Source organism: Lissotriton helveticus, chromosome 11 (assembly GCF_964261635.1).
Source record: "Lissotriton helveticus chromosome 11, aLisHel1.1, whole genome shotgun sequence".
Lineage (NCBI taxonomy): Eukaryota > Metazoa > Chordata > Amphibia > Caudata > Salamandridae > Lissotriton > Lissotriton helveticus.
The window spans coordinates 420129820-420201908 of NC_136072.1; the positions used below are offsets into that span (position 1 = coordinate 420129820).

Genomic DNA, 72089 nt, shown 5'->3' on the forward strand with positions numbered 1-72089 from the left:
TCTACTTCTTGAATTAATTGTATTACTGATGTTGCATCATTTAAACTGGCTGTGCAGATTTGGCTTCATTCTGGTTCCTTTGCACTTTTATACTCTTGTGTTGAGGTGTCTTTATGTTCAGCTTTTTTTGGTCTTATCATAAATTAACTAACCTTAAGTAGTTGTCCCTGAATTATTATGTATCAATGGGAATTGTTAACTAGTTGATTGTTTAGTTAACAACTCTTCTCCCCTTTACACTTTCATGCTGTGAAAAAGAACCAATGAATTGTAATTCTAGAACAGGTCTAGAACCTATGGGCCTGGCCCTCTCACTGGCAGCACCAGACTCAGCCATGGATAGATGTCAAATATTACTCTATACTTGACTATTGCAGAAGGTTTGGTGTTATACATGACCTGAACCATTTAGGGAGACCATGGTGGGTGTTGAATGGAGGAGGGGGTGGAGGAGACGCCTTCCACACAGATCACTCCTGGCTATTCTCGCTTCCAGTCCCTAAATCTCTCCGGTTATTTTTCATGCTGGGAACATGCTGAGCTTCTCCTCCTCTACAATATCTCCTTCTGCAGGGCCAGGCACACTCATTCATTCTCCCAACAGTCAGGTAAGCTTCTAGGCTCTACACAGACCCTCAGCTCCTCCAGCACAAAGTTCAGACTGCAAGTGGCATCCCCTCACCTCTAGGAAACTCGCTGTCATCATATCTGATCAGACAGCAGTCCTTCCAATATTCTGCGGAGCACCTCTTCCTTGGCCCTGAAGAACCAGGAACTGGAACAAAGTGGGGTGGTATGGATTTCACATTTAAACACATTTTCGTACAAGCTATGAGAATTCACTGTCTAAGGTTTCAGAAACAGTTTGGGGTGGGTCTTTATCAAAAGTAATTTTGCTGCTGTTCTTTGTGCTATGTGATGTCTCTTGCAGCAGGTAGCAATGATGTTGATTTGAAGCAGGAAATCAGGAGTCACCAAAACAAGGGCACAATGAAGCATGAGATCTTTGCACCTGGCAGTCATAGGCCTTCTTGAAGCAGTAATCAGGGGTATCAACATGACAGACCTAGACTCCCGTGCACTCCCTAGTTTTGTGTGATACCAGAGAGAAATAAGGAGAGATATCAGACTCACAAGAAGGCAGCCATTCAGGGTCGAGGCACACACCTCACCACCATGCAGGGAACATTCCCGCTGCATTATCCTACCATAATACTCCGTCCTGGGCTCTATCTAGAGTCAGACTTTGCACTGGACAGTTTGCTTGCCTTATTCTATGCCTATACCCAAATTGTGCTGCGATTTCTCTTTAGAACTAAATGCTTGTGCAGTTGTATTTGTAATTAAATGCTGAAATAGTTGATTTTTTAACTTTATTTCATTTTCCAAGTAGCGTTTCAGTGTCTATACTGTGTGACGGGCAATCATTTTGTAAAACGCGTAAAAATAAAGCAATTTAATAAAATATTTTTATTTACTTTTAAAAAGAATGATAGCATGAAAACTGATATATAAACAATACATACTGAAATATCAATAACAAACTCGCAGCAGTACGTTTTCCCTAGCACTAGTTTGTGGTTAATTATAAACAAGATAAATACACAACAATTGTTTCATTAAATGCTGAAATATATGAAGAATTTGGAAAATTAATGTAGTATAGTATGCAGTTTCTATTTGATTCACAATTATTGGCGAGACACACTGTTAAAGTAACACTGGTCAGTCAAGGATGCTCAATTCTAAAATCATTTAATAATTTAAAAAAACCTTGCAAAGTATGATGACACGGGTTACACAGCAGCACAATGATTGTATTATTTGTTGCCATTGAAAGACTGGAATATGCTTCCACCAGTGACAATTTCACTCTGATTTTAACACAATTCTATTGGTAAAGTGTGTGGTGATTTTCTTTTTTTACACAGTTGCAATAGGCAATTACGTTTCAAAGGACATATTAATTTGCAGAAATTCGATGACCCGCCTTGCATGATGCTTCAGGGCACAAGTCCTAAAAAAAGAAATGGGGGCACTAACCAGGTTAGGCAGTATGCAAGTGAAATCATGACACATTCAATCCAGCGCATGATGTCACGACTTGTGACATTGCACGTGCCATAAAAGGAAGTGACGTCACTGGATGTGACATCACAATAAGTGACATCAGATATTAACACCTCATACATGTTTATCGGGTATATCATGAGTACATTTAAACACATTATGAGATTTAACAAATGAAATTTGGCGTTGGATTGTGCCAAAAAAGCGGGTGCAATCCCGATGCAAAATCTGGGTCTCAACTAATATATTTATTTTTTAAAACCCTGCCTGTCAGAAAGAAATTGGCAACACGGAGAAGCATGGCAGTAGTTCTGTCTGCTTAATTGGTTTCAAAGTCTGCATTTTTAAATATTTAATGGGCTAAGGCATGTGCTGCAGAAGTGCCCAGTAAATCTCCGGGAATAAAAATAATGGTGATATAACTCTGGAGGTTGATGTGTTTGTTCTAGAGATCTGTGTTTTGTGAAGTCCCAGGTTTGAATCAAAATAGCATAGCAGGTTAATGTGTCTCCTGCAAAACACATCATGCAACATGCATATGACAGATTTTTATTTTATGTAGATAGTAAAGTGGATTACTGATTTTAACACAGAGATATTTGTATTACCTGCAGTTCATATAAACTGTAATCCTTTTAATATAGCACAGTGAGCTATGGAGGACATGCAACTTTGACACCTTGTAACCCTGTCTCATGAAATTAAATGAATTTGTACTTGTAAAGCGCACTGCTGCCCCAGCAACGGGGCGTCCTGGCACTGTACTCATACCGCTGTGGAACCCTTCCTGGCTTTTCCCTGTGAAATATCCACTCCTGGGCACCCCCAAGGTGAAGCCAGGCATCCCAGCGCTGTTGGGGCCGGTGTGGAGATTAAGCAACCTATTGCCCAGAGTTGCAGAGTGGGACCCATGATTAGAATAGGCACCGAGGCGAGAATTATCAGGTCTGGGGAAATTGAGCTCAAGACCCGCCGAGGTGGGAATTGAACCCTGGTCCCAGGCCAGACCTCCGCATCAGGGTCTGCCGGTCTAACCATTGAGTAACTCATCTTGTACATTGATTTACACATGTATACAATTTATTGTTAATGTATAATGTGTATGTTACATAAAGAGCTCTGCCCCACTGCATTGGGTTGCACAGAGCTATAAAAGAAATAAAATCATGGTATTTAAATTGTTATTTGTGTAAATACTGGGACAGACTGACACACCAGACATTATTACAGTGCATGCATCTCTTATATATAAGGACTGAACAATGGCAAAAGCACGCCTCTCTTAAGCACCGGTGAAGAGAGAACAAGCTGTGTGCCTTTGTTTCCCCTCCATGGCATTTAAAATTTAAGTGTGAGGTTCCAGGCTGCCTGCATTCAGGATATTCAAACAAAAAGAGGTTTGATGGCCCCTTAACTTTGCCCAGCTGGAAATGAAAAAAAAGCTTCCTCGCTGCCTGCATGTTGTTGCTGGGAATGGAACGCAGACAATGTACAGGCGCTGTTGAACGTGTCCCGGTGTCTGAAAATTACACCAAGACAAGTTCGGCATATTTCTGTGGAGCCCAAGTTCTTGGCAGGGGGGACAGCGTCCACTCTGAGAAAATAGTGGGTGGACGCTGTGTACCTGCATGTACCCCCGACTTGCGCCCTGCTTTTAAGGTTTTTTGTGAGTGGAGTATCCAGGAAAACCCACAGCACCAATTTACTAAAGTTTTGCACTACTTTTATTGCTGCAGAAAGTGGCAGCTCTGATCAGGTATTGCGCTGGAAACTTTTGGGCTTCACAGGTGACCTTTTCAGGGTGCCAAATCAGTTTGTGCTGGTTTGTGTGAGGTTTTGCTTTAAGTGAGTTGAGTTACTGTGGGGTGAGCTGTACAAACTGTCATATGTTTTGATATGAATTCAAATCAACTAAAATTGTCTGACTGGATTTTTTGTCAAAAATTAACACTTAGAGAAAGCGGGTATTAATGAGTAGAAATGCATTGATTCAGCCCAGAGCTAATGGATTGCATGTGTGCGGCACTGCACAGCATACTTCCAATGCATTTGACACTTCTTCAGTTGTTTACGCATAGGAATTTGTACTGCCTGGATATGCCTTCAGTACAAATCCAACATTGAACATATCCTGATGTCTTTTATTGGATGCCAACGGTGTATGTATCACATTAATAAATGTTCCTTCATTAGTAGAAAGGGCTGTCCGCAAAATAGGGCCTCAAATTCCCACCAGCCAATGAGTGGCTGTGGGAGTGGCTTGGAAAGTCACACACCTGAGTTAGCAAGGTATCTGCTTGACTCAAGATCAGATGCTTTAAAATCTTTGGTGAGGTTCAGACAAAAAAACGGAATCATGTTTGTCTAGGGGCATTTTGAACTTTTCATTGATGTGCTGATATGAATTTCCTTGTAGGCTTTCATTTAAGTGCAAACTAATGTGCTAAATTTGGCAAAATACTCAAATACTTCAAAATCAAGGAACATTTTGAAATTGCCCATAAAGTTAGGACAAGTTCAAGTTGCTTTAAAATGATAGGAAAGGTCAGTAGCTGGACATCCTGACACCATCACTGACAGCACAAATATCAGGGTGTGACTGGTTGAGAACAGAAAAATCAGTTCTTTGGAGAAATATTCTTTACACAAGCAGATCATCTTCTTGGCCCATTACTTTTCTGTTTGCTGTTCCTATGGGGAAAATAGAGCAAATATTAGAAATGGTGTAGCTCAGTACAAAGGAATAGTGCGAGTCATTAAATCAATTTAGGAAATACATAAGTCAATTAAAACTGTATTTGATTTCACAAAGCAAATCATAAAAGTACATATTTCACTAAAAAAGACATTTCATATCACTCTAAGAATCATAAATTAGCATGATACACACCAACTAAGAAACATGTAATATAATAACATACATTAAGATTCTCTAAAAACTGCAAATGTAATAATGCTGGCTTATCTTGTTTAAAATTCAAGGGTAAAAGAAGGGGACGAATATACTTGTGTTGTAAACTTGCCCTCCTTGGACAGATAAGAGTAATATGTAAAGTGTCTAATGCAGCACCCATATCACATGAACATTTTGGGGAATCAGAGGGACTATGCCACCCCTCTAGGAGTAAGGAAACATGTTAAACAGAAAATATGTTTAAAATCTTCTATGCAAAACTTGCAAGTCTACCGTAAGATACAGTTCTAGTTTACTCGGGGAGGACATCATCCCATGATGGATACATGTACTTTTAATCAAAACACCTTTATCCCTTTCGCCCTTCCTATGTGCCACAAAAGCCGACTTGACCCAGGCTACATCTGCCTTTTTAGTCACCCCAGGATCACTACACAATTGAGGTTTACCCAGTACCTCAAGAAAATACATAAGTTGCAGTTAGATTGAATATTAAAACTCTACCGCAAAAACAGTATGTCCGGGTGTCATTGTGACAAAGAGCAAGAGTCATATGACCCTCAACCAGTATAAGTTAGGTTCCTTAGAAACATTTGCATGTGACAACTTTTCTGAACAAGACCCATTGCACTTTGTTTTTTTGTGGTTTTTATACTGAGCTGCGAGTTCAATATATCCTACAACTTTTAAGACATTGCCAATTTGCTCAAGTTAGGCCAGCATTGATTTACTTACAAATGCTTTCCTCCCCACTTGTTTGTTATGGGGTTGTACATTTCTTATCAGGGGCAATTTGTAAAAGAAACAATATGGGGGGCTAATAATTATGACTGGGTTGTTAGAACATGTCTTTTATCATGAAATTATTTTAATCTTTTGTATTTAATCTAAAATGTACGTGCTTTTATGTAAAATGTACTTTTATGGCCAGAACTTGGTCGAATAAAGATTATTTTGACTTGACTTGACTCAGCCAGTCAACAATTGAATTTATTTTTTTAAGTGCTTGCATATCAAAAAGTCTTCAAGGTTCTGCATGATATAAAAATTACTGCTACAACTAGAGGTGAAAATGTATCTTGTGAACAGCTGAATTGCACCGAAATGGAGCTAAGAAGCCCAGATCTCAGAGCTAGAAATATTTTAAACAGGCATTTTGCCAAAAACATAGGAGGAAGAGAATGAAGAAAAGCAATGTTGCCAAATGAAATCCTCCATGATGAAATAAAAAGCAAAAATAAATTACAAATTGGGATTCTGCTATTTAATATCAGGCAGACAGGGCCTGAAGAAGTACAAGGGAATGTCTTGCCAAATTTTGCACAGAGACCCAAATATTTGAATACTACATATGACATCGATTTGATATTGATCACTGTCAGATCTTTTTTGGGGAAAATGGTGGAGATGACAAGTTCAATGTATCAAATCAATGTCACCCTGCAAAGCCTATGTTGTTATAAAGTGACAGTCCTTGAAAGGGTGTTAAAGTAAAACGCAATGTATCTAAGTGATACTGTGAATTGCAAATGCCCGTGATCCAGAGCATGGAAAGAGCGAGACAAAAGGTCATTCGCTGCTACTTGAAACACACAAGAAGATGTACCAATGGATTGCAACTGGTCTTCTGGTCGCTAAGAATTGAGGGGCTTATTTACAAGCCCCTTGTGCCGCCGGTGCGTCACTTTTAACATGGGACAAAGTGACTTGTAAATAAGCCCCTGAAAGTTTACCAACTTCCCTTGTTAGTAAACATTTAGAAATTAACCCCTTCCATGCTCCCGTCGGCACTCCCTCCCTGGTGCTGCGAACGACCATTGGCCGACGCAGCCCCGCCCACCCTTTAGAACGCCCGCACCGCAGCGGAATTGAAAGAGAAATTAGGGTGCTACGCAAGTGAGTTTTTATTTTGCACTCCAAAAATTGAAAAACATTCTGATTGGAAATTGTTTCCTTCTTTTCTAATTGTGCTTCTATTTTATTTTTGCTCTGTTTCTTCTCTTTCATTTCTTTTCATATTTCTTTGTCTTTTTTTTGTCTTTTCATTCTTAAAGCAACTCGTGAATGGAAAGAACAATTTTCAGTTAGTGCAAAGTCCACTCCTCTCTCAGATCTCACAGCAAATCACACCCCTGTCTCCAATAATTCTCTTGATTCGCCTTATCATGTTTAGTGATTCATATAGACATTACCCCAACTCATTTATCACTACCTCTCCCTATTTGGCTTCGCACCTTCTACCCTCCAGTTTATTCTTCTTCTGTCCCACAGTTCTTTCCCATATTTTGCTTCCTCGCCCTGCTCTTTTTATGTCACTTACTTGAGATTTTGAATGGCCCTTTCTGCCCAAGGAGCTTTTGGATGTGTGCAGAAAGCTCCATTTCTTTCTGTGACGAATCTACAAGGAAACACATTTTACAGATTCAAGATTTCAGAAACGTTTTATGGGGCATTTTTTAGATAAAATGTTTGCAAACACAAATGTCTCTCATCTTTGCTTGGTAGGTTGCCCTGTGTCCTTGATAATAATAATAAAAACAAGCCAGTGGCTTGCCACAGACAAGACAACATAAGACTGAAGGCGAAGAAGAGAAAAAAGAAAAAAACACAAGCCAACAGGCCATAACTATCCCAAGGACACTACACCAAGACAAAGTAACAGAACACTTCCGCTCTCAAAACTCAGCTACCCCTTACATCCTGGTGCCTGTATCTTTGCTTTTTGACTCTCTGCAGCATTATGTTTCCATTTACGGTATACACATTTAAAAAATAAAAAAAGCATATTTCGTTGGGGTTTATAGGAACATAGCATCCTTGAAGCGATACGAAGTTGACATGCATTGGTCCACTGCAAATAAGACAAGGAGAGCAACTATTGCCTAGTCTGTTGCAGATTGACAGCCAGCACAGGTACACTGAAGAGCAATGGTCAGCAAACAAGTAGAACTGTCTGTAGAGAAATGATCAGATAGCAAACACATCTGTGCTACACAAATACCTCCTACATACATAAATACTGAAACAAACACAGATGTACAAGCACTGGCAGTGCCATTAAGTTGAGCTATTTTAAACGTGAGTGGTTCTTCAGTCGTTGGTGAATTTGTGTGTGTTGGTGTGTGGATAAGTAAGTGGGTAATGTGATAAGCAATTAACAGTTAAATGGATGAGTGACTACTGATGAACTGTTGAGTGCATGAATGGATTCTTGAGTGAGTGCATGGATGGGTAAAGAGAGCTACACCAATTCTAATGGCGGAAGTTCATATAACAGTAGTGCAACTTTAGTAACAGTTTTATAAAAACACTAAGAAGTACAATAATATGCTACTGCAAGCTCTGCAGCAGGGCTTGACAGTAGCATACCAAAAACACTCAATTAAAAGCATTATACCCGTGCAAGCATAACCACAACAGTGGGCACAATTCTACCATGATTGCCTACAATAACACAAGATTTACTGCCATGGCACTAGTGAATGCATAAACATGAGTGGGAATCACTGTGCCATGAATGCTCACCATATGCAAGAATTACCACCATTGTGCATATTCAGATTGTAATCATCATTCAGTAATCTTTAGACCAACAAAATCAGACATTAATCTTAACTGTATGTTTTGTTTCGCCTTTTCAATCAGTAAGCCTTAGAACATGTAGAAATTTGCACTGCTATTCATTTATACTTAGTGCATGTTCAGATTTTCAACACAGTAATGGTGCATATTTGCATCATTAAAGACAGAGTGGGTATATTTATACCATTACTTATTAAACTAGTGCATGCTCATATTCTCACCATCACTCAGTAATCATTACTTACACACTGAGATTTTAACCTCCACTCATTAATCCTCAGTGCATGCCCATATTTGCACCAGCACTCAATAATACTGTCACTTTCAATTTGCAAACATATAAACAAAAACAATACGTTTGCTAATAATATAAAGCCATTTTCATATGCAAATGACAAAGGGTCTCATTTAGAGTTTGTAAAGAACTGAAAATCCTCAGATTTCTGGAGGAAAATCTAAATAAGGAGTAGAATCCACCAGCTGGATTTCCTCCAGCATTTGCACAGTACTGTGCAGTCAATGTGGGTGGTGTCTTCCTTTGTATTTAGAGTTTGCTGAAGAATTTGGACTATTTTAAGCTTCGGCTAAACACTAAATGAGGCTTACAGTGTTTTTTCTGATGGTACCACACCCTCCTTCTCCAAAACGGATTATTTCTTACTTAAGGTTCCTCTGAAGTCAGCAGAAAGGGTGCAGTACTTCAGGTCATCAGTAGTAGATCTTCTGAATTCAATAACAAGGATGCAGTACTGAAGGTCTATAGGCCTCATATGTTTTTAAATGGCCAGAACTCCCAGCACCTGGCTTTGTGGGACATCGACTGCCCCTTCTGTTGATATTATGAATCCGTCTTTGTGCCTGTGTACTGGGCCGATGTGCCTACACCTCCCTGTGTGTGCTGCATCTTCCAGTCTACCTGTAGCATCTGTCCTGTTTGTCTCCCCTCTGCTAGTCTTAGTATACCCTATCATAGAATATTTATTTTGCAGATCATTGGCAGTTGTACATTTTGGTACTACAATTTATTGCTGTGCTTCATTAACAGCGAAGTGGTGCCAGTGACGTGTTGGAAGCCATCAAGCACTGAACCTGTATCTGTGCTTCCGACAGCTGTTGCTGGCCTACATCCAAGTTTTATCTCAAGCAGCCCAAATGTCTCCATGAAGGGAAATGTAGTATCTGTATTTTGTTGTCTGAAATTTGCCCTAGGGTGTCTACAGCATTCTAGTTGCCTGTGTTTCAAGTCATTCGGCTGTTTCAGCTAGTAAACTTGGTTTTACAATGTATGGTTTTTTTCTTTGCTTCAAGTTAGTATTCCAAGGAAAATGCACAGCTGTTATCAACCACCCCGTTGCGAAAGAATCGTTGGGAGCTGGTATGAAATAGGAGACCTACATACTTGCCATTCATCGCACGTTTTGATGTTGAGCGAAAGAAAGGTCTTTTATTCAGTTTATTGGGTATGGGCTTTAATTCAGTTTATTGTGTAGGGCTTTTATTACGTTTATTGGGTATGGACTTTAATTCAGTTTATTGGGTATGGACAGACTTTTTGACCATCATCCCAAATGCAGACCTTCACCAGGTTCTACAGTGGGAATTCAAATGAATTTGTAGAAGCTTTGGAACATCTCAAATGACACTTTACTGAAGAATCTCTTATTGTCATGGAAAGAAGCACATTTTATATAAGATATCGAGAGCAAATAGAGTACTATGTTGTGTCTCTTCAAATTGGGAATATGATGGTACTATTAATCAATATGTTAGAAATCAAATAGCTCATCGTTGCTACTTGAAGGAAATTGGAGATTGAGTTTCAAGCCACAGACATCCTTCTGTCAAGGAGACTATAGATATTGTGAAAAGTGTGGAATGATCAGTATGATCTGTCAAGAAGTGGTCTAAGGGCAGACAATTGTCTGTTTGCTTGGTTAGAAACAAGCAAGTTCAAAAAGAAGGTGATGCAAATGGTAAAGAGAAAGAATAAATTGTATTGACGACTTCCGGAAAGGTGGAATGTTTCTCTTGCGGTTTGAAGGAATTCCATCTGTGATAATAAGAACGATGCAGCTGTAGGGAAATAGTGCTTTAAATTGAACAAACTTGTTCATTTCTTGAACGTGTGTGAGAGCGGTCAGAAGATAATCAAAGTGAATCAAGATATTGAGAATGATATGATGACAAAGTAAATTTAGTTGTGAGTTTTTCTGAATATAAAGTAGTTAAGAAGTTGAATGGAGAGAAATCAAATTGTGTTGCTGAGGAACTGTCCATTCCCCAAGAAAGTAACATTTGTGTTGATAGAAGGCGGTTCAAGTTTCAGCAGATTCAGGTTCACCTTTTGCCATAATTTGGTATACCTTTTTTAGAGGAAAATCTCATTTTGTCTGTGTATGAGAAGCTCCACCCCTTTCCCCTTCCCAGACAGTGCCTTTCTCTTGTCTTTTGAGAGCTATCTGAAGGTGATGAATGGGGAGAAGGGAGATGACCTTTCTTCTCTTCCTTTTTTCTTGTCTGCTCATGTCCTCTTCTCTTTGATGCTAGGCTTCTCAGCTGGAGCAGGTGCAGAGATGCACCAGAACACTGGAATAGAGATCAGGTGGTATTCTGTTTCCACTGTAAAGGCCGGAACTGGACAGTGGAGATTTGGCTAATGGTCTTCAGTTTGTGAGTGTGAGCATCAGAGTGGAAGCGGTGGCTTCAAACCTTTCTCCCTCTTCTTTGAAGCTGGTCCACATGTAATATGGCGACCGCTGTCAGTCTGTGGGACTGGCCTCTTGTACTCAAGAGGGATTTGTGAGTTATAGGGTGAGTTCAACAGAATTTCATTCTATCATTCAAGCCTCTTTTTCTGGGCTTAGTTGAAAGACAGCCCTAGGCACTGTTCTGCATTTCTTCATATGTCACTCCTTGACTCTATGAAAATGGGTGGTTTGTAGTTAGGGAGCCTTGTAAGGGGAGCCGGACAGTTGCGGGACAGGGCGGATCTGGTTGTTGAACAGCATTTGGGCGTCTGAAGTGATGCCGGTGAATGACTGTTCCTGGCAATGTGCTCTATTTCTTGCCACTTTAAGGTGGGATGGGGTTACTGCTTTCTTTCCTTCAGACTGGGCATTGCATGTCAGAGTGGGCTCTGGGTCCTGCATTGCAGAATACCCAGTAGTAGCAGTTGGCAACTGGTGGTCAGTTTGCAAGGCCAGGTTTTGTTTTGTTTTCCTTTTACAGACTGGGCTGGACAGCATTGCTTTGGGTGGTGGCCCTCCATCTTAGAGTAGAAGCAGCAGAGCGGGAAGGTGAGTGGGGCCAGTCTCTTTGAAACAGGAGGTACCTGCTTGCTTGTACCTCTTCCTTTCTATTACCCAGACTCATGCTGCCTCTCTTTTGGCGAGCTTCTTCTACTTGCTTCTCTCCCTCCTCCATGCAAGAACTCACTCCTGTACCCTTCCCCCAAACCCTCAGGAAACCCCAAATACTCCCTGCACTCTGGCACTTCCACTCACTTCCTTCCAAATGCCTCCCAGGGCACTCCCGTCCCTCACTTGTTCTTCTCAGTGGTGCCATCAGGAGAAGAAGAAATCAATCGTGGGAAAAGAGTGACAGAAGCAGACATTTTGGACCGCATACGCGAGAGGAAACTATTTTTTAAATGAATATTGATGCTGTCTGTGTGTGTGTGTGCGTGTGTGGGCCACTCATTCAGTCAAGTATTCTTAATTTGGGTTTTCACAACCATAAAAGAAGACATTGAATTCACATATTAATAGACTATATAGAAATTCATTATAAACATTTTGATTAAGCAAAATATATTCAACGAAGAAGGTCACGGATCTGCAATGCTATATATGAATACATGTCTGATACATTAAAACTGGATACACAGTCAGCAAAGGATAAGCAAAATACTGTATATATCTAAAACAAATCACATTAAAATTAATGGAATTAAAAAGAAGAAAGTGTGTGTGTATGTGCATGCATAGTGCAGGTATAGAGTGTGTGTGCGCACTTGTGTGCACATGTGCATGTCTGTCTGTGGGCATGTGTGCATGTATGAGGCGCATGTAACTTTGATGCCATTGCTCAGCCTGTTAACATGCTGGCCTTGGCACAATGGTGGTAAGCATTGGCTAGTTATGAGCATTCATTCAATGTTAACCACCTAGAGTAAAAAAAAATCCTGAGTTAATGAATGTAATTCCTCGTATGTCTCTCTGGTATTATGATGCTTATCTCTGACCTAATGCCTATTCTGACAGACCAGTGATCTTTCTTAACACATTCTGTGTATCGTTGGCGCGAAAGTGCCCGCCCAGGGCATAACGGCAATCCTGGCAGTATCGTGGTCATTCTTGACACTTTGCTGACACCCACTGCACAATGACCTCCAACTGTGGCACAATATCCACATAGGCACAATGCTGGTAATTCCCACAATCCAATGGACATCTATGGCAATGTTATGGTTCTGACGGTAGGGTGGCCTTACTTGCCATATCATGGGAATGCCCTTCACAATCCTGGTAATTCTTAAAATGGGCAAGTATGGCACCCACACCTTCTATAATGCTAGCCCTTGCATGATGGCGGTGATTCATGACATCATGTGGCCACCCATGGCATGTTGGTGACACCGAAGCATGATACTGGCTGTTGCCTAACGGTGTAAATTCCTGGCAAATTATTGGCAGCCATGGTATGATGGTACCATGGAACAAATGTAATAATTTGTGAATACATTAAAGTTCAAGCACCCTCCTAGAAGATGGGAGCCAATCCTAGTGTCCAAGCGTAAATTATATGCTATTCTACGTATTTACCCAACCTTCCCAGAATCTAGGATAGGTGGGTTTTTCCAAGTGCTGATATGTGAGGTAGAGGGCTTAGCAAGGCGAGACATATTGCATTTGTAATGTTTCATTTGTCTTCTACCCATTTCCAGACCCAATCAGATAAGCTTTAGGAGGCGCGCGAGACTTTAGGAACTTCCTTGTTAACTTTTAGCAGCAGGGAGCCAGGGGGGGTCTGGTGGCAGCAAAGGTGTGGGCTGTTCACAGCAGGTAACATTCTGATGCACTCTACAGATACTAGAGTTCTACAGGCGGAGACACTGTGAAAAAATCCTACCTGGAGCCCTTTTAATGGAGGGTTGAATCTTAAAAGTAAAACCCAGGACTTTAGGCCTGGTAAATTGTGTGAGCGTTGTTTTGAGAAAGAGGTGTTTGAAAGCAGGAGTTTTAGATCTAGATAACATTATCTGAATTTACATTCGAAACTGTATTTCATGTTTTTTTTTTGTTCAAAGTATGTGACATTTTTGTAAGCATACAGAATTGGTGAAAAATTGTAGCTTGATTTGGTTTCATTTTGTAATTTCAAGTTCAATTCGAACTGCACATCAATAAAGGTAAGTTAGTGTATGTAGCTGCTGTCCAGTTTCACTTGCACAGCACAGATTGGAGACCTTATTTGAGCGATGTGGAACACTCTACAAGCAAAAGTTGTTCTGGCATCTCCTTTGAGGAATGAAGTCAAAACTTTCTGCATCGTAGACTCAATGAGACAAACTACTGTTTAAGGTTTTTCCTAAATGATATTGCGAATACTTACATGTAGGCCGCAATACATGGCCCCAAGTGGCTTTGCCTTTTGTAGTCTGTGATGGTATAAGGAATCCTGGATTTGGAAACAGACTTGCAGCAGCTAGTGGTCACTTTAGTAGGTCTGCGATCTGTGAATGGAAAGAGAACACATCACCATGTAACCTTATCCATGTGCACACCAAGCTCAGAGAAGACCAAATTATGTGGCAGAGTTGACTCAGTTATGCGGCAAGAAAAGGCAAATTATGCAGGGTAATGCTGCACAATTTGTGACGCTTTTACTTCACTATTTTGTCATTTCTTTCACTGTTTAACACTGCCTTAGCAAAGGTTTCACCTCGCTAGTATCAGGTTAACACTCAAATAGAGCAATGAGCTGCTGAGTGGTGCCCATTCAACCATCGAGAAAACCTTCCACTGCGGTGCAACACATTTTCGGCATTTTAGCAAGTTTTGATTTTTTTGAGTTAGAAGCAATTTATATGTTAAAATCTGCAAATCATGCAACAAATGATGGATTGTGTGGCAAATGTGGCAAATCCACAACTGAGCTTTAAAAATGGTGATTCACACACTATTAAACTGAGCTGCTGTGAATCATTCAGTAACTTAAGTGCCTGTCAGTTTTCTCTATGATGCCCTGCCTTCTAGGATCGTGCTTTTATGTTCATCCGTTCCAGATTGCACCAAGTATGACTGTAAACTATAACAAAGGGCACTGGAATTAAGATAAGGTAATTCTACAAGTCTAGATTTTTTTTATGTTAAAAGAATTTGAATAAATTTTTGCAGACAGAGTGTGGATTTACTGTGCATAACACATGAACCACAATTTGCAGATCTCCACAAATTCAAGCAATTTCTAACTCAAAAAATGAAAAGTTATTTTTAAAGAGTGCAGCTTTCTCTACCGCTCTATCTCATTCTAAAACCTTGAGTAGAAGTCCTGTGCACACATATAAAAATTCTCGGTCCTTCTGTTAGAACCAGATGAGTAAGACAAAAACAAGTAACTGAGGTCGAAATCCAGCGACGTTAAATGTTAGTTTATAGTTCAATCTTGATCAGTACAAATGACATACAACTAGCCGACACGTGTTTCGTCACATCGTGTGTAGGATGTGACTCTTCAGGGCTGTTGGATTCTACGGGTAGAAAAATGGCACGCAGGTCACATGCTCGTTTCACATACATTCACCACCGCACGCACTCACTGCTGCCAGCACTCAATGTACCAGTCAGTCTCTCGCTCACAGCTGCCAGCACTCACTGCGCCAGTCAGTCTTTCGCTCACAGCTGCGTGCACTCACTGTCAGCCAGCCTCTCACTCACTGTTGCCAGCACTCACTGTGTCAGTCTCTCAGTCATGATCATAATCATAATAGATTTTATTCGATCTATCAAAATAGACCATAAAAGTACAAAGAAAGGACAAATATTACAATAAAATAAATACCAATATAATTTCCAGTATATTATTAAAATGCTTCATAAAATAATGATATTAAATCTTCCATCGCACCTCTGTCGAAGACATCCTAGTAATAGTTTTACATTTCGAGCTAAGGTCTGAAGGGAGGGGGAAAAACAAAAACCTCAACTAGGGGTCTCCTACACAGACTTAACTATTACAATTCTCTTAAGATCATCAATATTCATTTGAAACTATGTACAGTATCCCAGTCACTGCTGCCAGCACTCACTGTGTCAGTCAATTTACCAGTCACTGCTGCAAGCACCGCCTGTGTCAGTCAGTCTCTCAGTGACTGTTGCATGCACTCACTGTGTCAGTCAGTCTCTCACTCGCTGTTGCCAGCACTCATTGTGTCAGACAGTCTCTCACTTACTGCTGCCCGCACTCACTGTCCCAGTCTCTCACTCACTGTTGCCAGCACTCACTGGGTCAGTCAATTTACCGGTCACTGCTGCAAGCACCGCCTGTGTCAGTCAGTCTCTCAGTGACTGTTGCATGCACTCACTGTGTCAGTCAGTCTCTCACTCGCTGTTGCCAGCACTCACTGTGTCAGACAGTCTCTCACTTACTGCTGCCCGCACTCACTGTGCCAGTCTCTCACTCACTGTTGCTAGCACTCACTGTGTCAGTCAATTTACCGGTCACTGCTGCATTACTGCTGCCCGCACTCACTGTGCCAGTCTCTCACTCACTGTTGCTAGCACTCACTGGGTCAGTCAATTTACCGGTCACTGCTGCAAGCACCGCCTGTGCCAGTCAGTCTCTCAGTGACTGTTGCATGCACTCACTGTTTCAGTCAGTCTCTCACTCGCTGTTGCCAGCACTCACTGCGTCAGACAGTCTCTCACTTACTGCTGCCCGCACTCACTGTCCCAGTCTCTCACTCACTGTTGCCAGCACTCACTGGGTCAGTCAATTTACCGGTCACTGCTGCAAGCACCGCCTGTGCCAGTCAGTCTCTCAGTGACTGTTGCATGCACTCACTGTGTCAGTCAGTCTCTCACTCGCTGTTGCCAGCACTCACTGTGTCAGACAGTCTCTCACTTACTGCTGCCCGCACTCACTGTGCCAGTCTCTCACTCACTGTTGCCAGCACTCACTGGGTCAGTCAATTTACCGTTCACTGCTGCAAGCACCGCCTGTGTCAGTCAGTCTCTCAGTGACTGTTGCATGCATTCACTGTGTCAGTCAGTCTCTCACTTGCTGTTTCCAGCACTCACTGTGTCAGACAGTCTCTCACTTACTGCTGCCTGCACTCACTGTGCCAGTCTCTCACTCACTGTTGCCAGCACTCACTGTGTCAGTCAATTTACTGGTCACTGCTGCAAGCACCGCCTGTGTCAGTCAGTCTCTCAGTGACTGTTGCATGCACTCACTGTGTCAGTCAGTCTCTCACTTGCTGTTTCCAGCACTCACTGTGTCAGTCAGTCTCTCACTCGCTGCTGCCTGCACTCACTGTGCCAGTCTCTCACTCACTGTTGCCAGCATTCACTGTGCCAGTCTCTCACTCACTGTTGCATGCACTCACTGTGTCAGTCAGTCTCTCACTTGCTGTTTCCAGCACTCACTGTGTCAGACAGTCTCTCACTTACTGCTGCCTGCACTCACTGTGCCAGTCTCTCACTCACTGTTGCATGCACTCACTGTGTCAGTCAGTCTCTCACTTGCTGTTTCCAGCACTCACTGTGTCAGACAGTCTCTCACTTACTGCTGCCTGCACTCACTGTGCCAGTCTCTCACTCACTGTTGCCAGCATTCACTGTGTCAGTCAATTTACTGGTCACTGCTGCAAGCACCGCCTGCGTCAGTCAGTCTCTCTGTAACTGTTGCATGCACTCACTGTGTCAGTCAGTCTCTCACTTACTGCTGCCAGCACTCACTGTGTCAGTCTCTCACTTACTGCTGCATGCACCCTCTGCTGTAGTCATTTCTTCACTACTGATAACTCTGTAACATCCATTCACTATTCATTCATATAATCCTCTACTCACACATCAGTACTGCAGACATTCTCTTCTTTACACTCACACCTTTAGTGGCCTTTCACTTCTTCCAGTCTGTACTCATTTACTCCTGTACTCGAACTCATTCTTATACTCAGTAATTCATTCACTTCTCCGCTCATTCACTCCTGTACTCTGATGCATTATTTCTCCTGCTCACTTGTTCAGTGCTACACTCATTTAATCCTGAAATTCAACGTTGTCTTCCCAGTATTCCCTCACTTACTGCAAAACTCATTTACTCCTTTATGCCCAAGATTTTATTTGTGAACCCGGTGCTGTTTCATTACCTATTGTGCACATTCTCTTCATTCTTTCCTGCACTCATACACTCTGTGCTGCATTCATTCACTCATGTAAGCTCACTCCTTCCTTCCTGTACTATCTCATTCACTGCAGTATTCATTCACCTGTGTACCAGTTATACAAGTACATACTCTCTCATACATGTGTTCTTGCCTGCATGGATGGATTACAGTCACGAATGAGTCAGCACATCCATCCATCTATGCCCTCACTCACCCATTGACTCATTTTCACACCCACCCAAACAGACACACTACAATCACTAGTTAATGCAGAAACACTTATAGATTTAAAAGGCCAAACCTATTGGCTTTACCAATGTTTGTTGCTTAAAGTTTCAGCCTGGCCAAAGCCGTTCCCCTCCGGAGTGAAAACACACACATCCAATGCACCCGCGATTCCAGTAACATTTTTCTATACCCCCCTTTCTCATTAGAATTGGCCATCACTACAGGGACATCTTAAAAATGTTGGGGGCCCTGGGCCAAAGATATTTTGGGGGTCCCTGTTCAGAACAGCTTTGAATTTATAGTCCAATTTAAGCTCTTTCACGCCCTCTTTAGCCAGGTCACTGACACTGCACACACACATTCCTCCAAATATTAAATGTGTTTACAGACAGTGAGCTTTGTTTTCAATATTGTACCACAGCAGCAGCTCACTAATATTAATGCAAATAATCTGTTACACCCTCCCGTTTTTCATATGTGAGGTACTTTTTATCTAAGAGAACTTTTTTATGGCTGTTGTATGAAACATGAACTCAACATTTCTCTGCAAAATGTCAGTAATAGACTCTACACATCACACACATTAAAAATAAATTAAATGAAAACTGTATTTGGAACACTCTGTTTAAGAATTAAGCAAGGCCATCAGGGTAGGACTCGCTGCAGAACAGAGCCTGAAATGCTGAGGCCCTGAGTCAGAGCAAACTATGCCCATGCGTTAAAACGTCTCTGCATCACTCGCAAACACCAGCACAAATTAAGCATTGCACTGTGCACATCAAATTACTTACAATCGTCGGCCGTTGCAGTCATCAGACAAAACAGCAGCACTGCGCACACCCCCAGCGTGGTCCTGTTCAGCAGCATTGTCCACGCTCTGTCCAGCAAGAAAGCGGGGAGGGGAGCATGCAGGCTATATAAGACAGCTCACCTGTGCGCTGGCCGAGACACCTCCGCCTCCTCTCTCGGCGATAGGGGTGGAAACACACAACGTCTTCCTGTCGCACACAGACCACCGACAAAGGAAACTACTCGGAATGGAAACATAAAGCCGGACTTAAAATAGTTGAATGGCTGCTCAGTTTCCTTATCGCGGCCTGCGCGCTCACACCTCCTCACCCTTCCACCCATTATGAGTGTGAACTGTGTGGCACTGCCGTTACTACAGTAACGTGCAATGAGCAGAGTTGATAATATATGAGTGTGCAGGGCAAAGAGAGGATGTGGCTCAACGGCTAGAGGGGACCCCTTTGAAGCTGGGGAAACGGTTCGGGTCTGGCTGGAGGCTCAAACGTCCTGTGATTCCGGGCAAATCACTTAATCTCCCGGGGGCCTCATTCATGAAAAGTGACGCATCGCTGTTCATTGCACCCTCCTTGCGACACCAATGATGCGTCATATTTACAGTATGACGCATCATTGCACAAGGAGTTACAGATACGTCAGTATTTCTGACGTATCTGTATGGCGCAAAAGTGACGCATTGCTGGAGTGTGTCACAAAAGTGACGCAACTCCAGCAATGTGTCCTTTCACATGGGGCAAGCCCCACGTGAAAGAGCCTGCGTCAGTCTTACGCCTGCTGTGAGGCAGGCGTAAGAAATTGACGCATTTGCGTCCTAGAAGTGGCGCAGTGAAATCTTATAGATTTCTCTGCGTCACTTCTATGACCTTTCCCTGCGTCAGAACGCCCCCATGCATACATTATACCTGGCGCAGGTATAATGTAGCGCAGGGGTTTACAAAGTGACACATCTACCTAGATGCGTCACTTTGTAAATATGGTGCAACAAGGCACATTTTTTATGCTGCTGATGCGTCACAAAAAGTGACGCACCAGCGGCGTAAAAGTGACGCACAGCCTCATAAATGAGGCCCCCAATGTCTAGAAATGAATGCTTCCGACTGTAATGTGACTGGTGCTCATGTAAAGCGCTCTGATACCTTCGGGTCGGGCTTGCGCTATAAAAAACTACAAAAAAAAGCGCTAAACCACATGACTTTTTGCAATTAACTTTGTCGGGTATATTTTTAGCACAGTTTCGCCAATTTGTGTAGCCCCAACTGACAAACACTACCATTACCTAACTCATTAGCACTCATTTTATTGACAGTGAGCTCTTACCCTAATATACTAATTTCCCAGCTTGTCAATGGCTTCGTTTATTAAAAGAAAATAATTGTAGGAGCCCAAACTTTTTTTTTAAGAACCCGCCTCCAGCGATGTGGAATGTAGGAGTTGCTAAATACCAACGCTGAATCGGTCAGATTTCATCTCATATCTTTTTCTTCCACCATCTTCCTGTCTCTTTATCTCACTTTGATATGCTCTTTTTCTCTCTTGCTTCCTTCCTTGGTCACTGTTTCCGACCACTCTCTTCCTTCTTCTTCCTCATTTTCTGTCTTCCCCTCTCTTTGCTCTGAGTCTGATGATAAAAAATAACTCCCAGTTTCAGAAATGAGTGAATGAATGAATAAATATATCTTTATTGTTTAAGGTATTTAAAACCATAACAATGTCATAATACAAATATGGTATCCATGTAAAATGGTTAAAAGTATTTAAAACAAGAAAAAAACAAAAAAAACATGTTAATTATTTAGTCCTAAAGACCGGAAGCGGTATCCTTATCATGAGGCCATTTAACGTTTGTTCATAATTCTGTAACATCATATTATTGTCGTGTTATGGTTTTTGCACATAGTGACATGTAAAACATTTTAAACATTTTTTTTAATAAAATTGCAATAAAAATCCTAAACATTATTGTTTTGGAAGTGCCACATAATATTTCTCATAAAATAATTAAAATTTCATAATTGTACAGGTCAGCTGAGGGTCTGTTGTGCCAAGTCCTCTAATGATTGCAGATCTACAAGTTCGAATTCCTCTGTCATTAAAAGCCTTTTTTAGTAAAGCAACACGTTTCGTTTTTAGGCTGGGGCAGACACATATTAGATGGATAAAATCTTGCCATGCAACACCACATAAGCTACAAGATTTGACACTGGTATACTTCCATGATGGTTGTTCAGCCAGGCTTGGTAGTACCCCACATCTAGTTGCCATTAGCTTGCGTTTCAAGTGGGGCGATTATGTTGCTCCAAGGTATTCCGCCGGTTGGAATGATGTATAGGATTGCAGAACCATCCAGCAGTGGGATCTTTTTGCTAAGGTACCTTTGTCTTTCTAATAATTATTGTAGTTTTGCCGCCTTGTTTGTTAAGCTACGGAAGATTTGGAAGGAAGGGTTCTACGCCCATTGTTCCATCGTCTCGTTGTAATTCCACGGCATTTTCAAGAATTTGCCGTAGCTTGAATTTGGATCATCCTGGGCTTGCCACAGGGCGTCATTTAATATATTAGATCGATTCTGCCAACCTTTATACCAAGTTTTGATCACAACATATTTTCTCCCTATTTCCTGCTTGATAAGGCCGAATTCCAGTCGGACCTGTGCCGGAGCTGCTGACTGTGGTAGATTGAAGACTTTTTTGTAGGCCTCTATTTGTAGAGAGTCTAAGATTTTTCCATCTTTACCATTTAACACTATGCTTGCATAGATTATTGCAGGTAGTAGCTTCGCGGTCATCACTGAAATTAGTGGCGTGAATGAAGGACCATATAGCTTCTTTGCGATAGCACAAAAAGCGTAAATAATTCAATTTCCTTTTTTTTCAAGATATTGTTTCTGAAATTGAAAGATTAGTCTTTTGTCTATGTATACCCCCAAGTACTTATAGGTACTTACTATTCTAAAGTCTCTCCCATTTTGAATTGATACTGATACCGTGTGCAGTTCGTGATTGACATAGTTTTTGTTTTAGTATTGTTAATTTTCAGTGCGTTGGTATTAGCAAACATCAGGCATTCATTAAGTGCTCTTTGTAGACCTACTCGGGTCAGGCTGAACAAAACTATATCGTCTGCATACAAGAGATGCATTATGGGCAATGTTCCCAAATGCGGTGGATGTGTATTTGCTTGATCCAGTCGGGGTGAGAGGTCTGCCATAAAGAGGTTAAATAAATGGGGGGGGGGGGCTAATACACAGTCTTGTTTTAATCCATTCTCAGTTTGTATCTTTTTGGATAATTTAGTACCATTCGCCATTTTCACACGGACCCACGTGCACGTGTACAGTTGTATAATGGGACGTAATATTTGAAGACCCAAATTCTGTAATTTGGTCCATAGTAGCCAGCGATTCACGCAATTAAATGTGGATTTGAAGTCTATAAAACACAATTGTAGTGGTCTTCGCTGGCGTTTGCACTTATCTGCTATTGTGGCACGGGCTAAAATATTTGTTGTAGTGCCACATCCTTTACGGAATCCGGTTTGGTTTAATGGAATCAGCCCATTCGTATTTGACCATTCTACCAGGTACTCCAGGATTAGTGAGGCAACATATTTCGCTTCCACGTCCATAAGTGCAATTAACCGATAATTTGCCGGATCTGCCCTGTCACCTCCCTTGAAAATCGGATTAATGATTGACCCCTTCCAGCTTGTGGGGAGGGTATTCTTTAAACTGATTTCATTGTAGAGACCTGATAGAGATTTTGCCCCATAGTCGGGATCAGCCCTGAATATGGCCTGGGGGATGCCATTTGGGACTGGGGCCCCATCTTTGCAACCCTTTTTTTATTATTCTGGCAATATCTTCTACTGTGTGGCATTGAGTTTCCAGGGCTGGGATGGTACAGAGATCTTGTGATCCAGGGTGATTCTTCCCTGAGAGTTGTGGGACAAGAGTTTTGCTGTTAACACTGCACATTTCGTGGATGATGTGTGATCTTCAAATATTTTACTTAGGTGGACTGCCCATACGTTCTCTGATACGTAGGCATTGTTTATCATTTTTTTGATCTTATTTTGCCATTTACTATTTCCCAAAAGAGCCTGTTGTTTCCTTGTTTGGCACTAAAAAGTAGCTTTGTCCAGAGGGTCTCGTGTTGCACTTTCTGGTCCTTCCAGATTTGGATTTTATACAACCTCTTGATATTCTTTATTTTCCGCCAGGTGTGATTTGGGACTTTCTGTGTATTATTTTTCCTCACCGTCTTTCTCAGCTCTTTTCTTAGCGAGTAGGCCTTCCTGGACATAATTACATCAGGCTTGAACCTTCTAGTCTGTGCATAATTAATTTTAGGTGCCTGAATCAATAGTGCATTCGCAAAGATGGACCAACTCTCTACTGGGTTTTTGCCGGATATATTCAAAGCTTCAATTATTTCTTTTGCTAATGCTGTTAGTTCAGGAAGGGTTTCTACTGACCATCTTATTCTTTTCAGATTTGTTGTAGTCAATTAACCCATCTCTATGGGGGCTAGATGATGTTTTTGATGGCCTGTTTCCAGTTCGAATACCTGATATGAGTGATCACTTCGAGTAGAATATTTTATTGTATATTTCGTCACGCGAGCGAGTAAAGGAAGCGTTAAAATTGTATAATTTAAGATTGACTGCGCGTGGGCACCCTGATAGGTCCACGGCGGAGGAGTGTCATCTTTAGCTCTAACATTTAAGACTCGCAAGCCTAGAAGTTCTAGTGCCAAGACCAGCTTTTGTCCATTTAAATCATGTCTCTTTATTAATGAGGATGATTGTGGAGGAACAGACCATAGCTCGTTGTCTGCTATCAGCTGGTCATCATCATCTGGTGTATGGATCAAATATGAATTGAAGTCGCCGGTTATTATTATCTCCCAGGCTGGATTTTCAAATCTGATAGAAGTGACTAACAACATCAGTTTTTCAGATCGTGCCTCTTTTTTTCTCGCGTTTGGATGAAAGTAGAGATTTATTAATATTACTGTTGTTTGAGTTTTAGGCCCCTGGACCATTTTAATTACTTGTAGGTCTGATGTCGTACTCGGTAGTTGTTCTGTTTTTATATTTAGAGCAGTTGATATGTAAATTGCTAAGCCACCCTTCGGCCTTCCATATTTATGTATTCTGGTTGCCTTTACTTGGTGGATTATATACTTAGCCACATCCTTACACTCCATCATCCATGTTTCTTGGAGGGCGATGATGTCATAATACTCCCAATATGCTGGGGCATTATCTTCCTCTAGTTCCTTTTTTGCACCAGCGATATTCCAAGATAGAAATGTTACGATACTATTATTGGTGCTTTTGCCCTTTGTGGCGAGTCATTCTGTTTTCCGAACATTTAAGGCTGTAGCCATCCAATTCCATTTATTACCATCTTGTTGTGTGGTGGGACTCCCCGTAACATCTTTAGAGTGGTTTATTTTTCCTCTAGCATTTTGTAGTACTGAGTACACTGGGACGTTCCGTCATTCTTCTTTTGGTTTCATTGGTACAGTCAGTAGAAGTGAGGGATATCGTCTCTTTGTTGGTCTTGTCATTGTGATACCCCAACTTTCGAACTCTTGTCTAGCATTCATTATTAGAGCTACAATTTCATCGTTTTTCCAGGTTGATATTCTTTTTTCCATGGTACTATTTCTTCTTTATCGATGAATTCAATTGACAGCAGGTCTGAAGTGGTCAAATGCTTTAAGGTACAAATTTCAGCTATAAGTCTTAATAAATTCCCTCTATTGAGGAGATCTTGTTGCCCCTGAGAGATATAGTGGGGGGTCAATATGATCTGTTTGTTCCAAATATTTTCTTGAATATTTCCAGATGATTTAACTATAGGTGCTGAACATTGACGTACCTCTCTTTGACTGATTCCATGTCTGTCGCCTGGTCGCTTATTGATTTTGATTATACATTTTTCCTTGGGTACGTCTTCTAACGGAGATTTTGTGTGCTCCCTCTCAGTGATGCCCTTTATTTGCACTGGATTGTTCCTATCATCAGATGATTGCTTCACTGGAGTAAGTTCTGATACCTCTCTTTGATTACTTCCATGTCTGTCACCTATTTGTGTATTGATTTTGATTATCAATTGTTCCTTCAACACCTCTTCTTTTGGGAAGTTTCTTAGCTCCATCTCAGTGATGCCCTTTCTTTCCACTGGGTTACTCCTAAAATCCGATGATCGCTTCACTTGAGTCTGTTCTGATACCTCTCTTTGATTATTTCCTGAGCTATCCTTAATTGTGTAGTTTTCCTTCTTTTCCATTTCATGTGGGGGGTGACTTTGCTCTGTCTCTGGGCTGCTCATTGTTTGCACAGGATTATTCCTGATGGTGGGTGGTCGCTTCACGATAGTTTGTTCCGATGCACATTGGTATTAAATTTGATTTGTCTGCATCATATTAAGTGATTCGTCCGTTTGTATATTATGACTTAATGAGGTCAACAAGGTGTGATCACCTTGTTGACCCTATACTGTAGACCTTTGGTCTATTTGTGTACATGGCATTTCTGGACCTGTATTTGTTTTTTGGTTTCGAAAATATGGAAACATTTCCTGTTGGTATTTATATCTTGTATTGTGTTATAATTGTTCTTTCTGGATTTCCTTGCTCTTTTTCTCTGTCTCTTGGTTTGCTGGCATATCTCTGTCTTGCCTTGGCCATCTTGTATGGCCTGCTGAGCATTTGCGTGGGCCATGTTTTTGTCTATGATCCTAATCCCATCGCTGTTCATCTTTAGTTGATCCTTCCCGGGATTACTGTTATTATTATTGAGACATTCGGCTTTAGTAGAGATCATTGATGTTTCTGCCATAATTGGTACATTTGTGCAACCGGAACTAGAACTTTGTAGGTTTAGTTTTGAGGTCTTACTTATACGATTTGTGTTTATTTCCCCACCATTGTTGATCTTTTTCCTTTAGTTTAGAATGCTTGTTAAAGTCGCTGGAACATTGCTTAGCTTATCGATTATTGGGCCACATGTACAATCTTTGCCTACTAATGCGTTTATTTCTCGCTCCTTAACAGTCAGATCCTCTAGCGTTTCCAATTTCGTATTAATTCCTACGATATTTGAGGCGATTATATTCATCAGGTCGATCTGGGTATCTAACTTGTCTGACTGCATATTAAGTACTGTTATTGTGGTTCCTAGCACTTTTAATAATGATGAATATGCTGACTGCTGGATCCCTTCTTTTATTTCCAATACGGGCATACTTCCACTACTATCTCCATTTCTATCTTGTTCCACTACTTTATCTGCTATTAATATGTTATTCTGAAAAAGACTTGTTGTGTTGGCACTTTTATGCAGTCGTACCGTCAGATCTTGATCACTTTTTTCGTATTGTGACTTATTAGGCTCTGAGATTGGATAGGCTGCTCCAATATACTTTATATTTCAATTATTGGCTGCGTGGGCTCTATCCTTTTTCCCATTGATTCTTTGCTCTTTCTATTCTCTGAGACGTTGGAAGTCTCGGCTTCCATAGCCTGCAGGAGGTCTGTGTTGTTTGTTAATGAAATTGAGTGCAACCATGAGTTATTTTGTTTAGTATTTGCAGATTTGGGATTATCTGAAGTTTCCAAATGTATCTCTTCTGGCATTTGTTTAAATGGTACTAGATTTGATACTGATTTTGGTGTTGAATAGTCAGAGTAGTCAGAGGCGTGGACTTGAGCTTGGATGACTAGGTGACTATTGTTCTGTATGTTTTTGATCTCCAAGTTGTTGTTCTCAGATCTTAAAATAATTTTTTGAGGTGTTAATGGGTTCGGAAGGCCCTCCAGTTGGCCTGTTTCTGAGAAGATAGCTGTCGTGCGATCTTTAAGACACATAAATTTCCTATTGGTAGCCGGTTTCCCAAATATTGAATATTGTAGGGGAATTAGTGGGATTGTCTTTTCTTGAACTGGTTTCTCAGGTGACTCAGGTGACTCGTCCATCTCCTTGGATTTCTTGCCACCTTGCTTTCCCACTGTTTGTGTCAATTGCTTTCTGGATCGTCCTGACCTCATTTTTTGCTTCGGATTTGGGCGTTTGATGTTCTATTGCACTATGTAATACCGTTTATTATTTATAGGAAAAGTGTTCAGTAATCGATTACTGCAGCTGTTTCCTATGGATTTTTTGGGGATTATTTTCCTTCCTTGTGGTGCAGGTGCACAATTTTGAACCACGTTATGCCCCTACTTTGGTCAGGGAAGGGGAAAAACTTTCTGTACCACTCACCGCTGGTCCACTGATCTCCACTGGCTGTAGGTCCAACCTACTACCACATCCTCCACCACCAGATGTCCATAAGCAATACGTGCATAATTTGTGAATCGACTTCTGTAAGAAACTGCCTCTATCCACCGGCAATCAGAGCCCTCTGGAGCTTGCACTTTGCTCAGATTTCTCCTTGCTTACTTTTCCCCCTTTCTTACCCCCACGCTCACTCCCTGAGTGGGAGAGTAAAGGAAGAAATAAAGAAAGAAACAAAGGAAGAAATAAAATTGCCTGGTTAAAAGTGGAGGTATAGGGAGGGTATGGGGAAATCAGTACTCCATGTGCCTTGTCTATCAATCCTCAGTAGTATTCACCTTGCCACAGAGGCTCCCGCTCTAAATCTCTGGTGCTTGCTGCTACTGGCTACTGCTACTGGCTGCTGGCTGCTAATTCTACACAGTCACACAGACAATTTAGCTATGAATGCCTCCAGAAGAATTATTGGCTCCTGCCACTTACTTAACCGGGGTTTCTGCTGCATCAGCCGCTATGAAATTGATGTTCCTGGCTCCTGCTGCCTTGAAATTATTGTTGGCGGCTTCTGCCGCTTTTGACTTAACTTTCCCGGCTCCTGCCGCTTTGAATTCCTGCTCGCGGCTACTGCCGCTTTTGACTTAAGGTTCGTGGGTCCTCGCTGGCATCACCCTATCAGAAATGAGTGGCAGAGCTCACCACCTTTACTGCTAAACCCCGTCCTAGGGGCGGCCTGGAGGGCTACCTGTCCCAAAGTAGCCCCACTCTAGGCACATTCCCAAGAACTAGAGAGTGCCCATTTAATTTTTAAAAGGGTATCCTGAATATTATGTCATAATACATCTCAAAACCCCAGCTGACAACAAAAAAAAGCAACATTCTGCATATCTATTGTTATCTGGTGCGCCAGTGGGAAGGTCACAGGGTGAGCTTACGCCAGAATCCCCATCCGAAGACATCCTGCAGGTGATAAGGGGCCCCTGGAGAACCAGTGAGCTCCGATGGAACTCCCCTGGACCCCCCAGTGCTGAGTGCAGAGTCCAGAGAAATGAACAGTGCAGGTTTTGGCAGTCAGTGGCCAATTTCGGAGAAGGGCTGTGACTAGCGGCGGAGCGTGACATATTGGCACCAGAGGCCTGCTGCAGAGCAAGGCCCAGAGCCTGAGAGTAGTGGCAGGAGCGAGTGAGTAGTGAGAGAGCCCCCCAGGGGTGCATCGAGGATGGACCCTGGGCCATGGAGGTTGGGACCCAGTGGCACTGCGTGTGCTGGAGCCTGGCGGGAGGCCTGACTTTGTGGCACGGATCCGCCTGCCCTGAGAATCGGCAGTTCAAGGCAGAGGGACGGAGGAGGCACCGCAGCTCAATGGGGAGTTAGGTGCGCTCAGGGTGGAGACCCCACCAGCCTGAACAGCACTCCTGCGTGCCCATGTGGCAGCGGCGAGAAATCATGGAGGCGGCGGCTCCCTGGGAGGTGCGCCCCAAGAGCAGGGAGTGCGGACAACCTCCCTTCCCGATCAGACAGATGGGGGAGCGTCCCCAACAGGCATGAGGATCAGCTGTTGAGGGGGCACCCTTAGTTGACCACTGTACAACTTTTGGTCACCCACCAGAAAGCCTTAAATGGACCATTCTGGAACAAGTGAGACTGGGCCCTAGGGGTGGGAGCATAGAACCTATCCTCAACGTTAGAGAGATTAAATGGATCCGTTTCTTTGACTCTGTCCGCCTGGGCCTTAATGAATCGGAGAGCAGTTTTGCACAGATGGCCATTTTGTAAATCTTACGTGTCCCTAAACACTTTATGTAGCAACACGCTTTCTTGGTACACTGTTTCCATATTTTGGATCGCAGGTTGATACATTTCCTAATTGTAATATACGTTTTCTGACCCAGTAATAAAATGGACATGTGTGTACGTTAAGATAATGTGCCTAGACCACCTTGTCAGGTAGGTCCGCACTTGCCAAGTATACTACCTTTGGCCTCAAATGTATTCACTTAGCGTTTTTCCAACCTAAAAAGTTTTTGTTAACCTATGAAGGTTTACTGAATATCATAAATGTAAAAAATGCAGCTGCTTTTAAGTATAGTGTTTGCATGTATGTTGACAGCATGCCCTGATTTATTTGGCGCCTTGACTACCCTGCGCATGGCATGTCCGCGCTTCTACAGACCATTTTGTACAAATTGGCCTCAACCCCCCCCTTTCTCAGAAACATAATTTTCAGAAACAAAATGTACAACGTAGTGAATAATCATGTTTGTTTGTAAGTCAGGGTTTATGTTCACCCGCTGTGCTACCCGTTTCTCCAATTGCACATTTGATTGTAAAGTCTCACAAAATATACCGTGTCCGATCCTTTTGGCGCCTTGACTACCCTGTGTATGGCATGTCCGCGCTCTAACAGGCTGACCGTTTTAAACAATCAGAATAATTTCCCTTTAGCCACAACTCCGATTTCATTTCATAAGCAACAATTGTGTGTTTTGCAGCGGAGTGCATTCAATCTCGTTTGTTTATAACTCAGGGTTCATGTTCACCGTCTGAGCACTCCTATGCTCCTAAATAAGCCTCATGTTTCCCTGGCAACGAGAGTCCCGTCTCAAGCGAGGTTAGAAAAGGACCTCTCGTTACCTAGGCAGCACTTCCTGATTGCTACCTGACTGAGTTAGACGCGGGCTCGCGCGCTCTCCGAATATTTTCCACTTCGGGTAAGTGGAATTTTGACAGCGTCTGTTCAGACGCCTGACATTCGTGTCCTTTGATGTAGCCGCTCGCTTTACTAGCTCGTTTTACTAATTCGAATCCAATTACTCCTCAGAAATATTGATGGATTAAAACGGACACATTTTCTGTGTTGCACTGCGACGGCCTCAAATCCCGCTGCTCACACGACGATATAATTAACCTTTTGAATGGCAGAAAACTACGGCAGAGGTAGGATATCTGCCTAAAAGTGTATTCCTATGTATTTACTTTGTGGCCCTTATGATAAACAATACAAGTAATTGCCGTTTTCAAACTTTTTATTTCTTAGAAACAGCTACCTCCACTAATGCATATGGAGAACGCGTTTGTGGACCAATTTAATCCCGCTATAACTAGTTGAACAGCCGAACACCATTTAATACTACGGCTGAGGTAGGACTTTTTGGGCTTACCTTTTTTCATTTCATGGTATTGACGCGGTTGGCATACACTCAGTGACTGGCGTCCTTTTATTATTATTTTCAATCTTAGATACAGCTATTTCGGCTAACTACGTGGCAAGTGCCCGGACTACGTTACTCTGAGGCCTTTTTTCCTCATCAGGTAATTCATATGTAGGCCCTGTCATCCACTATACCTCCTTGCTATTTACCTTAATTTTGAAAGTCGTTTTTTTGAGGGAATTCTGGGACTCTTTTTGAGAGACCCTTTTTAATTAATTTTCTGTTTCAATGGTTTTGTCTCTAGGAACAGCCCCACAACTACCACCCCGCCCCTCCCCTCTACCCCCACGTCCTGACGAAGACCCGCGTAGTAAGGATCCACCGTCCTACATCCTATGGGTCGAAACGTAGACTTTTTTCTACTTATTTAAACTCCTACAGAACAATTTGATCTATATAGCTGTATAGGAGATTTGTGTTTTGAAATTAACTTCAAACTGATGTGTTTACACTGCATTTGACCCCACCTTTGGGGATCTATTTATTTTGTTCAGTGATCAAAAATGCTGACTGATATAATTGAAGTATGATATGTGATGTTTGAACATTCAAGAAATGCTTTTTCCTTCCTTGCACCTTCCCCTCTCCCCTGTGGGCTTATTGAATTTCTATGTATTGTATAAATACCTATGCTTTGACTAATGACCTAATGAATGTTTAGGATTGGTGCGGTGAAAATAAAAACACCTTGCACCTGGATTCGATTCCCCCTTTTTTTGAATTAATTTACTCAAATTGGTGTGAATTTAATAATTTGTTGTGCTTTGTCTGGGACCCCCCTTCTTACATACCGAGCAATTACCCAGGTCCCACTGACTATATGGGTTCAACCCCTTAAACTTAATATACTTCGGGCAGACGCTGGTCTGCGAGGTTCTCCTTTTTCTACTTTCTTCTTAAAAAAATTTCTTGTTAATTTATTGTCTTTTTCAACCATTATGGTTGACAAGGAGGTACTTTCCTATACTGATGACTACATAAAACAACTCTTGCTAGATCCTGCAAATAATTTTCTGTCACCAACTACACCTGTTATTGATTTCTCTCTCAATGACAAAGTAAATAACTTGGAACGTCTTGAAAAGAAACTGGTGCGAACCAAACTCCATGGTCATTTCCTTGCCCAGTGCTTGCAATCCAACATCATTCCTGTAGGCCTACAGGTCAGAGTAGAACCTGCAATTTTCATAGACGTACCAAAATTTCGTGAAGGTTTCAGTTTTGTCGCGAACAATTGTTCGCGACATTGGATGGTTCTAGGAATTGAAACGGCCAATGAACAAATTGCCATCCTGACTAGGCAGATAGCTGATCTAAGGGCTGAAATAACTGGGGACACCACCCTCACTAACTCGAAAGAAGCTTTGACAAAACTTGTGGCAACTCTCCAGGATTTTGAAACTAATACAATAAAGAGAAAACTTGAGAAATTGGCACGTGATGTAAAACTTTATGATAAAAAAAGAACATATCCATACCTCCAGGACGAGTATTACAGGCAAGACAGCCAAGGCAGATTCACCAACCGTGGCCGCGGCTCTTTCAGAGGGAGACGAAACTACACCACTTTCTCTGATTCGTCGTACAGTTCCGGAGAGGACTCAGAACGGGCTGGTCCTAGCGGGGCATACGGCTATCAAGACTCCTACGGACCCTCATACCAACCTACAGCTTTTTTAGGTCAGGGCGGATGGAGGCCACCCCGTGGCAGATCGAACAATTGGAACAGGGGCACCGGCAGGGGACAATCCAATGCTGGACAAGAGTGGGACTCCGGGAGGGGGAGAGGCACGAAACAAGTGAGCTTTCCTCAGGAGGAACACGGGGAGAGATCAACACGCAGGAAGAATTACAGGTGGTGAAAAGGACTTCCCCCTTGATTAACATTTCCAAATACACTTTACTGGATGATGAGATCAAAGTACTCAGTCGAGGACTATCTTTTGTGCCAACATCCAAACCAGACAATTTTAACACCATAGTGGAACTCCATAAATTTTTCCGCAAAATTCGACTCAGATATTTTTTCAAGGATAAACCTTTTGAACAGCCTCTATCTGCGACCAATTTTAGGACACCGTCCACCTTTGTACCTTCCACTCACGCCATGACTCAACGAATTTTGGCCTATGAGAGCCTCGTCCTACGGGACGTTAACAAAATTTTGGGAGAACAACAATTTGTCAAGTTTAACACTAGCAAAGCCGAGATACTTGCTTTGAAATCTATAAAAGATAACACCGAGGTTGTAGTAAAACCTGCTGACAAGGGGGGTGCAATTGTTATACAGGATCTCAACAACTACACCAGTGAGATTATGAGACAATTGAATGACGGGGTGAGTTACAAACGTCTAGATGGTGATCCATCCAGAGACCTAAAAGCAGAGATCCTTAGAGTAACACAGGATGGCATACAACAAGGTTTCCTGTCTGAACACGAGTTTCAGTACTTAAATCAAAAGAACCCACGCCTCCCTACCATTTATACTCTTCCGAAAGTACACAAAGATCTGCACCAGCCTCCTGGCCGACCAATCGTATCTGGGTGTGGCTCCCTTTTAGAACCATTATGCAGATATATTGACTTTTTCCTAAAACCTATAGCAGAGGCAACCACAACTTACCTTCGCGATACCACGCATATCATAAATTTGATTGACGGACGCCCTTATAAACCACAGGAGGAGTGTTTGGTTACCTGTGATATCGTGTCTCTGTACACCAGCATACCTCAGGATGAGGCTCTGCAAGCCATGACAATTGCCCTTGACAAACGGGAAGCACCTATCCGAGTACCAACATCTTTTATCATTTTACTACTGAAGATCGCCATGATGAGGAATTTTTTCATTTTTCAGGATTCATTCTACCTTCAGATCAAGGGCGTGGCGATGGGGGCGGCATTTGCTCCAGACCTGGCCATAATTTTCATGTCTATGTATGAAGACATGTTCATACTCAATGATGACAACCCTTTCAGATCCAAAATAAATATTTGGATGCGATACATAGACGACATCATATGTATCTGGAATGGCAATGAGGAGGACCTTGGCTCCTTCTTCAACTGGCTTAATGGTCGTACCTCTGACATACAGTTCACTATTCAGTATGACAGAAAATCCATTGATTTTTTGGACCTAACCATTTTTGTGGAGAATGATATTTTACAAACTACCCTTTTCAGGAAACCTGCAGAGAGGAATTCCCTCCTTCTGTATTCAAGTCATCACCCACGGGGACTCCGTGACAATTTGCCCTTTGGCCAATTTTTACGGATCCGCCGTAATTGCAGCAAAAAAGATGATTATATGGAACAAGCCACTATACTAATGGAACGTCTACTTGAACGAGGCTATCCCAGGAGATTGGTTAAAAAAGCCAAAAAAAGAGCATGGCATAACCCAAGGGAAACCTTACTACAACCTGGATCAAAAGGGAACAACAATGAACAACGCATTATCTGCGTAACCACTTTTTCCACAAAAAGTAATGCCATAAAAAAGACAATCAACAAATATTGGCATTTGATCTCTGAGGATCTTAACTGCAGCAACCCACCACTTCACGCTTTCAGGAAAGCGAGGAACATCCGCGACCACGTGGTATCCTCTTTTTTGAGGACTACCAAGGAACAATCATTAACTTCAATGTGGAATTTACCCCCCATTGTGGGTCATTACCGTTGCGGCTCGTGCAAAGCGTGTCCAGCAACCGTACAGACCAAAATCTTTTCTCATGGGCAAAAACAAGTGACACTTAAGGCGCACACCAATTGTAACTCATCCAATGTAATCTACTGCATAGTTTGCCCCTGTAAGTTAATATACATTGGCCAGACACAACAACGTGCAAAAGTACGTTTTTTACAACACTGCAGTCGCATAAGATGCAAAGTTGAGGGGGCACCCTTAGTTGACCACTGTACAACTTTTGGTCACCCACCAGAAAGCCTTAAATGGACCATTCTGGAACAAGTGAGACTGGGCCCTAGGGGTGGGAGCATAGAACCTATCCTCAACGTTAGAGAGATTAAATGGATCCGTTTCTTTGACTCTGTCCGCCTGGGCCTTAATGAATCGGAGAGCAGTTTTGCACAGATGGCCATTTTGTAAATCTTACGTGTCCCTAAACACTTTATGTAGCAACACGCTTTCTTGGTACACTGTTTCCATATTTTGGATCGCAGGTTGATACATTTCCTAATTGTAATATACGTTTTCTGACCCAGTAATAAAATGGACATGTGTGTACGTTAAGATAATGTGCCTAGACCACCTTGTCAGGTAGGTCCGCACTTGCCAAGTATACTACCTTTGGCCTCAAATGTATTCACTTAGCGTTTTTCCAACCTAAAAAGTTTTTGTTAACCTATGAAGGTTTACTGAATATCATAAATGTAAAAAATGCAGCTGCTTTTAAGTATAGTGTTTGCATGTATGTTGACAGCATGCCCTGATTTATTTGGCGCCTTGACTACCCTGCGCATGGCATGTCCGCGCTTCTACAGACCATTTTGTACAAATTGGCCTCAACCCCCCCCTTTCTCAGAAACATAATTTTCAGAAACAAAATGTACAACGTAGTGAATAATCATGTTTGTTTGTAAGTCAGGGTTTATGTTCACCCGCTGTGCTACCCGTTTCTCCAATTGCACATTTGATTGTAAAGTCTCACAAAATATACCGTGTCCGATCCTTTTGGCGCCTTGACTACCCTGTGTATGGCATGTCCGCGCTCTAACAGGCTGACCGTTTTAAACAATCAGAATAATTTCCCTTTAGCCACAACTCCGATTTCATTTCATAAGCAACAATTGTGTGTTTTGCAGCGGAGTGCATTCAATCTCGTTTGTTTATAACTCAGGGTTCATGTTCACCGTCTGAGCACTCCTATGCTCCTAAATAAGCCTCATGTTTCCCTGGCAACGAGAGTCCCGTCTCAAGCGAGGTTAGAAAAGGACCTCTCGTTACCTAGGCAGCACTTCCTGATTGCTACCTGACTGAGTTAGACGCGGGCTCGCGCGCTCTCCGAATATTTTCCACTTCGGGTAAGTGGAATTTTGACAGCGTCTGTTCAGACGCCTGACATTCGTGTCCTTTGATGTAGCCGCTCGCTTTACTAGCTCGTTTTACTAATTCGAATCCAATTACTCCTCAGAAATATTGATGGATTAAAACGGACACATTTTCTGTGTTGCACTGCGACGGCCTCAAATCCCGCTGCTCACACGACGATATAATTAACCTTTTGAATGGCAGAAAACTACGGCAGAGGTAGGATATCTGCCTAAAAGTGTATTCCTATGTATTTACTTTGTGGCCCTTATGATAAACAATACAAGTAATTGCCGTTTTCAAACTTTTTATTTCTTAGAAACAGCTACCTCCACTAATGCATATGGAGAACGCGTTTGTGGACCAATTTAATCCCGCTATAACTAGTTGAACAGCCGAACACCATTTAATACTACGGCTGAGGTAGGACTTTTTGGGCTTACCTTTTTTCATTTCATGGTATTGACGCGGTTGGCATACACTCAGTGACTGGCGTCCTTTTATTATTATTTTCAATCTTAGATACAGCTATTTCGGCTAACTACGTGGCAAGTGCCCGGACTACGTTACTCTGAGGCCTTTTTTCCTCATCAGGTAATTCATATGTAGGCCCTGTCATCCACTATACCTCCTTGCTATTTACCTTAATTTTGAAAGTCGTTTTTTTGAGGGAATTCTGGGACTCTTTTTGAGAGACCCTTTTTAATTAATTTTCTGTTTCAATGGTTTTGTCTCTAGGAACAGCCCCACAACTACCACCCCGCCCCTCCCCTCTACCCCCACGTCCTGACGAAGACCCGCGTAGTAAGGATCCACCGTCCTACATCCTATGGGTCGAAACGTAGACTTTTTTCTACTTATTTAAACTCCTACAGAACAATTTGATCTATATAGCTGTATAGGAGATTTGTGTTTTGAAATTAACTTCAAACTGATGTGTTTACACTGCATTTGACCCCACCTTTGGGGTCTATTTATTTTGTTCAGTGATCAAAAATGCTGACTGATATAATTGAAGTATGATATGTGATGTTTGAACATTCAAGAAATGCTTTTTCCTTCCTTGCACCTTCCCCTCTCCCCTGTGGGCTTATTGAATTTCTATGTATTGTATAAATACCTATGCTTTGACTAATGACCTAATGAATGTTTAGGATTGGTGCGGTGAAAATAAAAACACCTTGCACCTGGATTCGATTCCCCCTTTTTTTGAATTAATTTACTCAAATTGGTGTGAATTTAATAATTTGTTGTGCTTTGTCTGGGACCCCCCTTCTTACATGCGGAGGGCGATCTGGCAGTCAAAGGGATCATAGAGTGGACAAGAGGCGTGGAGGCCATCTGACTCATCAATAAGACTGGGCGTAGTTCACATAGTTTTGCTAAGCGGAACTCCGTGAAGTTACAAAAATAGTCAGCAAAGTTCCACGAGTGGCGGAGTGCAGTGCAAACTGCATTTTGTGCTGGTATTTCTACCTCTCGGGTAGAAATTCTACCTGAGCGGCAGCTCGCGCTCGCAAACTTGCTTTTTGCGATCGTGAACTTACTGTTTGCAATTGCGAGCGGGAAATAACTCCTCTGCACATTGTGAAGCAAGAGTTTTCTGCACTCCGCGAGCTCCGCAGAGTGCAGAGTGCAGAAAACTCTGCGAACGGAGCAAAGTTCACAGCCCAGGACTACTCATCAATGTCATCCAGTGGCGTACCACAGTCTGGCTGGTCCCCACTACCCCAGTCTCTCTCCCACAGTACTTATTTTCCTCCATTAAAAAAACTCCCCTACACCGGCAAAGGAGCCCTCATGCCCTTCAGTGCCAAGCTACCCCACTTCCCCCACATCTGGAGCCCTGCACGATCTCAAGAACAGCCCCTGGATACATCATGCCGTCAAGCCCACTACCACCCGGCCATCTACCCCTACGGCCATCACCAGCTCAGGGATCCCTCGAGGCCCAAGATCACTACCTGTGAGTGCAACAGCACCCTTAAGGCCTTGCTGAATGAGCACTGCCATAACCCCAGCAATGGCGAGAAGATCCTGCTCTGTATATATGCAATATATATTTGTCCAACGCTATCAATACAACTCTTCTTAAAATGTAATCTTGAGTGAATTTGCAACTTGAATATACGTACCTTTAACCATTAGTATCTGTAGTAGACTCTTATGTACTTACTACCATTCTTTTTATGTGATTTTAGAGTTCATCTTCTGGTATCTGGTATGTTATTCATGTACTCTGAAGTCCTTATGCAATGTAACTAGTTCTATTGTAAACTGCTCTGACACCGTTGGGTAAAGTTCATGCTATATAAAAATGCATAAATAAATAAAGAAATAAAAATTAGTGATTGTTCAAAATGCAGGACTGGGAAAAGAGAGCTTTTTTTTTTACACTTGATGGCCCTATGAAATGTTTCTTAGGCTCCTAAAATTGCCTGTATGTATAGATGTGGGAATAAAAAGGATGGATGCTCATGTTGCATCACCATCCACAAAACAACAGCAGGGTATCTTATGGCATTTCCACTACAACAAAATATAGAAAATGCAGACTCCCAGCAGCAGTCGCAGCCGGCATGCCTCGCCGGTGGGGGGGATCATGTGTAGGGGGGATACGCAGGGGTTAATTTAATAACAAAAAAATGAATTAAACTTACCTTCCCACCGGCTGGGTCCAATGTTGTCTCTGTTCCTGACCTGTTCTCCTGCCCTCCTGCCTCTGGCAGGAACAGGAAGCAGGCAGCCAGTCTCCCACCCCTAAGCCAATCACAACACTGCAAGCAGCTTTGTGATTGGTCAGGATGCCAACCAGCCAGGGGCTAATGGCCTGACCATGTTCTCCATGTAGGCAGCATTGCAGCCTACATGGAGAAGGGCAGAGTGCGCATGACTGGTTTCTCTCTCCTGGGTGGATCCGCTCAGATTCCAACACCGAAATTTGAGAAAAAAGTGATTTTTTCATCTAAATTTGAGGTTTGCAGGGGATTCTCGGTAGGGAAATGTTTGGGGACCCATTCAAACCATACCTTGCTAGACTCCCCAGGGTGTATCGTTTTCAGAAATGTGTAGGTTTGGTAGGTTTCCCTAGATGGCCGCCGAGCCCGGGGCCAAAAACCCATGGGACCCCCCCTTGCAAAACCAGTTTGTTTTGTGATAGGTCATTTTGATGTCTCCTCAATAGGTTTTGGGCCCTTGCCTGTCGCGGGTAGTTGACCCACCCACACAAGTGAGGTACCATTTTTCTCAGAAGACTTTGGGAAATGCGGGCTTGATGGAATTTTGTGGATCCATACAGATTACCGAATTTTCTACCACAGAAATGTGTTTTTTTAACAAATTTTGAGGTTTGCAAGGATTTCTGGGTAACAGGACCTGGTGAGAGCCAGACCAGACACCCCATCCTGGATTACCCTGGGTGTCTAGCTTTCAAAAATGTATAGGTTTGCTAGGTTTCCCTAGGTGCCGGCAGAGCTCGGGTTCAAAGTCGACAGCTAGGCACTTTGGAAAAAAAGGGTCAGTTTTCACTATGAAAATGTGGTGTGTCCACGTTTCGTTTTGGGCCGTTTCCTGTCGCCGGCACAAGGTCTACCCAAACAAGTGAGGTACCATTTTTCTCGGAAGACTTTGGGTAATGTGGGATGGGTGGAATTTTGTGGATGCATGCAGATCCCAGAACTTTCCATCACAGAAATGTGAGGAAAAAGTGTTTTTTTAACTAAGTTTGAGGTTTGCAAGGGATTCTGGGTAACTGAACCTGGTGAGAGGCACACAAGTCACCCCATCCTGGATTTCCCTTGGTGTCTAGTTCAACATTTTTTACAGGTTTGCTAGGTTTCCCTATGTTCCGGCTGCGACAGGGCCCAAAATCCACAGTTTTTTTTGATTGATTCAGATGCTCCGTCCATCACCACCCCCTTTTGTACCGCTTTTGGCCGCCTTAAGTGTGGCAGGGTATGCTCAGACGTGAGTCCCTTGCTCACTTTGCCACTGGATTCAAGCAAGCCGGGCTGAAGACGGCTGGAATGACAGAAACCGGTCCTCGGAAGCTTGTTTCCGGTCTAGGGAAGACATGGCTTGGCAGTTCGGGCTGGACTGTTCCCATGAGGCACATGGTCAGACTGATTTGCATATAGCCATGTCTGAACTGGGGTGGCAGAGTGGGCTAAAGAACGGTGATGGATTCAACCCAGATCTTTTGACTGAGTGTGAGTGTTTGATTGATTCAGATGCTCCGTCCATCACCAAACCCTTTGGTACAGCAAAATACACAGGTAGGCACATTGCTAAAAACAAGTCGGTGCCTAGTGGGCTTTCTGCCACCCTGAGGGGAAATCAGGGGGGGGGGGCGGGTTTCTCCACTAGGCCCCCAAGGGGGGCAGAATGACTGTGGCTATTTTTTTGGAGGTGGGGACATTGGTATGACCATTCTGGGCAGCCTCCACCCCCACACATATAAAAAGCCAGCGTAATCCCTGGCACCTATTGGGCTTCTGCCCCCCCCGGGGCAGATCTGGGGCCACTGCCCCCATCTGCCCCCGGGGGGGCAGAAAGACTGTGGCATTTTTGGGGGGAGATGTGGGCATTGGCATGCACATTCTGGGCTGATCTCACCTCTGAATTAAAAAAAACATTCTGAGGCCTAGTGGGCTTTCTGGCCCCCCGGGGGGCAGATAAGAGGCTATTGCCCCAATATGTCTCCGGGGAGTGGCAGAAAGACTGTGGTAATTGTTTTTAGGGTGGGGCATTATCATGCCAATTCAGGGAAGCCACCATCTCTACGTTATAAAAAAAATTCCTGCTTTCTAGTGGCCTTTCTGCCCCCCAGGGGGCAGATTGGGGGCTACTGCCCCCGCCTGCCCCCTTGGGGGGGGGGCATAAAGACAGACAAAAAGGGCCTTAGGGGGGGCCAAAAGACTGACATTTCTGGGGGGGGAGAGTGGGGGCATTGCCATGACCTTTTTGGGCAGCCCCCACCCCGCCTTACCATCAGTAAAAAACAATCCCTGGTGTCTGGTAGACTTTCTGCCCCCTGGGGGGTCAGATTGGGGGCAACTGCCCAGTCTGACCCCTGGGGGGGCAGAAAGACTGACATTTCTCTGGAGGGGGATGGGGCATGGCATGCCCTTTTTGGGTAGCTCCCCATTCCAAATTCCATAAAAAAATTTAAATCCCTGGTTTTTAATGGGCTCTCTGCCCCCGGGGGGCAGATTGGGGCTACTGCTCCGTCTGCCCCCCCAGGGGGGGCAGGAAAACTGTTGTGCCCAAAAAAAAATAAAAAAAAATGGGGGGAGCAAAGGCCCTTGCCCAAGGGGCTGCTCCCCTCTCCCTGGTGCTAGTGGGTGGATCCCTGCTTGGGGATCACCCTCCTTGAGCAAACTAGAACTTGTGCTCATGACTGAACCATTCCGTCATGAACACTGAATGGGTTAAGTTAACCCAGATTGAACAGCGATTGGGCAGCCTAATAACATCTACACATCTGTCCATTTTCTGGATGAGCCCCCCGAGAGCGCATTCTACACGCATATCTACAGATGTATCTCTCGTTCCCTCAAGTGAAGCCAGAGCTCCTCCATCTGCACCAACACAGGGCAATACATCTAGCCACATCACCCGGGACTGTGGGCCATCCTCTACAATGAGTGGCCATGCAGATGTGCAAAGGGAGGTCCAAAACAATCAAGCTATGGCACCAGGGGATATAACACACCGACCACTCTCATCGGAGGAAGTCTCAAGGGCTCCTCATCAGGCTCCAGGAATAAGAGGCATTCATGCCGCATCGAATGACGACCCCAGAGGCGACCGCATTCCAATTGTGCTCCATTTTCCGCCGGAAGCCTCCCCTCTAGTATTAGTCCTGGCTAGCGTACCCCCACTCCGGGGTAATCAGCGGGAATCAACGTCACAACTGATGGACAATGGCCTTCATTGGCTCTTATATAATCTAAGGAACTAACTTGGAAATGAGTAATCACTATTTGGCAGATAAAACCATCATGGCTAGGAGAGTGGGGTGGGTGGGTAGCTCTCCAAAGACAATTGGGGAGATTGCGTGGTGGTTAATAACTCTTAGGTGGGTAATCTTGTTCGGGCCAATCTCCACAGGTCTCCTATTAGGGACACTCAAATTATACCTCTACCACTGCAACACTTCTATATACAGGTTCCAAGTTCAGGAGTGGGGAATAGTGGTGGGTTAAAGACAGTTCATCTCCCTACGAGATATGTGGCTGGCCCCAATATTCCCCAGGGGGTAAGGAGAATCCTGTGATTGACCACTATCTCCCCCTGGTAGATTAGCTAGGCCAGCTAGTCTACCACATGGAATACAAATAATACCCTTGACCACCTCCACCCAGGGTAATATGGATAAAAAGAAGAATACCTTAGCATCCTGGATTGTGGCAAGAATTGCCTCTAAAATAGCCAATGAACAGTTACATAACCTTTGGCACTCCCTGGAGATCCCCTGCTTCCAGGAGACATGAGCTTAGGAGCCTGTCTTTTTCCCTGGTTTTCGCACATTTCATACTGCTGCAGTCCCATCTACATCAGGTAGAGCGAAGGGGGGGGTTTATTAACCTTGACCTCTAATATCATCCCTGTTCAAATAAGCAGGTTGGTTCCCCAAATGTCAATTTCTAGCTTCTTCACCTGGAGTTTAAAAATGAGGGGCCATGGATTCTAATTAATTTTTATAATAATGAATTCGGGCAAAATATGAAAAAAGTAGCAGAAGGCCTAATTGGGGAGTTAGGGAAAATTACCCGATCCAATAAAAAAGGTCCACCTCACATTATATGAGTAGGGGATTTTAACATTCACCTATGCAAATATACAGAGTCTAAGGTGCGTGGTTTAACTGATCTCCAAGACAACCCCCTCACACATTTTTTGCATAATGAACATAGTGTACCCTGAATAATTTCTTATATTCAAGTAATCTGGGAATAATCAACAATATAAAATCTGGCCAATTAGAGAAAACATTTAAGCGGGGTACACAGAAGTCAACAACTGATTTAATTATAGTCTCTCCCACATTAAGTAGAAAAGTGTTTCACTTAGACAACTTGTTTACACCTTATAGTGAGCATGCTATCTACCTTAGTTACCTAGATCTCCCCTGTAAGTGAAAGAACATCCTCTGGTTCCAGATAATGAATGCTGCTCAGGATAAATGGCTATCCGGTAAAATGGGCACAGGTCGAGAATCTGACTCTGGGTACTGAAATATTAGTGCATGTATTGTATTGTATTGTATTGTAATTGCATTTATATAGCGATTACTATCCCTGACGAGGCGTCAAAGCGCTTTTTCGACGAGTAGCACGCTACTCTGGGACCCATAGAGGATTAGTGTTGAATTAGTATAGTGAAACATGCAAGTAAATTTTAAGTGGTGGATAGGTTACTCAGTTATTTGGATTTGGAATGATAGCAGAAGGATAGAGGAGGACAAAGGTTTGTATTTATATAGCGCTTGTTGACGCACGCTATTCAGGAAGCCTATAAAGGATTAGTGGTGAATTAATATGGTGAAATATGAAGTAATTTCAGTGGTGGATGTTAGTCAGTTATTTTGAGTGAGAAGGATAGTGGAGGGACAAAAGGGGAAGAAAGATTTGCATTCATATAGCACTTGTTACCCCTGATGGGTGTTGAATTGCTTTTCTGGCGAGTAGCACGCCACTCCGGAACCCATAAAGAATTATTGTTGAAAATTAGTATAATAAAATATGATGTAATTTGAGTAGTGGGTATGCTATTCAGTTATTTGGGTACAGAAGGGTAGGTGAGTGGGATAGAAGAGTCAAAGAGGTTTGTATTTATATAGCTCTTGCTACCCCTGATGGGGTTTTGAAGCGCAAGTAGCACGCTACTCTGGAACCCATCAGGATTAATGTTGAATTAGTATGGTTAGTCAGTTATTTGGATTGAGAAGGTTTGGGGAGGGGTAGAAAAGGAAAAAGGTTTGCATTTATATAGCGCTTGTAACCCTGATGGGGTGTTGAGACTCTTTATTGACGAGTAGCACGCTACTACCACGGAACCCAGTAAAGGATTAGTGGTGAATTCGTATAGTTGAATATGGAATTTGAGAAGTGAACATGTTAGTCTGTTAATTTTGATTGAAAAGGATAGTGGAGGGATAAAAGAGTGAAGGATTATTTTTTTTAGGTCTTAGCAGTAGGAGGAGGATTTTGGATGAGTAAAAAGGAGTTTTGGAGGGGAGGAGTCAGAGGGAAGAGTTTGAAAGGTTTGTTTTAGGGGATCGCTATAGTAAAAAGATGATGCAAAGAGGGGTAAAGTAGGAGAGAGTCTAGAAAGGGTTATTTTGGTGAGAATAGTAGTGGTATGGGGTTTGGGATAAATGAGAGAGTGGATGTAGAGGATATATTGATAGATGTATAGGATGAAAGATAGGGTAGTGCTTTGTATGGCTGAGGGGACTATGTTTTCACTCTTAGTCACCCATTTTACAGCCCTTTTAACAAAATTAAAACTGGCACTCACTCGTACCAAACCGGCGAATCTTAATGAATGAATGAATGTATCTTTTTGTCAGCACGGTGTGTAAAGAAGTCACGAATATCTTCAAGAGACGGTGCGCTAGATACGCGATTGAGACTGTTTCTCAAAGGTGCAAATGTTTTACTTTTGGCACGTCTAGCACACAGATAGTGTTAGTATGTGAGTAAAATCACCACTCTTAGTAGGACTGTCACATATAATCAGTATGTCACAGGACCACATTGAATGAGTGGCACATTGAGGGGTCTCCTACCCTAATGTAAGTATGCACACAATTGCAAGCATGCTACCCACAGTATAACCACTCTACATCGATTGGGTATTAAGCACTGATTATACTTTGTAACTAAGAATCATGTTGGGTGTATTTCTCCCCCATCTCTTTGATCTTTTAGGTGGAGTTTTGGCAGCACGCTGATACACAAATACATCACATATCGCGAGGAGCAGCTACTCTGCCCTCGTCTCACGGAAAGGATAGGGACCTCCCATCCTAGTAGTACTCCTCACATAGGGGGTTTTCCAATCTGCCCCAAAGAAAGTCCGGGACCTTTGAGGCCACTCTGGACTGAAACATGTCGGCACTAGGGTCTTAGGACCATAATTACTCCAATAAGACCCATTTTTAGATTTTTATTGACCCAGACAGACCCAACAATAAAGGGAAACCCGGGGCCTGCCTGAGATTTTTAATCTTTAAGCCCTCCCTGTCTTTATCTTTCGAAAGAGCTCCCAACACTGTGGTTGAGCCCTCCCCGACATTTAGGGGTCGGGACTGACCCGATGATGAAGCATGACACCATTAGGGTGTGTGAGGGTAATTAAAATAAAAAAGTGTTTTTTCCCAAAACACATGATTGTGATTAGCACAATCGTACACTAGAGAGGACCCCCTCCTCCCTTAATTTGGGCAGTTTTCCAACTTTTATGACCACTGTGTGGTCATCTGGAGTATTTTTTGTGATTCACGTAAATGAGGAATGTACACACCCATTTAAAATCGAGAGGCGAGTTAGGCAGGGCTGTGTCCTCACCCCGTTTCTTTTCTCTATCTGCACTAATAGGGTGGAGGCCGCCCTGACCGGAGCTCCCATGGACGTGCCCATTTTTTAAAACAGGCCTCTTCCGATACTGGTGTACGCAGATGACGCAGTCCTGATTGCCAGGACAGAGGTTGCCTTACAGTCTCATATAACATCATATGCCTCATTTATGGCCTCATTATACCTTAGAGTGAATTAGGCAAAAACATTTCTTGTTATAGCAGGCGCCAGAAGAGAAGAAAAATATCCTCATTTCCAGTTGGCCTTAAAGAAACTTGAAGTGGTAAACTCTGTTTCCTATCTTGGGGTCATATTTGATAAAAAACACTCTTAGAAAAACCTGGTTGTGGGAAGAGCTTCTGCTATGGAAAGGAGACTGCAGGCTATTAAGGGTTTTGCAAGAAAGCTGGGTGCCAGTCCTCTGGGTGCAATTAAAAACATCTATCGAACCAAAAGAAAGGCAGTGGTAACATATGGGGCAGGAGTATGGGGGATGGCAAATGCCAACCATCTTCAGAGATTGGAAGACACCTTTTTTAAAAATCGGGTATCCTTACCCCATTCACACTCAAATTATATCTTACATCTTGAATTGGGATTACCTCACTTGCTTGATTCCATCAGACTGGCCCCAATCCTGCCATGGTTTTCGATCTGGCTTAGGTCCGCGGTCAGCTTAACGCAACGTAAAATCATTAGCTGTTTGAAGCTGGACCACTACAGCAGGATTGGTTGGCTTAGCTATGTAGAGGCTGAATTGATCACGATCAGACAGGGGAACTCATTCAGGAACCCCCCACTGTGTAGGAAGGTCTCGAAGAGGCACGGAATTGAGCTGTATCTCCAAAGGGCTAGCTTTCCACTGAGGGAAAAAAACACAAATAACGGGCGGCAATCGTATATGCTCTTATCCCTCCAAGATTGAGCAATGGATTGTCATATCTCTTGTGTATTAGCTTTACTCACCATAGATTTATTCTATTGCATTTCTGATTGAATTACATCCCACTGATGCTAGCCCACCCAGTGAGGAAGTTTAAACACTCAGATCTGCCCCCCTGCCCATGCGATAATCACTCATCTCAATCGGACTTACACATAGTGTTATTCTGCAAGTTTTATTGTACTGAAAGGAAAGCTATTATCCTCCCAATTTTAAGGCGTCACAATTTCACCCAATGCAGCGTGGCAAGTATTTTCTAAAAGGGGCTTCACGATCCCTTTGTTTGCTTCTCTGTAGCATGTTTTTTGTGGGCATGTATGAGAAGGAGGAAGACCTGGGATCCCCTGACCTAAATCGCTTTAAACATTGGGAAAATTGATTGTATCTAAATGCTGGGTACCTTAGTTACTGGAATTGTTTAAAGTGCACGGCTGCTCCCATACATGACTTTAAATAATACTTTTATTGGCAGAACCCATTCGTGAAATTAATGATTTATAATGATTTTTAATGTTTTAATTTGAGGTTTTATATGGATATTTTTTTATAAGACTGTGTTATGGCAGATTTGATGAATTGATGCTTTTATGATCTGTTTTTACAAGAGATCAAATAAAGAGATTGAAGAAGAACAGACTTGCTTCCTGATACATCTTACACACAGTATAAGCAGTGTTAGGTAGGAGTATCAGCATGACATATATTGATTTCATGATATAATCACTGCAAAGTTAATATGGTTCAATTGTTCATCTTTTTCACCATTCTTGTAAAGCATGTAATAATTTTTGTCTCCTTCTGCTAATTATTTCAACTCATGTTTTTACACAAGAATACAATTGCTTCAATAAATGTTTGGAAAGCCAATGAATGTATTTCTTGTGTCTCCCTCGGGCATGCTTACGTAATAACAAAAGGGTAGATCTGCTTCCACTGTACCCTTGGGGGAATTAGAGTGGTCATGTTCAGAGGTTGCAGACACCATCCGGTACCCTGCAAGGTAAGGGGTCCAGATGGTGCAGTGCGAGCTTGTCAGGAATTGGGCCAACATACTCTGATTATATGAGTGGACTCAGCCCTCATATTTTGATGTTTATGTTGTCCAGATGCATAGTCCTACTTAATTAGTAGGAACCATATGACAGCTGTAATGCCACGGGCCACAGCAGGCTGGTTTGAATCGAGTTCTTTCTAATCTGCAGGACCTAGTAAATTCAGCTGAGCTCCTTCTTGTTCACAACTACAATTATTAATAAATATGACCCACAGTGGCAGCTTTCATGTCACACAGGTTCAAAATTGATATGTCTAGACAGCATCCTGGGAATCCATCATATTTGCCACTGTGTTCACACCTTGACTCTTTGATCTACCTCATACTAGAAATTGGCTCACTGAAATGCCATCAAGTTGCAAATTGCCTAAAACATGCAGGAGAGGAGCCCGTGTAGCTAGGCCAGGGTTAATATTAAGGGAGTGAGATCCTGTAAATTGGCTCCAATTGCTAATCCTCTCTTCCTTTACATTTGCCTGGCTCAATGGGTCTTCCCCTGCCCCAGTCCACAAGGTCTGCAACCTGACTTATATGTTGATGCCAGCCTCTCCTTTACCCCTCCAAGTCAACACAGCCTCCAAGAGTCCACTTGTCTAGCTCTGCCAGCATTGGAGGATCTGCTCCTTCCTAGAACTCCCTCGAGATATCACATTTGTGATCACCATAATGATGTCATGGCTGGACTCTTCTAAAGCACTAACACTAAAGGCAGTAAGGGGTTAAGTATTTCAGTTGGCTCCAATATACCCTCCCTAACTGTACTATAATAACGCAATAATATCAGAGAGCCTGAGAAGATATGATGCCTCATTTAGGCTTCACAGTCTTTATTGGTCCATATCAAATCATGACAGCATAACCTTCTTGCCAAAAATGATTAAAAAATGGAATGAAACACCCTACACACATCCAGTGGGCTGCATCATCAAGTTTCCTCCTCATCCTAACTAAAGTCCATTTGGTCTAGGTAGGTTCTGTGGGAGCTCGTTGAGAAATCATGGGTTTTCTCTTGTGTTCAAATACCACCTTCCACAGATATTATAGAGCCATGCTATACACATTTTGTATTATTTAATTCTTTAATACATCTTCCTGATGATGAGACATATTCTCTATGAGGTGGATTAAAGAGCATTTATATTTCTGTCTGGGAGAGGGTAGTAAACAAAGAACGTAAAATGTCCCATAAGCAGCATTTGAACCCTACAAGAAAATATGAACGACTAACCAGGTGCTGTGAGTGGATATCTTGCAGGAGTGACGTCGTTCCGACACCGCCACCAAACTACAGCTGCCTTTGCTAAACAATGTAATGCAAGATCAAATGTTGTTGTATAGGGGAGAGGAAGCTATAGGGAAGATCTGGAAGTCCTGGATGAGGGCCTAGAGTTGTATCTCTCATTGTCTTTACTATTGCTGTCTGCCTGAGTTTCTTTTCCTCAGAATGACCTTGAAACAGGGAAGAGAAATTAAGAAATACTAAACCAAAAACTGGCAGTCAAAATGGTGTAAAAAGTATTTTCCAGATGATTTTCAGGCAAGAAGGGGACTGTAACCCTCAAGAATTACTGTGGTCTACTTGTATGGTAGAAAATAGGCTGATATTGCCTGTATTCTAGTACTTCTTTAGATTACTTGAGGATGTTGGAGAGAATTTAGCAGATTGGGAGTTGATGGAAACCGCTACAACTGTGTGCCAAACTGCCATTGCACTTTAGAAACAAACCCTTAAGGTTTACAGGCATCTAGAGAGCTTGATAAATCTGAGAACCAGAAGTTCAGGACCAGTGTGCCCAAGAAACGTATTGGGGAGACCTAGCAAGAGTGGGCTAGTCGCTAGCAGTATAAATAGAGACACATAACAGAAACCAGAACAATCTTCTCAAACACTCCTATATGAGAGGGGGTCCTACAATACAGTGGAAAAGGAGATGTCCCAGGAAAGGAAGAAACCATTGATGCCTCTGGGCCCCAGTGGTGGTGCTGAGAATGTCACTGTCTAAACCACAGTACAGAGGCTTAGGATTGTTATAGGTATCCTAAACTCAGCAGGATGACTAAATGCACTGATACTGAGCAACCATATATGGAACCAGTCTCTGAGTGAATGAAAGCAGGACAGGGTCAAAGTGACTGCAATTAGTGGCACATTCACTAGTCAGACCACAATGGGGGATTGGCAAGTACCACCAGAACAGTGTCTAAATGGTCAGGCATATAGGAAAATCAGCATACACAATGCTGAGCATGAACGCTCCATCATCTTGGTAAGCTTGGAGAGGCTTGGAGTGACCTCTCAGATAATTGTACCTCTCTACCAATTACTTCTAGTAGTATCCCTACTTAGCAATCATTGTATAGCTTCTGATTTAGGGCCTGTAAGCATTATAACACAGGTTCCCTCTCCGAATATTCTGAGGGTACTGACCGTGAGAATAGGTTCAGGAACCCCAGAGGAAAATTGGGGCTTGTAGACAGTTCCAACCTGCAGTGATGCATCAAGTGGGCAAAGTGTAACCTGCTCTTAGAGAAGAGGTCAAGGGGGCTTATGCTCGAGCTGACAAATTTGGATTGCAGTAATGGCATACTATAATTGAGACTGGTGATTGGAGACCCATACAATGCAGAGCCCTTCATGGAACAGACAGAGTATGCCACACTTTATAGGTTTTGTTGTGTACCAACCCTGGAAGCCATGGGTGAACAGGCAAGTATTCAGACTCAGATTAAAACCCCAGAGTTGAAGTACTAGTCCTAGAATGTCACAGCTGAAATAGTTGAAGTAATATGAGTAATTGCTGCTTGAGACCTCTGAGATTACCTGGAAGTCAATAGGGCCTCAGAAGTGTCTTCAGGCTGTGAGGCCAGATTCAGGGGAAGACTTCCAAATGGAAAAGGCTGGAGTGGATTGTCCTACATAAACCTCAGTGGAGACTTTTGGTATACTTGTTGAGGAAGTTCACACTGCTGACACTGCTGTACAGTTGAGGTCCGTGACGTGTCCGCGAATAAATAAATAACAGTATTCTGCATGCGTTTGGCACACATGCCTTCTGAACGCCATCATTTGATCAAAGGTGTCCTTTTTACCACACATTCGTTCAGCACGCAAGTTGTTATAACAACTTGCCTTGGTCCGAGCGCTGGATTTTGGAATAGTTTTATTTATTATTCCAACTCCAGTCTGTGCAACAGTAGGGAAGGTGTTGGAGTTTAAATCCAACACCATTCCACCAATGCTCCCCTTGAAGCAAGTCATTGTAACAACTTGCATGCTGAATGAATGCATGCTAAAGACACGTTTGTTCTTGTGCCGGAGCTGTGAAATCACAGTGTGATTCCGGCTTCGTCCTAACGGATGCTTCCCGGCTAGAATAGGAATGCTGTAGCTTAACCACTGCTCTAAGGCTGTGTCTTTGCAGAACAATTATTCCACTTGCACGTTGGGATCATTTTAGAATGAGGATTCCTGTGTTCCCCTTTCCTATAGGACCCAAGGTTTTAAGTCTGTGATGACAAGGAAAGTAGTGTACCTCTTGAATGACAGTAATGACTTAGATCTGGGACCTGTAGTTGACCAAACCTGAGTGAAGCAAAATGACCTGGACTTTGTCTGCATGGAACCAGAAACAGAGAGATGTCTCCATAGCAATCCATAGGATGGAAGTCAGGACAAGCCAGGGAACTAAATTTAAAATGTTCATAGGAGAAAGTGTTTGCCAATTCCCTTTTTTTTTGTTTGCTTCCCGGTATTGCTGTCCAGCTGCCAATGTATGTGTTCTGACTAGAACATAGTAGAACTGGCTAATCCCCATTTTAAGTATTTTACTTTACAGTAAAGCCGTAGTGCCTGGTGCATGAATATACACTAATGGCATGGAAAGATAAATGTGTGATATGGACCGCTTTCAGAACTAAAATAATGGCTTAGGCCTTTTCGCTGGAAGATCTGGGTGTGAGGTTGTGAAAGTTGTATGCTTAGGAAAGGCAGCTGGGGAGGGTTCGGAAACATCATTAACTTGAAAGGGTCAAGGGTGAGGACAGCTCATTCATGGTTAAGTTTGAAAGGAGAATAGGGGATGAGAAGTATTTTGTTCCATAGGCCACCTGTAGCCAGTTTGGCGCCAGTCCAGTTGGAGTGGGAGCCGGTCCTAGAACCAGTTTGGTGTAGCTGAGGAGGCGGGGACAGCTCATTTCCCCAAACACACCCCTGGTTTTCACTCAAGTTCCTTTCAGTGGTAGAACGATTGTGCCACTTTGGATTTTCCTTGGAATAATGCACTTTGAGATGGTTTGCAGTAAGGTTAACAGGATGTGGTACCAGGGAATAAACAAGTTGTAAGAAGCTGTCTTCCTGAAGTGCCCCATACCAAGTGGAACAGGACCAGACCCTGCTGGTGGCTTTTACTGGAGTGAGTGCTAACAACTAAATGCTCTGATGTCCTAAGAATTGACCATGAGGATCTGATCCAGAAGCTCTGAAAAGGTGGTACTTATGAGATTTTTGGACTTCCTTTCATGCCTGCCCCACGGTCCCATGAACAGGAAAATGCTTATTATATCAGCCTCACTTGGAATACCTATAAATAACTTTGCATCTCAGACCTCCTTCCCTTTGTGAACATTATGGAGAGTGGTGTGGTGGTCCTGGAAGATACTCTTTCATGTCTAAGTTTATACTGAATGTTTGCAAGGAGATCTGTGGGACTGTAGTGGCCATCTTGAGTGTAGCCAGTATAAAAACCCACTTGGGATCTCCTGCTATGTTATGCAGAACCCAGGAGGAGTTAAGAGCTTCTTCTTTGTCTTTGCCTACCTGGCACAATATCTTTGTGTAGATTTCTTCTGGGGGTTCCGTTTCATCTTATGACCCACCAAATCTTCTATCTCTGTTGTTGGTTCTGCACACATCAGCCCTGTTTTGAAAGAAGAGACAAGAGAGAACATTGCATTATTAAAACTAAGGTAGTGAAAACATGTACATGTGTGAATACAGCTTACTTTAAGATAAAGTGACAACCTTGAGCTTCACAAGGAAATTCTAAGCAAGAAAGAGATTGTTAGAATTATAATGGCTCAGGTTAAGAAGAACCCTGAACTTTAGCATGAATAGCCAAGAGAACATTCCTAAGCCCATGAGAAGAAAAGTTTGTTTTTAAGCTGGTGAGTCGGAAAGTTTGATTTAAAACCAACTCCATACTGTGGAGATATGTGACAGAAGCAGGAGTAAAAGAGAGATTATATAGGAAATCAGACTTATCCTTTTCTTTAAAAAATATTTTTTATTAACAGAACAATCAGGGCAATGATACATACAGTTGAAGCAATATGCAGTGTGTAGATCGCGAGTACAAGCAACCTTGTCCATTATCTGAGTTACATATAAAAAACATGCGCATTGAACCAGCAACCCATTTTCACCTCTACATACCCAATCTGTGTCACTCTGAGGCAATTTCATCTTCTTCAAGGCTTGGTGGCTCACAAATATAACCACAAAACTTATTCCAAGCCCCCCAGATTTTCTCCCATTTCTTGGGGCACCCACGGTGAACAAACATCGCTTTCTCCGCCACCATCACTTCATCCATATCCCTGCACCATTTGCGGAGTGTAGGCAGTACTTCCGAGCCCCACAATAAGGTGATGTTACGTTTTGCCACCATCATGCCTAACATTACCCAGTCTTGTTGCCGGTGATTTAAATCATTTGGCTCCCATGCGTTCAGTAAACAGCGTCGGGGCTCTGGCACCAAGGAAACATCTATAGTTTGGGAAATTGTACGCATAACTGCTGTCCAATATGTTGCCATGTGTCTACAGTCCCAGATGGTATGATAGAACGTCCCTTCTTCTCTGCGGTGTCGTAGACAATATTTATGTGAAGTCGACCCTATTTTGTATAACGTCGTTCTAGCGTAAGATGTACGATGTAATATTTTAAGTTGAACCAGTTTTAACTTGGAGGGTATTGCTGTTTCTCGGGGGATGAGAGGGCCTCCTGCCACTCGGAATCATCAAAGTCGCCCACGTCTCTGGACCAGTTCTGTTTTAGTGTGGTGGTCAAGTCAGGAAGGTTGTTGATCAATTTCCGGTAGGTCAAGGAAGTGGCCCTATCCGGCATATATTCTGTCAGAAGTCTATCTTCTAGAGGGGAGGATTCCTGCAGTTCGGTACCTGCAGGTATGGCCGACTGAAGTGTATGTCTAATTTGAAGGTATCTGAACTTTTCTATCTGTGCCATTTCATATTGAGTCTGTAGGTGGGAGAAATCTACCACTTTTCCCCCCTTCCAGAGATCACCCACCACAGAAATGCCTATATTGTCCCAGTCCTGGAACCCTTTACTGTTACGAAGAAAGCCTAACCTGTAGGAGTCCCACAGCGGTGTAATTTGCGTGATAGTCCGAGAGCATTTAAGACGCCTATTTGCTTTGTACCAAAGCTGTACAGAGTGTTGCGTTGGGCCAAGTAGGTCTGAGGGCATGTGACGGCTATACAGATTTCTTAACAGCCCTCTACACTCCAAGCACTGTCTGTGAGCAAGGTATGCCGGTTCGGTCTGTGGGGCATGCAACCAATAATTTATCTGCTTAAGATGGGCTGCCCAGTAATATAGCTCAACATTTGGAAGCGCTATCCCCCCATCATACCAACTTCTTGTCAAATTATCTTGTGCGATGCGTGCTGGCCTCCCATCCCACAAAAGATTGGAAACAGTTGTAGCGATAGTTCTGAAGTAAGAGTCAGGAACCAGAAACGGCGTATTTTCAATACATAAAGAAATCGCGGGAGTGACATCATTTTATATAATGCCGCCTTGCCCAAAAGTGTAAGAGGGAGAGCTCGCCATACCTTAACGTCGCGCTTAAACCGCTCTAGGTGGGGTTTAAGATTTAGATCGTAAAATTCGTTTGGGTCTGGCGTAATGTAAATACCCAGGTATTTGAATGCTGTCGCAGTAGTTCTCAGGGGGCAACTCACGGGCAGAATGGGGGGGGCAGTCAGGACATAGATAATGGACTTGGACCAGTTAATTCTGTAACCTGACACTCTATCGAACTTCTCACAGACGTTCAGCAATTCTAGAATGGATTTCTTGGGGGAGGTGAGGTACAACAAGATATCATCCGCATATAGGGATATGCGGTCCTCCCACATATCGGTCCAACAGAGTCCTTTGATAGAGGGTTCCCATCTGATCCAGATCGCAAGTGGTTCTAAAATCAGCACAAAAAGCAGCGGGGACAACGGACATCCCTGCCTCGTGCCACGGCCAAGTGGGAAGTCTCGTGAGACGTGCCCATTGGCAGCAACGTTTGCCAAGGGTTTATTGTAAAGTAGGCGGATCCATGCGCAGAATTTCGGACCGAAGCCCATGTGGCGGAGCACTGCGAACAAGTAAGGCCATTCCACTGTATCGAACGCCATGGTGGCGTCCAGGAAAAGGATGACTGCAGGCTCCTGGATATATGGTGTGCGTGCCAGGACCACGTAAAGCTGACGCAAGTTAAGTGCCGTGCCATGATGTGGCATGAATCCAGACTGGTCCGGATTCACTAAGGAGGAGAGGTGGGGAGTCAGCCGCAACGCCAGTAGTTTGGCTAGGATCTTGGGTTCTGTGTTTATCAAGGAGATTGGGCGGTAGGAAACGCAGTCCGTCTCCGGCCTGCCGGGCTTATGGAGTGCGACAATTGTGGCAAGTTGCTGATCTCTCGGTAACTCCCCTGCCTCGAGACTATCAGCAAACATATTCGGTAAGAAGGGAGCCGCCGTCTGCGCTGTTCTTTTATACAGTTCTACAGGGAGTCCATTGGGCCCCAGTGCCTTACCAGACGCAAGTGAGAAGGTTGCCGTCTGTAATTCTTCTATGGTGATGTCTGCCTCTAGTAGGAGTGCCTCTTCAGGGGAAAGTTGGGGATCGACAGATCTTTAATATAGTCATACGCCTCCTCAGTCGTGTATGACGCCCGGGGAGCATATAGTTTTTCATAATGATCGGCCAGGATGTCAACTATATCATTTGGATCAGAGATCACGGAGCCTGTGGGGGACAGCAGCTGTGCAATGACCCTGTTCGCTCTTTCTTTTCTATCTAGGCTAGCATCTTCCCCGCTTTATCCCCCATTTGGTATATTCTATGCCGAGTTACTTGGAGTTTGCCTTTCGTAATTTCCCTCTGATATGCCACATACGCAGTTTGTTTAAGGTGAACCTCGCGGGCGACTCCCAGTGACGGGTGTGCCGCCTGTTCTGTTATTGCAGTGGTTAGGTCCCCTTCAAGTTTATCTAAATCCGCCCGCTGCGCCCGTCTGTGACCTGTAATTGAGGCTATTGCTTGCCCGCGCAGGACTACCTCATAGGCCTCCCAGAGCGTGCTAGGGGAGTCTACCGAACCAGCATTTTCCTGAAAAAATTGTCTGGTAGTGACTGTGAGGTTTTTCATAATAGGGGCCACATGCAGGAAACCAGCATGAACCGGGAACATACGTTTTCTATGAGTCTGGTGATGTGTATACTTTAGCAGCAGTGGAGAATGATCTGATATGCCCCTAGGACGGATAGATACTTCCTCTATTCCCTGCAAGCCATCTGCAGATATTAGAAAATAATCAATGCGTGCAAGACAGTTATGGACCCCGGATTAGAAAGTGTACTGTTTCTCGTCAGGGTGTTTGTATCTCCAACTATCCGTGAGTCCCAGAGCGTCCACTAGACCAAGGAGACGTCACCCACTCTGTACCTCTGATCTGATAGGGAATCTGTCTACTGCGCCGTCAATTATATCATTAAAGTCGCCCCCTATGAGCAGTATTGCAGCAGGCAGTGTCAGTAAGAACGCTGTGAGAGCGGAGTGGGCCTGTGCGTGAAGCGCCGGTGGGATATAAACAGAGACCAAATGAAACAATCGCCCTTCCCATTGACATGTCAGTGCCGCGAAACGGCCTTGGTCGTCAACTTGCTTCTGTTGTATCACCAGTGGGAAATTCTTTCTGACAAGTATCCCCGTGCCTCTAGAACCTGAGGAGAACTCTGCATGTGCAATAATTTTATATCCCCATTTATCCATAGCTTTGACAGCCGAGCCTATTAGGTGCGTTTCTTGCAGTAGAACCACCGCGGGGCCACAACGCTTCAAATGTTGCAGCACCAAACCTCTCTTCACTTTGTCTCCTAACCCTCGGACATTCCAGGTCAGTATTGTTAAGGCTGTCTGGGGAGCCTTAAGCTCTTGTGAAACATGCTCAGCCATCAGAGGTATTAAAAGGTGTCAAATATTCAAAGTTACATTTGACCCGCAAGGATCCACCATTAAAAGAGAGTGTTGCCCCAGTAACATTGCATACAACCAACTCAAAAAAATTAAACCGAACAGTTACTCCCTTACCCCGGCTCCCACCCCCCCTCCCTGCCTCCCTGACTAGCAAGCCTGCAACTGCCCGCCACCCCAACTCAGCAGAGTGCTTCTTCCCACCCAAAACTGCAATACTTGCTTGTCATGGGTAACGAGTTCTTCAAGGCGCCAGCCCTTCTCAAACTCCAAGGCTTGCCCCAGTCCAAAACCTCAAAACGGCTCAGTCACAAGAGTCCATATAGCCGCTCAGTGCGACGGGGAACGCCGGCACCTCCGCTCGGTCTATTCCTCCTCCAGCGGCGTCTTCTGGCCAGAGCCGTGGCTCCTGGAACCCTGCTTCCCCGGGTCCTCTTCTCCATCCCTACGGCGGCGAGATCCATTCCCTCGATCAGCGTGGCCCACAGGACGCCATCCTTCCAGCCAGTCGTGAGCCATCTCCGGTGTGTCAAAGAACCAGTTTCGGCCTCCAGCCACTACTCTAAGTTTTGCAGGGAAGAGCATAGAGTACGGCAGTTCCTGTTCTCGGAGCAATTTTTTAATTTCAAAGAAACTTCGCCTGCGTCTCGATACAGCTGCAGTGTAATCAGGGAAGAAGTTGACAGTAGAATTCAGTATTCGTATGGGAGGCGAGATCCGTGCCGCTTGCAAAATTGCGTCTCTATCTCTGAAATTGAAAAGCCTGGCTAGTACTGGTCTAGGGGGTGCCCCCGGCTTAGGTCTTCCTCCTGGCACCGTGTGGGCTCGCTCCACTGAGAAGAAATGAGAGAGTCCCTTAGGTTGTAGTTTAGTTTTTACCAGCTCTTCCACATACAAATCCATCGCTTGGGCGCCTTCAGTTTCTGGAATACCAATAATTCTTACATTATTTCGTCTTGCACGCCCCTCCTGGTCATCAATCTTATCAGCGAGTATTTTGTTCTCTTTTTCGAGTTGTGCAACTATTACCTGTAGCTCTGAAGTATCCAAAACTAGAGATTTTGCAACTATTTCAACCTCTTTCACCCTATCCGCCATTTTGTGGAGGTCCGCCCGTAGCAATGAGACATCGGTGGAGATTGTTCCCACCGTAGTCTGGACGCTTGCGAGAGCTTTCATGATGTCTTCGAGTGTGATTTTTTTGGGTCCTTCTCCATCCGGCACCTTATGTTGTGATGGGCATCCTTCCGGCGCTGGAGGAGAGCTTTTGTCATACGCAAATTTATCGAGCTTGAGCTGTGCGGCCTGGTTTCTCGGACCCCTGCCCACCATGGTTTAGTAGATTGAGGAGATATCTGGGGTTGGAGTCTTTCTGGGATATAACTCCCGTAGGGACGGGTTCCGAGGTGGTCAGTGGGCCGGGGGGGGCTGAAGGAGCACACACCGCCCCGTAAGTCCAACCGTCGGCGCAGCACAGAAATGAAGGATCGGTTTTGTTCCTCTCCCTCTGATCCGGCGCGGGAGCTATTATGTCTCTGTGCGGTGACTCTGCACAGTATGTCGCAGTCTGACAGCAGGATCTGCCTCTCGCCCGCACCTCTATGGAGCTCACTATTAGGTCCCTGCACAACGTCCGTTCTTAAGCAGGCAGTGTCCAATGCCCCATCACTCGCCAGGACCTCTGCACCGGGGGGGAGGGTGCAGCTGCACGAGCCTATGTCGCAGTTCGAAGCGGCAAACGAATTTCGGCCACCGTATCACCAATGATCGTATGTCCAAAGCTGTGGGGAGTTGAGGTAACACAGGTGCGTTGGGGGCAGCGTCACCACAGTTCGTAGCACTTACTGGTGCTTGTCAGCTGGGTGTAGGCGACCCGGTCCCCAAGTCAGCCGCTCGTACCCAGCGGGAACGCTGGCCGTGGGTCCGCAGGAAACAGTGTCATCACAGGCTGCGGGGCTCGCGCGGGGGAAGGTGTCAATAGTTCCGCTTAGATGCGCCAGGGAAGGGCGAGCTCCGCGGCGCAAGTGTCTACCCCCGGATGTCAGCCGCGCTGTGCACCACTCCGCATTAGCCCCCGACCTGGGCGTCGCCACTACTCCAGTCCCCGGTTCGTCTGCTGCGTGCAGGCCGCTCCTTCTCGGACAGCGATTCCAACCGCAGGCAGCCTCGGATTTTTACCGGAGTCCCTCCGGTCACTGCCGCTTGGGTTCGGACATCCGCTTCAGCCTTTGGAGCACTTATGGTAACGGATAAGTGAACAGATCGGTGTAAAGGGCTGGATCGACCCCGGAGCTCAAAGACTAAGCGGCCATCTTAGTCGGCCATGACTTATCCATTTTAAGAGAAGAGTTAAATAGAGGGTCTAGGAACAAAACCAGAGATTCTGAATAAGAAGGTTAATAATGTTATTTTTGCCTTTTATCTGTGACTGAAGACCTAGTGGCCCGGCGATTGGAGATTTGCTCAAAGAAGATGGGGTTCTACAACTGAGTCGTACAGTTCCTTTTTGTGTCTTCACATTCCCTTTTTTACCCTATCTGACTTCTGGCTGCTGCTAATTTCAGGGTAACACAGGCAACAGTTTGAGGGGTGACTTGTGCTTCAAATTTGTGTGAATGCAAAACACCCGGGCAGGATCTCAAAAGAGAAAAGGTTCGTTTTACTGGTGTTGACACTTCCAAGCCCTCAAGTGTGTCTGCGGGATCTTACGATAAAGGTTTCTAATTTCTAAGCAACTTCGTCAGATACAGCATCAAGCTTTACCCGCTGGAGAATTTTGAGCTCCATAAAAAAGACTAAGGGGCAGATTTGCAAGCCCCTTGCAATACTTTTGCGCTGCCGTTGCGTCACTTTTGTGACAGAGCGGCGGTGTAAACAATGCACTACGTTGAGCACATTCACAATGTGACATATCTAGGGAGATGAGTCACATTGTAAAACCCAGCGTTACATTATAACTACATCTGGTATAATGTATGCAGGGTGGGCGTTCCCACGCAGGAAAGCCTCGTAAAAGTGACGCAGTGAAATCCACAAGATTTCCCTGTGCCACTTCTAGGACGTCACTGCTTCAAAATCTTACCCCTGCTTGAAGCAGGCGTAAGGAGTGACACAGCACAATAAGTATAGGCCTCCCAGAGCATTGCTGGAGATGCTTTGTGCTTGCGACATGACTCCAGCAATGCGTGACCTTTGCACCAACAGATGCGTGACTCATTTGTCAATCCTTGCGCCATGGTGCGCCACATAGTAAATGCGACGCATCCATGGTGGTGCAAGGGTTTTTTGGCATGGGGCAAGGAAACTTATCTCTGCTATAATGCAGAGATGCGTCAGTTTCTTGTAAGTCTGCCCCTAAGTCCAAAGATAGAATCTTGACAGGGTGAAAAGTATCCTCCCCATGTGAAGACTTCAACAGTTGTAAAATTCGAATTTTTCATGCTCAGAGCTTTTCGTGCCAATGGCTTCAGCTGAACCTCCTCCAGAGACTATTCGTCTTCGAGAGGACATCATCGGACACAGCCTGCAACTTTTCCCTGCAGGTTTATTTTTACTTCCAAGTCAGAAGGTAAACTCTTTGACCCGGACAAAACTGCTAGGTGTATCCGATCCTTTTTCTATCGCGGTTGGGAAGAAATCACACCGATGTCCCAGTCAACTGCGAACAGTGGCTACTGATTTGAGCATTTACTTTTTCATGATGATTTTTGCCTTAAATATTTACAAATTCATTTCTTTGGTTTCCCTTTTTGGATTTGCGCTGAGGTGATGTCATTTGACTCACTATTTTTTTCTAAATTGACTGAGCATTTATTATAGTGTTGTGTTTTAACTTTTCAACTGTTTTGTTACTGCTAAATACTTTCTACATTTTCTGAAGATAAGCCTGTCTGCTCTGTCCCATAGCTGCCAGTGTATTAAGCCAAGGTTTAAATGATTGAAACTGTGTTTTGACCTGACAAGTGGATTCCACGAAGTGTTTAGTTTTTTTTTAAAGTGCAAAAGTGCTGGTTTGCTAGGTTTCCCTATGTGTCGGCTTAGCTAGGGCCCAAAGTCCAAAGCTACCCACTTTGCACAAAAAAAGGCCAGTTTTCAGTGGAAAAATGTTATGTGTCCATGTTGCATTTGGGACCATTTTCTGTCACAAGTACTAGACCTACCAAAATAAGTGAATTACTGTTTTAATTGGCAGACCTAGGAGCATAGAATAGTAGAACATTTGGGATTACCAGTTGGAATTCATTGCATTTATGCCTTCCAAATGTAAGTCAGTGTGTAAGAAAGAAGACATTTTGAATAATACCATCTAAATCATATGCTAGTATAGGCCCACCCGAATTCATAGATTTACAAATAACCACTGTTCCCAAACTCCTTATCTTGTGACAAATACAGAAATACGTAGGTTTCCCTGTTGCCCATTTTACATGGTTCCATGTGAGTTTTGTGTCGGGAGATAGTTATCTCCACTTATTCATGAATGGGACGAGGACATAAGGGACCTGGGGGTAATGTTCAATTACTTACCGGTAATCTTCATTACCCCAGGTCCCGTTGTCCTCGTCCCATTCAAAAACAGATGCAACCCAAAGGTTACAGACAAATGCCTTTGCGGTGAAAAGGAGGAATAGGAATATTTTATGTTGGTTTGCTAAAGTTAGGTCTAGTACAATAGCTAAAATCCTCGTAAAGAGCAACCTGGAAATAAGGCAGACCAACTAAAGACATGTGACCAGGGCAACAGGCCTATATCTGAGGCTCAGCTGGGACATTCACACGAACACTTCAAACTGCTTAACATGAGCACTCTCAGTGTTAATGCCTGCTAGCCTGTTTTTACTTTGAGTCAACCCGGTTGTCAGCTTAGTACCGCTGTTTTATGGCGTTGGTCTTTTTGGGCCTGATATAATTGTCTTTGTTTTAGTGTATATAGTATTTTAACTTGGTTTTTAAACTCTCTTTTTTAAGTTTTTAAAGTTTTATATTTTATTTTTAATTAGATGGGTGATAGGCAGTTATATTTTGTATATGGGCCGAAAGCACTTTAAAAAATCAATTCTAAGGTGGGAATGCCATTCATTCTGTTTGGATGCTAATGAGCAGGGACGAGGTGGCCATCTGAATTGTGACTTCTGTATACACTTGGCAAAGTTCATTTAGGCCATTACAGGATATTCTCCAACTTTCTTGATCATTTAATTTTTTTTTGTCTTCTTGGACCAACTTGCACACAAAAGACAATTATTCTCTCACAATTCCTATTTCTGGTTCAGAGTTTTCCGATAGCAGCTGCAGCAATAAACTCAGCACAGTCAGTCTTGAATTGCTCTGTAGATAGTAAAACTCTAAATATGTTGCTGTTGAGAAGCTGATGTGGAGCTGGGATCTTGAGCTCACATAGTGAAACTAACTCAAAAGATTGCACATTTTTTTAACAAAGGTCTTTCAATCCATGTTGTTGTCAGGGGTAAAAAAATCCAGTATTAATCGGAAGGTGATAAGTACCATATTTTTCCTCTTTCATGTTTACAGACATGATTTTCAGAACGATTAGCTTCTTGAAATGGAACTGATCTGCATCACCTGTATTCATTAATGGGAGATTGAGGTTGTTAAATTCTTTCCCATGGAAAAGCTAATATGTGCCACACCAGATAGATGACAAGTCTGGAAATTATATGGACGAAGTTGAAATATGTGTATCTTGAAGAGGGATAGTAAGAAGGGAGAGTGATGCCATATTATTGTTTTATTTTCTCCTATTTTATCTCAGCATATTTGCTCAGTGTGAGATGTTCCATACCTGTCAACATCTTCACTCAAAAATGCGAAGACAGGAATTTAAAAGGGTAAACGGAGAAGGAACACTTTTTTGAAGGGTTATAAAGGCTGAAAAGCGGGTGACCCCATTAAAGTCATTGGTGGCATTTTTGTTTTTCAGGCAGTTATACAGAAGTAAGAAGTGGATGACACCAGACAAGAGCAGGTGAGGTGAACAGGTGTGAGCTCCAAGTAAAAGAAGCCAAAAAGGAAAATGCCTGACTTCAAGGACTCTAACAGCACAAAGTGTGCAGAAAGGTTCCCCCGGCAGGGCGTTTGGGGAAAAGGCCATCAAAATCTAATTTCGTCTAGGGCAGTGGTCGTCATTGAACTAAACCCAGAAGCCTCTCTGGACTAGAGCATGGGAGTGAATTATCACGAAAAACTACATTCATTTTCCACCCATTAATCTGAAAGGAACCATATGTTTTTTCTCGGAATCCTGCATAGTCTATTGCAGGCCAGCCTATCTTTTGCTCCCCTGGAGTACAATATGAAAGTGATTGTCCACTGCTCGGATGAAAGTCACAACAAAGATATTCAAAGAAAAAAATGTATAGACAGAAAGCAAGACAGACTAATCTTTTCATCTTCTATGGGTAAGCTCACCACGATGTTTAGTGGCAGCATTTCACATCATGTCTTTGTGACCTCATAGGCTACTGCAGGACAAGGCAGAGCAGAAGCCAAGTTTAGCTGTGCACCAGCTAGCTTTTTTAAAAATCTATGAATGTATCCAGGACTGCTAACCACGTGTGCTGACCAACGTGGACGGACTGGACCGAGAGAAGAAACATTAATCAGTTGCCACGTAATTCCACAGGATGAAATGGATGACTTTAGTAGGTGAAATTCTCTTGTTCTGTCAAATTTCAGAAATCTAGGGGTTCTCTGAAAACCGCACACATTAGTTTTTCAGTCTGGTGTTAGCCAAGACCGGATTGTATTGTTTTGTAAGATTTCTAGAGCACCTACTACCCCTATGTGGGGTGATGAATCGCTTGTCTACAGGGCCGGCTTTAACACTGGTGGCGCCCAGTGCGACAATGTTTGTTGGCGCCCCCCCATGGCCACCAATCACAAAAATTCCCTTGCTAGCACCCTTTAACAGTGCCCCTCAAGTCTCCATATCCAGTGTCTCTCAGATTCATTTAGTTCTATAGCACCACTCATACCAGTGTACGGTGTCAAAGCACTTTACACCACACACACATTGCACCCACAATCATATGTGTGTGAATCAGTGTATAGGAAATGTAAATCAGACAGGACTACAAGGTGTAGTGTAGGAGAGACATGTCATCGATACTGGTAGGCAATACAGTTTAAGAGTCCTTATTCGGGAAAAGCACAAATTCAGAATTTAAAACGTAACACCATTGTTAGGGGTTCTCTTTAATAATAAGATTTGTTTTCTACCCAAATAAACCCTTCAGGAAGATTAGGATAATGAAAAACTGTGCAAGAAAACATATAGCTCTAACATATACCTTGCAGTTTGCATGCACCTCTTTGATGACAATTAATAGCTCAATGTTCTATATTAGGATTTTGACTTACAAACTACAAATAACAAAAATAGCTATTTTACAGATGCAGTAACCTACTGACCTATTTACACTATATGCATTTCGTTATCAGCATGGTACACGTTCTTAGCAGCAGGCATTTTAACCTTCTGTGCTGCCTTTCCATGAGTCAAAATCTTCCACTAGACAAACCTCCTGCCTCTTTCCAGGAACACGATTAATCACCAGAGTTAAGTTGACGTTTTAATTGATGCCTGAAAATTGCTGGAGACCAGGAATGCAGCAGTAGGTGCTTTTAAATTGGTAATATGCTTGCAAAAATGATGCCCCTACCCCAAGTCCGCGCCTGGAGCAAGCCCTGCTTGTCTACATGGTTATCATGCTACACCATATAAGGAGTGTGGTTGGAAGGGTTATGTCTTTGTTTTGATCCTATATGTTTCCATGTTGAGTGTGTTGACCACTGAGGTGCACCGAGGAGATCTGCTGGGATGGGCATCCTTTCAATAATCCCTTATATGACTGTAAGTGTGGTATGTAAAGGAGGGGTCATAGTACATAGTGAGTTGGGACATGCAGTGGTCGACTAAATTAGGGTCATCCTATGGCCAGCGGTGTGCGGCAGATATCTTCAGTTATTCCATGCCTGTTCAAATTATGATGGGTGATTTGTTACTGTGGACTGGCATAGCAAAGGATGATAGACATGAACTGAAGCAGCTCTGCCTTCCTGTGAGTATAATAGGGCCTGCGTAGGGAAAATATTATGCAGCCTCTTGAAATACAATTTGCTACACAACCATTGCAATAGTATTATACTTTTGATTTTACTGAAATCTTTATCTATCTATCTATCTATCTATCTATGTGTGTATATATATATATATATATATATATATATATATATATATATATATATATATATATATATACATATATATATATTTAAAACTTACAGGGCCTTTCATGCAGTCATTGTTATCCTTTGGTCTGTTGTGCCATTCACATATTTCATCCACTCACTACCACAAACAACTTCAGACACTGACTAACATCCTGTGAATGATGGCATTTCTGCTTTTTCACAAGGAGCACATCTACCCTCAAAGTAGTTCCCCTCGGTGTCAGGTAAGGGAAGGTACATTTTCATAGTTTTAAGTTATTTAAAACCTTAACAATATCGAAAGGCTTACGTATATTTTAAAAAAAACATAATATCAAGTAGTATCACAGTACATCAATTCATGGCGACACCCTGCAAATAACATCAAGATAAAATCAGGTAACATCTCAATCTGTCAATTTTTACATTGTGATACTCAATCGGTTCATCGAAAGGGCATAGATATTATCAGTGGCTCGTCTGCATAATAACATCACTAGAAAACACTGGTAATTTAAAGCTTTACAGCTGTCCCGCTTGTTCTCCCCTCCTGTCAGAAATAAATGCCATTACTATTCTAAAATCTTCAAGTAGTGGCTAGTGCTAAAAATATTACAAAGAGTGGCCACTCAGGAAATTGGCTCTATGCCGCTTTGTGTGTGTATGGCCAGCATGTTTCATAAAGTACAATATATAGTGGCTTCTGATAATAATAGTGGTTGTTTATGTGACGGTCTCTGTATAGCTTTACAGGGTTTGTGAACAGCTTTGCTAGTGAAATGCAATAGACAATGGGCCAGATGTACGACCCTTCCAGTTTGTGAGTCCCAAATTGCCTTGTTTTGCGACTCGCAATTTGCGACTTGCAAATTGGAATTTACAACAGTGTCTCAGACACTGTTTGCTATTCCTAGTGGGGTTGCAAATTCCCTGCCTCATTGATACTCACAGGGCAGGTGCAATTTGCGACACTGTTGGGAATGGCTTTAACTCCCAGGGATAATTGCCTACTGGGGTCAGCAGACCACCATGTCTGTGACTGCTTTTTAAATAAAGGAGCGTTTTTTTTATGCAGCCCATTTTCCGCAAAGGAAAATGGGATGCATCTAAAAAAGAAAAATTAAACACTACTGTTTCATTTTTGAAGAGTAATCAGTAGTCTGCCTGCCAGGAAACAACCCTTTACGACGCAGTCATTACATCGCACTACATTTACAATGCAGTCATTACATCGCAACATCCTTTACAATGCATGTCACTACAACGCAGCCATTACATTGCATGTTATACAACGCATGACTCTACAAAGCTTATCACTACAACGCAGGCATTACATCACATGTCATTACGACGCATAGCATTACAATGCATAGTACCCCTACATACATCGTTCATAGTAAATTTAAACTTCAGTCTGAAGGGGTTGTTGTTACTCCTTGCCCCACATACAATTATTTTTATTTTGGAGTTGTTTACTTCTTTTTTTTTTGGAGTTGTTTACTTCTAATTTGTTGGTCTTACAGTACTGTATGAGAGCCTCCAGTAATCATTGAAGCCCCATTGCAGTATGCTCAAATAGTGGTGTGTCATCTGCATATTGGAGACAATGGATGTGTGTGCCAGCCAGTTTGGGAGAGAAAGCTCGAGCTGAGACTAGTGCGTCAGTTATGTCTGCCACATAGAGATTAAACAGAAGGAGGGATAGAATACATCCTTGTTTCACCCGAGTAATGGTACATATTTTGTGGGTCATAACTCAACTCGCACCCAAGTTATGGTATAGAGGCTCTTGATGGCTCTGAGTAGGTTTCCAGGAACACCCCAGTTGTCAGGGACCACAATGGCAATGTGTGCTTTATGCACAAGTTTTCAAAATAACCATGACAAAATAAAATAAGCATTGACAAATACAAAATGCTGACAAGCAGTGCCAGACCTATTGGCTTTGTAAATGCATCTTTGCATATTGGAGCTGCTGAGTGTTGTGATACTTCTCAATAGAACCTTCCAGTTTGCGAGTCCCAATAGAACAGCTTAATATTTACAGCATGGTGTATCAGACAGATTTGTGAAGGCCCCAGATCTCTACATCCTAGTGTAATGTGTGTTTGCTTAGTTTGTAAAAAAATTGTTTTTTCTTAGGATCCTGCTGCCAGTGCTGCCAAATGCTGCAGTTTTTTAATACAGAGGATACCGAGGGCCTAGTTTATATATTGGCATATGGAGTTTTACTTGTCAGCATTGTGAAGTGCTTTAAGACCGCCATGCCATGGGTACTCCATCTACCGTATTTAGGTATGTCTATTGGCCTAGAGGCCATATGTAGCCCTTCCAAGAGCCACAGTCATAGCAGGTTCCTGGAAATGCATTGAAAGTTTCACAGACGTATCCGTGTTTGTGACGATCACAGGCAGTGAAATCTGTCCTCTATGCCTGCTCATCTAAATTAGATGGGCTGACATAGAGATCAACCTACGACAGCTCTTACTCCATCGTTACATCAGAGGTCTGCCCGCATTAAAATTGGGTGGGCAGACCATTAGGTTCATGGAAAAGCTACTCTGTCGCCATTGCGATGGAGTAACCTTTCCACCAAAACAGTTACAGACCTATTGCCAGACTACCTCTACCTGCAAAACTGGTTGAGAAAATCATGAACTCCCAGCTCTGCTCCTTTCTTCGTCACGTTAAGGGTTTAGACCCGGCTCAACACGGGTTTAGAGAAGGTCACAGCACCGAGACCGCCCTGATTAAATCAACAGAGGAGATCCGGAAGGTGCTCGATGATGGGGGCCAAGCAGTGCTGATCTTCCTGGATTTGACGGCGGCCTTCGACACGGTTCACCATGCTTTGTTGGTGGACCGGCTGGAGGGCTGCGGGATCCAGGGGCGAGCACTTAACATCTTAAAGGCCTTCCTGAAAGACCGGGTACAAGTGGTGGCTATGGGGGACATCGAATCAAGACCTTTCAAACTCCCCGGGGGGGTCCCCCAAGGATCCTCCCTTAGCCCCACTTTGTTTAATATCTATGTATCCTCTCTTGCTCCGGTGATTAGAGCCTTCGGGTTCGAATTGACCTCGTATGCAGACGATACCCAGATTGTGGTCTCAGTGCATCCGGAGAAAGAGCTGGGGGTGGCAGTCAGGTTTCAGGAATGTATGTCTGCTGTCAGTTCTTGGATGGCAAAAAGTTGTCTAAAACTAAACTCCTCCAAGACTGAGGTGATTGTTTTTGGGTCCAACTCAAATCTCTGGAGTCCAAGATGGTGGCCAATAGATATGGGGGACCCGCCGGCTCCAGCTCAGAAAGTAAAAATTCTGGGAGTCATCATAGATAGCCAACTCTCTTTCAAACCCCAAGTTATGGCGTTGACCTCGTCCATATTTTGGCTCTTGAAAACCATCAGGAAAGTGCTCCCCTTTTTACCGGAGGGAAGCAAAAAGACGGTAGTGACGGCACTTGTTCTATCGCGCCTCGACTATTGTAATAGTCTTTTTCTAGAGGCCCAACAGGGAGTGCTGAACAAACTGCAAGTCCTTCAAAACGCGGCAGCCCGCCTTATTGGAGGTCTGCCTAAATTTGCCTCAGCTACCAAGGAACTGGAGAAATTGCACTGGCTCCCAATGCGAAAGAGGATTATGTTTAAAGCCCTCTGCATTGTCTTTAAGGCTCTGCACGGATTGGGCCCAGTGTCTCTTCAAGATCAATTTCAATGGTATAGACCTGAGAGACAGCTGAGGTCTGCCAGTATGGGACTGGTAAAAACAGCTCGGATCAGGAAGGCATGCTGGAGGGGCAGGAGTTTTGTCCAAGGAGCAGCAAAGGCTTGGAACTCCCTCCCCTTGTCCCTTAAATCAATCACCAATCTGTTAGCGTTTAGAAAACACCTTAAAACATGGCTTTTAACCTCAGGGAGTTACCACTTCAGCGCCAGGACACCGGCTGGTATTAGCGCGCTTTATAAGTGTTAAAGTAAAATAAATCTATACATTAGGCCCTTAATTGTGATTCCACCTAATGCCTCTTTCTTCCACCACAGCACATTTCCTGTTTCTTTACCACACTCTCCCTTTGTCACTGATAGGCCGCAAGCTCACCTGCTCAACATACTCACCTAGGCCAATAAAACTAAGTACATATTTAAACAGGTAAACTTACACTCAAACAATTTTTAAAATGTTACCATTCGGGATCCATACCTTTAACTTACCAGTCCAAATCACCGATACGTAAAGTCCTAGAGGATCAAGGGAGTTAGCAAGAAAATAGGTTGAATAATAACATTTAGCATTTCGTAAATAACCACAAACTCGAGGAAAAGTTTAAGTTATTTTATCTAAGTAAAATCTTTAAATGTTGAAACCATGAAGTCAATAATTTCTTATTTAAACTAATGTTGAAACAAACATATGCAATAATTTGGAAAGAAATATCGTTAAGCATTAGACAAAGGATGGAAAACAGTACAATGAAAAACCCACACTTTATAGTTACCTAGAATGGTGTGAAGACCATCCCTGGCCACGGGCTGAGACAAAGGACAAGAATCCCAAAGTGCAGGTGCCAGCGAGATAGAACAGGCGCAGACCAGAATCAGGACAGGTCACGGACCAAATTGGATCAGGATTGGACCACCACAGGCTAAGATCGGCACCACAGCTAAAGTTCAAAACGCCAGCGTTGTAAACCCTCTCTGCAGCTAACAGTCGAACCCCGATTGGGTCATCAAACTCCTTCCCAGAACCCCGATTGGGTTATCAAATCTTCTGACAGGGTGCTCCGCAAGCACCTCTGCTCTCGATCACCTATTGAATGCATTGGGTCAGTGACAGGTCAGCTATTTGGACAAGTCGGACAATCTAACTAAGTAAGCCTACCCTAGTTATACTATTTTTCAGGTCAGTGTACCACCCCCAAATGTTGCAAATGTGTAAATCCCACAGTTTTATTGGTCAGAGGACAAGGAGAAGTCATCACACCATATTGATATGAGGTAATATGTCATTCATGTATTTAAATGTTCCCTCCAATGACTTTATCTTCTCATGTACTTTTATTCCACCCGGCAGTGAATGTAACAATAACATTTAATATTTTAACATTTTATTCAATGCTGCTTCCTTTGGCAGGGTGAGGAGGTCGCTTTTCATGGTTTCTTGGTCCATGTCAGTTTTCTGGCACTGATTTAAGGCCATTGACTTCAGTGACTTGAGTTTCTTTGCGCATGCGCAGTTCCTCCAAAGATGGAGTTCAGAAATACATTTCAGGCCCAAATGCGATACATGCAAAAATAGAAGAGAAACTGTTTTAGAGACACAGAATGAATAAATGCACTGTATACCACTTATCTCTATTCTATTCCCAATATTTTATTTTTAACTATTGCATTAGAGGTTAAGCAGAACAAACTACTTGGCAAAAGCAGCGATGCAAGCTTCCTGCATGTTAGGACACAGAGCAGCCATCTTAGTTCTAGTGCGCAGAAGCAAAAGTTTCCCACCAAGCGAGAAAGTACGTCACGTCACGTGATTATGACAGACGCATGCGCAGTAGAAAATCCAGCGTAGAAGCAGCCATTTTAATGCAAGCGGATTATAGTTAGTAAAAGCACATTGTCAAGCTTCCCTTAGATACTAGTAATGTTGTGTAATACAATATTAATATACCGAACATGTTAGTTAGTGCATTATTATTTTCGAGAGGGCTGAGTATAAGCAAGTCACTTTACGTGTGCAACCTTGCTTCATCATCACGGTTTCTCAGTTTTTGTCTTCCTCTGATTCCATTTTGTGCCTTCACCACTTTTACTCTGGGGCAAAATCTGAGGATAAAAAATTATTTCCGAAATCCTGAAATGAGTTTTTGTGAGCACCCATGCAACCATCTGCACAAAGAAAGCACAGCTATTGGTGTCCCTTATAAAGTGAAATGAAAACGAGAGAGTAGTTTAATTTAAATTATCTAAATCTGTCCTGACTTAAATGCATGAATGTGTTAATTGCAAGTCTACTGCCATATGTGGGAATAAGCGTATTTGTTTTTGCACAAACGGATTTGAAAGTGCATGTTGTGTTAACAAATTAGAAGGTACTGGCACTCAGCCTTGTTGATATTAACACATCTAAGATCTAGAGATCTTCACCCTCTGAGTACTGAAAGCCTTCAAATAAAACTAGTGCTGTGGAATTTTGGAAACTACAAAGAAGTAAATAGAGTGGCGGAGGGCCAATAATAACTAGTATAGCCCTTGGCAGTGAACTACAGTGGTATATAAACTGTCAGATGGTAAAGATGTGTTGTTCAGATTAGTGTATCAATGTATTGATTCACGGTTGTATGTGGAGCATGTATGCCACCTTTCAGTCTTAAGGCATGACAAACAGGGTTCTAAAATGGGTCCCAGGCTTTTAAGGGTACCCCAGAGATAGGGGCTCTACTTAAATTCTGTGTTCTGCTGGCAGGCATATCTGATAACGTCAGTTATTGTCTAAGCAAATTTTTTCAAATGGATTTTTTTTTCAAATTACACTTTGGTCTGAGGAGGTCCAATGCAGACATTAGGCAGAGTTGGGTTTTTGTTATGTTAATTTATCCACGTTCAGAGTTCACACAAACAATACATTCATCAATGGGCAATGCACTACAACATGTTATCCCACTTATAACTAAAGGGTTGTGCTGAAAGAGTAATACACATTACCCACGATACTTGCTTTAATATAGTTTTATGGCCAATTCTTTAATTTCTATTGATCATCCTCTGTAGTGAATAGCCAAGATCCCACGTTCCCCTCTTTTCTACTGCTCTGCATAGGCATACGCTGAGTGCAACACCTTTTCTTTTCTTCTTTTTAAGGTAACCCTCTATTTTGTCTTTGTTTCTCTGGTACGCTGGCTTCTTTTTTCAGAAATCTGCTACAGTCTAAAGAGTTATTACTGGTTCAGCGGTCCTCGTGGTCGATCTGCAGTTTTCTGGGTGTGGGAGTAGGAGTGGCAGGAGCCACAGGCTCCATTGGGATCAAGGATCCCACTGGGTCGGTGGTCTGCAACTGGGCTGAATATGCTGAACATGCAACTGACAGCACCACCAAGTATATTAAAGTTGCTTGTCCACCACCTTTTTCATGGTGTTGAGCCTACAATGAAAAGGGTGGCAGAAAGTCAACTAAGGGGGCTCTAACAGGGCCCCCTGTCCGATCCGGGATATGTGCCCCTATGTAATTTCATCCCATTCCTGCACGGTGTGGCATACATGCCACGTGTAGGAATGTGCTGCAGGCGCTGTCATGGCGGAAGGCAGTATGTTAGGGTCGCCGGTGAGCCTAACAGCCCACCGCCGTGAGACTGCCACAGCACAGACCACCCGCCCACCCGCCCACCCTGGATTTAACTCAGAATCGGGCGGGCGGACACAGCACGGCCTTGGCGGTCCTCCTGTGGACAGAGCAGTAGTGGTG

At 43.2% G+C, this 72089-nt stretch overlaps 1 protein-coding gene across 1 annotated transcript; it reads right to left on the bottom strand.

Moving 5' to 3' along the window:
- Positions 1 to 1455: 1455 nt before the first annotated feature.
- Positions 1456 to 19105, bottom strand: LOC144791250 (eotaxin-like). Its single transcript, XM_078665902.1, has 5 exons — positions 18977 to 19105; positions 14180 to 14300; positions 7305 to 7382; positions 3106 to 4761; positions 1456 to 2762 (listed from the first exon to the last, which is right to left on the bottom strand). Exons 1-4 carry the CDS (start codon positions 19050 to 19052, stop codon positions 4725 to 4727), a joined length of 312 nt encoding a protein of 103 aa, XP_078522028.1. The 5' UTR covers positions 19053 to 19105; the 3' UTR covers positions 1456 to 2762; positions 3106 to 4724.
- Positions 19106 to 72089: the final 52984 nt, after the last annotated feature.

Bases quoted from the DNA above. Each gene is read 5' to 3' on its own strand.
- LOC144791250 (XM_078665902.1), bottom strand. From the start codon at position 19,052: ATGCTGCTGAACAGGACCACGCTGGGGGTGTGCGCAGTGCTGCTGTTT. The intron at 14,301-18,976 runs GTAAGTAATTTG...TTCCATTCACAG, and splicing joins GACTGCAACGGCCGACGATT to ATCGCAGACCTACTAAAGTG. The intron at 7,383-14,179 runs GTAAGTATTCGC...GTTTCCTTGTAG, and splicing joins CCATGTATTGCGGCCTACAT to ATTCGTCACAGAAAGAAATG.